The sequence below is a fragment of the Zea mays genome, chromosome 7 (genome assembly GCF_902167145.1).
Source record: "Zea mays cultivar B73 chromosome 7, Zm-B73-REFERENCE-NAM-5.0, whole genome shotgun sequence".
Lineage (NCBI taxonomy): Eukaryota > Viridiplantae > Streptophyta > Magnoliopsida > Poales > Poaceae > Zea > Zea mays.
The window spans coordinates 15,250,225-15,322,095 of NC_050102.1; the positions used below are offsets into that span (position 1 = coordinate 15,250,225).

Consider the following 71,871-nt stretch of genomic DNA (forward strand, 5'->3'; position numbering starts at 1 on the left):
GACGCAAGAAGCTTCTGTAATGTTCATGAATTATTATATGAAACAAAGCCTTGGGGCAAGGAACAGTACCATAACAACTTTGGCTGCTACAGCTTCGTTTCTCGGTCCGGGGCAAGCTGTCCCGTACCAACCTTTCGGAAGAGATGGCCCGGGGATTGGATGACAGAATGGTTTTATGTGAAGAATGACTTATCAGCACGAGAAGACATCAAAGGTATAATTATGCGTCCTATTTGGCAAAGCTTCGGCCTTCGGAGGCCGAAGGTTGAAATGAACGAAACCGCCGAAGAGTGCCAAAGAGCCTTCGGCGTTGTCTGCTCTTTTATAGGAACAAGGGACTTAGTACAAGAACATATCGCCTTCAGGGTGTGGCCGCTTGCTGAGAAATGGGAAATGCCACAAGAAACCATGAAAGAGGCCGACGAAGGTGAGCTTGTGAGACTGAAGTACACCTTCAAATTTGGAGATAAATTTATTGAGCCAGATGATGAGTGGTTGAAAAGCATTGACAATTTAAGTGATGAGCTACTCGGGACCTACTCGAAGGCTGAAGATAATGCAATGTCAGCAGCCTTCGGAGGCCGAAAAAAGAAGAGACTGAATCGGGTATTCGATGCCATTGGGTTTGTCTACCCTGACTATCGTTATTCCACTCGAGGGCAGAAAAGAAAGAACACAACCTCTGCAGAAGAGGAAGCTGCAACTGCTCCTAGCGAGCCAGAATCAAAGAGAAAGAGGATAAAAGTCCTCACACACCGGCCACGCTATATTGAACCAGCTTCGGTGCCTGAGTTCACCGGAGAAGCTTCTTCGGCCACCGAAGCTGAACAGCCAACCTTGCTGCCAGAAACTGCAGAGATGGCCGAAGCACCATCCACAGAAAAAATGGAAGAAGCGAAAAAGCCGACTAAGGAAAAAACATTAGAAGTTTTGAGTCCTGCAGTAAATATTGAAACAGCAAAAAACCAAAAGGGGCCATCAGTGACCCCAAAAAGGAAAAGAATGGTAAATGTACTAGACGTCTTGGAGACAATTAAGTCTTCAAGCACAATTCCAAAAAAGAGTGTTGAAATTGCTGAAGCTTCTACTGAAGCTTCGGCTCAACAAGCTAAAGCTGAAGCTGGGCCTTCAGAGCCCTGCAAGGAGCAACCTTTTGAAGCCGAAGCAATAAAAATTCCAGAACCAGTATTAGTTGAAGAAACTGACACCGCCATCCCCGAAGCACCTGCCAGCATGCGTGATTACATGATACGACATGCTTCGGGGAAGAAGCTATCTGAAGAAGAAACTCATGAAGCCATCCATTATGCAAAGGAACTAAAATATCCGAAGGGGGCAGTAATATTCAATGGAACGAATGAAGATGACTTCTTATACTGCCTGCCTGACAACAAAGAGCTATCTGTCTGCCGAGAAATGGCCAGAAGTATTGGTTTCCCGAAGCTTGAATCTGGATTAAGCGCCATGACGAAAGAAGATCTCGCAGACAGTCTTGCGTACAACAGCCTGAAGGTATAGGAATTAAACACTTGAAAAATCCCCTTATTTTTACGCAACTCATTCCTTTTCTCTTATATGAATTCTTTTTCGTATAGGGCCTGATCCTAAGCAACGCACTAAGAGCCCAAAAGAGCGCCGAAGATGAAAGCTATGAAATTGCGTTTAATAATTTACGCTCCGAAGTTATCAGACTGAGAAACGAAGCTTTGGAAAAAGATAAAATTCTGCTTACACTGGTAGATAAAGTGAAAAACGACGAAGCTGCTTCAAAGGCCCAGGCCGAAGCTCAAAAACGCGAGATTAAAGATCTTCAGAAACAGCTGGCTAGAGCTAAAGAGGAGCGCGCGCTTGAGGAAACGAAACGAGAACTTAGTGATTTTATGGTCAGCAAATTGGAATCAAGAGTTAAGGAGCTTCGCACATCTCAGGGGAAATGCTATGTCAAATCTGTAGAATGTGTGAATAAAATTAAATCCAGCTTCGCCAGCGTAGGCGCCTTTTCCAGCGAAGAGAATTTCTCTCGAGGCAATCCCGAAGGTCCGCTGGAATGGATTAGCCACGAAGCAGAGGCCTTCGAAGAGATTCTGAACAGTCGTGGCGACATATGCGCTTTTTCGGGCGCCAGAGGAATTGCTTCTGTCTTAGAGAAGAAAGGTTGCGGGCATGTAAAATTTTTAGCTCAATCCGAAGCTACCTTATCTTCCGAAGACGTCAAGGACCCCTCGGCCGAAGCAAGCGTGGTTGGTGGCAAATTTTTTACTGATATCTGGAACGACGGCGGCCGAGGAATGGCGCAAGAGATCATCCAAAGGAGCGAAAAAGGTATTCATGACGCCAGAAAAGTGGCAGAAGCTGCCGAAAGGAGTACAGAGCCCGAAAGGCAATTAGGTACCAATTAGTCGCTCTTATTGTGTTGTAATTTTTATTCCAAACTTTGCTCAAGGTTTGCAAAAGTAATGAAGAAATGTTCTCTTCCCTCAGAAACTGCTGGATCAAATGTCGACGAAGAAATTAAACAAATGGCCGAAACTATCTTGGACAAGGTTGTTGACCAACTTCTAAATGAGGCCGCCGAAGAAGTATTGAGAGAAGATTAGATGCTATTTGGAAAAATCATTTAAAGTGTAATCTATGTAACACTTTGTACATTTGAATGTAATATACAAGTCTCCTTTCATTATTGAATTCTTTACGATGCATGAAACATTAAATACATACCATTTTTGAGCCTTTGGCGAAAAAACACCTTCCCTTCTTTTCATGCTTCGTGAAGAAGGCATTCTCCGTTAAAATTATTCTGATGAATCACATCCATGCTTCGTCAAAACATTCTTCGAAGCTATACTCCGAAGCTATACAACTTCGATATTGATCTGATAAAGCTCGCCCATGTTTCGTAAAAATATTCTCCGAAGCTGTATTCCGAAGCTGTACAATTTCGATGTCACTTTCTCAAAGCATCCTTTCGAAGGTTGAGAGTATCTCCTTCTCTTGCCAAATGCAATATGATGTATGATGCTTATGCTATGCAAAATGATGTGATGATGTTATGTTATGCATGTGACATTTGTTCCGGAGATACACATAAAATATATTCGTAAGCTCTGCATTCCCTTGGGAACGTCTTTGGAGCTTCTTCGTCTTTTACTTAGACGGTATCAGCGTTGACTTTTCGCTGTAAGCCTCCCTTAGGAGCTTCTTCGCCTTTTACTTAGGCGGTATCAGCGTTGACTTTTCGCTGTAAGCCTCCCTTAGGAGCTTCTTCGCCTTTTACTTAGGCGGTATCAGCGTTGACTTTTCGCTGTAGGCTCTGCATTCCTTTAGGAACGACTTCTGAGCAGAAAACTTACACTGCGCTCCCTTTGGAACGGCTTTTTGTGACTTCATAAACTTACTCTGCGTTCCTTAGAACGACTTTCTGTTACTCCGAAGGATTTTTAATCCGAAGGTCCTCCTTGGTAACGGAAAAAGTTTTAGGCTTCAGCAACTTGGGCCTGTGGAGCAAATAGATTTTCCTCGTGGGAAACAACGAAATTATTACATGAAAACTATCAATGTTTTTTGCTTCACAGAAAATAAAACTGAATAGAAAAGACTGCTATCAAAGGTAGGATATGTCAATAAATGTGCTTCGACTCTGGCACAGTGCTGTTGACTGTGCGAGCTTCGGACTGTTCTCTGAAGTCCCTCTGATGTGGAGCGTATTGACTCCCTTCTGGCTGTTGACCTTGCTGCAATGGAAGTGGAGGCGGAAGCTGCTGCCAGGAAGCTTGAGGTTGACTTGCCGAAGCTACAGAAGCCGCAGGGTGGTTGTCTATGTATTGTGGGACATAAGGCGGATGAAACGAAGCAGTATGCATAACCTGCTTCGACTGAGCTTGTTGAGATGCAGCTTCGGCTAGTTCCTTTTGCTTCTGGATTGTAACATGGCACGTCCTAGTGGTGTGGCCCTTGCCCTCTCCACAGAATAGGCAAAACAGTCTCCTTGGCTGATCTCCGAATCTTCCGCCGAAGCCCCTGGCGCCTCTGCCTCTTGGAGCTGGTGGCCGAAAGAAAGTTTGTTGTTGCCCCGAAGCCTGTGAGGAGCACTGCGGCCTGTTTTGCTGACTCCCCTTATCATCATTCTGAGTGTTGTGAATGGAACGGACATGCCTCGGGTAGTATCTTCCTCCGAAGCCCCTGGTCATCTCAGAAAATCTGAAGGCCTCCTCCCTTCTTTGGCGAAAGTCATTGTCAGCACGAATGTACTCATCCATCTTTTGGAGCAATTTCTCCAAGGTCTGAGGAGGCTTCCGAGCAAAGTATTGAGCTGCAGGTCCAGGACGGAGCCCCTTGATCATGGCTTCGATAACGATTTCATTGGGCACCGTTGGTGCCTGCGCCCTCAATCGTAAGAACCTTCGGACATACGCCTGAAGGTATTCTTCGTGATCCTGAATACACTGGAAGAGGGCTTGAGCTGTAACCGGCTTCGTTTGAAATCCTTGAAAGCTGGTCAGTAACATATCCTTCAGCTTCTGCCATGAAGTGATTGTTCCTGGCCGAAGGGAGGAATACCAGGTCTGAGCAACATTCCTGACGGCCATGACGAAAGACTTCGCCATGATTGCAGCGTTGCCCCCGTACGAAGACACTGTTGCTTCGTAGCTCATCAAGAATTGCTTCAGGTCGGAGTGGCCGTCAAACATGGGGAGCTGGGGTGGCTTATAGGATGGAGGCCAAGGTGTAGCCTGCAGCTCAGCAGACAGAGGAGAAGCATCATCAAAAACAAAATTTCCCTGATGGAAATTATCATACCAGTCGTCTTCGTTGACGAAGCCCTCCTGATGGAGGTCTTTCTGATGAGGCCTTCTGTTCTGCTCATCGTGAGTGAGATGGCGAACTTCCTCAGAAGCTTCGTCAATTTGCCTTTGCAACTCAGCTAGGCGGGCCACCTTCTCCTTCTTCCTCTGCACTTGTTGATGTAGCATCTCCATCTCTCTGATTTCTTGGTCTAGCTCTTCTTCCTCAAGCGTCGGGCTAACAGCTTTTCTCTTCTGGCTTCTGGCCTCCCGAAGAGAGACGGTCTCCTGGTTGTGGTCCAGCGGTTGTAGTGCTGCAGCCCCAGCCGCTGAAGCTTTCTTCGGCGCCATAGCGAAGGTCTATAGCTTCCGAAGGTGTTCACGAAGACTCGAAGTGGAAGTGAGTTCACCGGAGGTGGGCGCCAATGTTGGGGACTTGTTCTCAAGTGCTAAGAGTTAAGAACAAGGCAACATAAAAAGTGTTAAGTGTTAAAATCCTTCGTCCTTCGAAGCATTATGTTCCTTCGGGAAATAATGAGTCTCGGACGAAGGTCATGAGAGACATACCTTCGTAAACATAACAAGTTATGACGAAGGACTCACATAAAGCATGAAATATGATATAAGCATCACCATAGAATCATTTCTATTTTATTAACATGGAAAAACAGAAATGATTCCAAATTACAAATGTACCTTCGGTCCTGAGAGAAGGTGAAAAGTACGAGCGTGATGCCAAAAAGCAAATGCCAAGTCAGCGTGAACAGTACGGGAGTACTGTTCATCTATTTATAGACGCGGGACGCAGCCCACGTAAAATTACATCCATGTCCATTACATTTGTTAACGGCTTATGGAAATCTGTCGAGGCCCCCGAAGTCTTTTCATCTTTGAGTCGGTTCCCCCTTCTGCCATCGCGCCGAAGCTTCCCTGCGCACAGCTTCGGCTACACTCGACCTTCGTCTGGTTCAGGCTTCGTCCTGGCCGTGCTCCATATTCATAATTCTGGATCCGAAAATACCTGTTCACATAATCCACTCGGAAAACATTGTCAAATCATGTTTTTGAGGACCTTCGGAGGACGAAGGCCCCCAACATACATATAGGCCCCAACTCAATTATAGTCATGGGAGGAAAGTTGCAGCTTTCTACGGCACACCGAACAGTCCGGTGGTAGGCATCGGGCAGTCCTATGCCCTGTCCGGTGCGCCACTAGTCGTTGGATCTGTTAGTCGACCGTTGGCACTGTCAGCCTTTGCACCGGATAGTTTGGTGTGGCACTAGACAGTCCGGGCCCTCCTCCACAGTGCCACCAGGAACTAGTCATTGGGCTACTGTTCTCTGGTGCACCAGATAGTTCGATGTGTCCTCGACCGGACAGTCCTCCAGTGACAACACTTTTCTTCGTTTCTTGGACTTTGCTTGATACTCGTTGATCTTCATAATGTCTTCTTTCAAGGTGTTGCTTTCCTCAATGCCTTAGTCTAAGTCACTTTAGCATCCTGTGAACTACAACCATAAACACTAGCAAACACATTAGTTCATAGGTTATGTTGATCATTAAACACCAAAACCTTTTGAGCCGAATGGCATAGGGTCCATTTTCCTTACAATTTGGTCACGCAAGTGAATTGTATTAAATTTTGCAATAAATATGTGCTTGTATTTTGTTACAGATGATGAAGACGGATGAAATCATCGACAAGGCCATTAGCATCACGTAGAGGGCCTCGAAGCAGCTCATGGTTACTTGTAAGGAGGAGCTCCACTCGGGGAAGGCACTAAATGCAATAGAGGTGAAGGAATTGTGCGAAGTGATTGAAGTGATAGCTGAAGGTTTTGACCAAGACTCACTCTTGTGCCAAGAGGCTTTGGATTTGGCTAATAAGGAAGTTGACTTGGACGATGGCGTGCCGACGGATGTGACATTCCCGGTGGACTCACCTCAACACCATCCAAAGGCCTACATGGCAATCAACTAACACATTGAATCCTTTTGAGGGTAGACTACGATAGCGACAACATGCCAAGCTTCTCTGGCTAGGTGACATCTAGTGCACTAACACGTTTCAGAGCTAGGGTTCTTAATCTCTAGGTCGCTGACCCCTTGCTTGCTAGGGATAATGTAGTGTCGATCATTAGGTTCACCGTCCCATCAGGCAGCGACTCCCGCTTCATGACAAAACCCTGCGCCAGCACCACATCAACATAACAGACTAGACACCCCGACCGCCTAGCGATGGGAGAGTTGATCGGAACCAAGGGAGGATCGAGAGGCGCGTGCGTGCTGGTGGTTCTTGCATCAGGCTTTGCGCTCCTCGGCGAGGTGCCTGCGGGCAGTTCCGCCAAACATGGCGGTGGTGGGTCTTTCTGCTCGGCTCTTCCTTCTCGACCCACGACGATGGAGTACCAAGGGTCCTCCTTTTGGCGCGCATACACCATGGCACAATCGAAGGTGGAGAAGATGTCGACGCAGACGGTGAAGCTACCGCCACGTGCAACGCGTTCATGCGCATAGCTTACGCCCCCTGGACAAGCACATCCCGTTGTTGGAGTTGTAGATGCCCTTGATGAAGTGGAAGGCGGAGCCGCCGCCTCCGCTCATCTCATACATGCTGCCAACGTCATCCAGGATCCGGTCCAAGCATGACTCCTACGATGTCTTCGGTGTCCCCATGTTCCTCTGCCAGCACTACTAACTTGGCGGCGAGAGAGATGGAGAGAACGGTGGTGGCGATTACCCAGTCGGAGCAGGCACGACGCACGCGGACACGGGAGTGGGGGGACGATGGCTGTTGCGTGGGAGAGGGCAGTAGGGATTTTGTGTGTGCAGCTGGTGGCAGCACAGCCAAATGACTGCTTTAAAGCCATCCAAATATCTTGTTAGTCTTCATGATAAGTTAAATTGAGACATTTGTTTTTTTACTATTTTGTGTTAGTACGAACACTACCGAACACAACTACTTGGCCGAGTGTCTAAAGCACTCGGCAAAGCCTCTAAAACACTTGACAAAGTCTTTGCAGATTGTGACACTTGGCAAAGAATTATCAGTGAACTGTACATCAACAATGACTTCTTTGTCGAGTACTTTTTATCGGTCACTCGGCAAAGATTATAGGTCGTAACTTGTACTAAATAACATGAATATCATTTTTGTATTCACTGTTTTTCATCTTTTAAGTGACTTGCAATTCAAATCTGAAATATTCGAAGAAATTCAATTAAACGAACTAAATCTGATAGTTATAGCAAACACTTTTATAATTGCGCCAAAATCGAACATGTAGGTCTAAATAGTGTAGGAACACACCACAAAAAGTCTGGTGGAAAAAATAAAAAAATACAAATATACTTTCAAGTGTCAAAGAAAGACACTCGACAAAGCATTCTTTGTCGAGTGTCTTCCGGGGGACACTCGATAAATATTATTTTATGCCGAGTGTCAATGTCCGACGCTCGGCAAAGTTAACGACCGTCAGTTGTAGATGGCTGCTGATGGCCCTCTACCGAGCGTCGCGTTATGCCGAGAGTTTGACACTCGGCAAAGGGCGCTTTGCCGAGTGTCTCACTCCCGGTAAACGTGGTCGTTGCCGAGAGTCTTATTTTGTCGAGAGTGGCAATCAACAAAGGGGGCTTTGCCGAATGCCCGACAAAATGCACTCGACAAAGAACCAGATTCTGGTAGTGGAAGTCAATCTTCACGAAAGATTATTTTAACTTTTATAAAATAGTAAGGCCCTTTAGAAGGATTCTCTCAAAAGCTCCCTCAACAACTTCAAAAAGTATACCAAACGGTGGACTCTTTCATTGGCTTCTTGTAGCATCCAAAATCCTGATTTTGGGATTAGGAAAAGAAATCAAAATAAAGTGTCCTTATGAATAATTATACTTTAGAATTCACCCTTTCTAAAATAAATAGTAATATTAAAATAATGTTGGTTAAATTATATCTTAATAAAGAATAAACATTAGAAAATGTGTTCTATCAAAACAAATGGATATGAACTTTTGAACATACTTGTAATGTAACTATGCTTTTAAAATAATGCTTTCCTAAAATGAGTTGGGTTGGTATACACTTATTCTTAATAACTATTAATAAATTTTTGATAAGACTAAAAACAATGCTCAACTTTAACCATTTTCCTTGGTAAACCTTACACTTGAGTTCCAACATACGTGAGTGTAATCACACTTTTCTCACACTTGCTGAGCGATGATTGCACACTTATTATAATCACACCCGATCAAAAACAGGTATTGCTGGAGGAGCATGAAGAATACTGCAATGAGTTCAAAGAGATCTAGATCGTCGTCTCCTAGTCAACTAGGGATTGTGGAGGATCATCGCTGTCATCAGGGGCGGATTTGCGACCGGGGCTGCCTAGGCTGCAGCCCCGGTCGCGACCCAACAACGCGAGGAGTAGGGAATAGGGAGGAATAGGCCCATGCCGCCATGCCCACATCCGCCAGCCCATAACCAAAGCTCCAGCAGCGCGCACGGACGCTCCAGCAGAGGGAGCCGCCACCCGCCAGCCACCAGCGGACCAGCCCCAGCAGCGCGTAGCCGCGCACGGACGCACGCGGCACCGGCGGCCACCACGGTCCACGACATCGCGCCACCAGCGGACCACCGCCCAGCAATGCCGCCGCACGCCCCACACGGCCCGGCCACGCCCCGCCGCACGGCCACCCGCACCTCGCCTGCTCCTGCTCGCCTAGAGCGGCTGGAGCCTGGAGGCCGAAGCCGCCGCCCGCCGAGTGGCCGAGCTGGACCGCCGGTCGCCCGTCACCGGACCCGCCCAAAGCAGGCGCCACCGCGCCAGGCGAGCAGCAGAGGCCAGACTCCAGAGCACTGCTGCAGCCAGCAGCGACACAGAGGCCAGAGGGTTTGTGAATTGTGATTTAAAGTTTGATTTGAAGTTTTGATTTGAATTTAATTATTTATTTGATAGTAATCTCATGTTTAATTATAGGAATAAGATGGACCAATTTCTCATCAAGAACCAGAAGAAAGATGCTTCTATTTCTAAAACAATTAGGACAAATGAGAGCCGTGTAGAACAAAAGAGGCCACATATTGAGCTAGATATGGATGATATAGTTGCAGATCCTGGCCTTAGAAAACCAATTGATGAGTTCCCCCATGAAATTAGAGATGATGCTAAAAGAGCTTATTTACAAATGGGTCCATGTCAACCATTTGGTCATACATTTCCACGGACAGCGGGTAATTCTCAAACTAGAGGTTTTGTTGAATCTTGGTTCAAACAGTTCGATTGGTTAGAGTACAGTGTACAGAAAGATGCAGCTTATTGCTTTTATTGCTTTTTATTTAAGCCTCCAAGAACCAACAACTTTGGTAAAGATATATTCACTAAAGTTGGGTTTAAGAATTGGAAAAAAGCAAATGATGTATTCAAGGAACATGTCCAAGCAATTGATGGTTCTCATAGTTATGCGAGGAAACGTGCCCTCGATTTTGCAAATCAGAGACAAAGTATAGCTCATGTATGGCCATCGACAAGTGTAGCCGAAGAGGAGGCATATAAAGCACGTTTGTCTATCATGTTAGGCATCGCAAGATTTCTCCTTTTGCAGGCTCTTGCTTTTCGTGGACATGATGAATCTAAAACATCAAGCAATAAGGGTAACTTTTTAGAGATGCTTGAGTGGTATAGAAAAAAGGATCCTAAAGTTGCAATGGTCACCGGTGAGAATGCTCCTGGTAATAATAAAATGAGTTGTCCAAATGTCCAAAAAGATTTGGTTCGAGCTTGTGCGGAGGAGACAAGTGAGGCTATTAAAGCTAAGATAGGTGGTCGTCTATTTGCAGTGCTCATTGATGAGGCTCGAGATGCATCAATTAAGGAACAAATGGCTGTGGTTGTAAGGTATGTAACATCTTTTACTTTATATTTTTTTGTTTTTAGTTCTTTACTAATTACATTTTGATGTAGGTATGTCAATGATAAAGGCCATGTAATTGAGAGGTTTCTTGGTGTTCAACATGTTCCTGATACTACAACATCTTCATTAAAGATAGCTCTGGATGATATGCTAGCAAGATATGGTTTATCTATTTCAAGAGTTAGAGGGCAAGGATACTATGGAGCCTCAAATATGAGAGGGCAGTTTCATGGATTGCAAAGATTGGTATTGGATGAAAACCCATATGCATTTTATATTCATTGTTTTGCTCATCAATTACAGTTGGTGGTAGTTTCTATTGCCAAATGTTGTGGCTCAGTATATGATTTATTTAATTATATCTCATTGATTGTCAATACTGTTAGTGCATCTTGCAAAAGAAAAGATCAACTACTTTAGAGACATCATGATAAAATTGTGGAAGAATTAGATAGTGGTGCTATATTTCCTGGGAGAGGAAAAAACCAAGAAACTAGTCTCGCAAGGCCAGGGGATACTAGGTGGGGCACACATCATAAGACATTGGTGCGTATTCTTTTCATGTGGCCAGCTGTGTTAGAGGTGCTAGAGAATATTAGTGAAGATGCAAGTGACGGGGAAAAGAAAACACAAGCATCAGGTTTGATAGAAAGAATGGAAACCTTTGAGTTTGTGTTCATATTACATCTTATGATAAAAGTATTGGGGAGGACTCAAGATTTATCACAATGTTTGCAAAGAAAGAATCAAAATATTGTTCGTGCAATAGGATTGATTGGATCTGTGCTAAGGAATATGAATGACATGAGGGAAAATGGTTGGGATCCCTTATTTGAGGAAGTGAAGAGTTTTTGTACCAAAATGAACATAGTAATCCCAAATATGGATGACACAATACCAACTAGAGGCAGATCAAGGTGCCGTGGAGCTAAGTTGGTGAGTTACTACCATCATTTTCATAATGGAATTTTCATTGTTGTCATTGATCAAGTTCTTGTTGAGTTCAACAACCGCTACCCTGAAAGATCAACTCAGTTACTTGGATGTATTGCTTGCCTTGATCCAAGAGATTTTTTTGCCAATTTTGATTCAGAGAAGTTAATTGAGCTATCAAAGATTTATGATGCTGATTTTAGTGATTATGAACGTACATGCCTTATGGACCAACTTCTCTTATTCATTGATGAGGTTAGAAATGATGATGGATTTACAGATTGTAATGATCTTGGACACCTTGCTACAAAGATGGTTAAAACAGATAGACACATATGTTTCAGTTTAGTGTATCGTCTTGTTGAGCTTGCATTAATCTTGCCAGTGGCAACTGCAACTCTTGAGAGGGCCTTTTATGCTATGAACATTATCAAGACTGAAAGAAGAAATAAAATGGGTGATGAATGGATGAATAACAACATGCTGTGCTATATTGAGCGGGATATGTTTGTAGAAATTCAAGATGAAAAGATTTTGAAGCATTTTCAAGGCTTAAGAACTCGGAAGATAAATTTACCTCGCAGCATCAACTCATGAACGGTATGTGCAAGATTATTGTATTTATAAAGTTTATATCGACTTATTTTTAGACTACATATTTCTTGAATGTTTAAATTATATCTTGTTTCTTGTGTCATATTAAACATCAATTATGTTTTTTTGTTTGGTTTAAATTTTTTGTTATAGTCTTAACTTAGTAGTCCCCCTCTTAGATCAATCCTGGATCCGCCACTGGCTGTCATAGGATGTACTTTACTTAGCTATTTTGTACTAAATTCTATTATATAATAAAGATACGATATTGATTTTGGTAACATGAGTCATTATATATGTGAGACTTGATTCTAACATATATTTGAGATGCCAAAATAGCTTCTTCCGCTCTCAATAGAAGTTGAGTCTAACCAAATAGGGTGCTTTCGATGCCTCATAAAAATAAGAAGCCTTAAAATAATAAGAATGGCGATCCTTTATGCTCCTTTTTATAGGACTAGTGTTTGAAGAGCGCCCATGCGCGCTTGTTAAACATTGTGCAAAATCTTGTTATATAAGCATGTAAAACTTGTCAATGTGTCATGAACATTTTCACATCCGGAATAGTTGTTACTAAGGATAATGAGTACATAAGTATCAGACCAAAGTAGCACTAAAGACCAAAGTAGCACTAAAGTAGCGTGCACCAAGAGCTGGTAACAGTGTGTTTCTAGGCACTGCGTTTACACATAAACGTCTTCTGTCTAGAAGTGATGCTGCTCTTGATGTGTGGGCAAAAACCAAATATCTACCTGTATACATGGGAGGAAAATATCAGTTATGGTAAAAGTGTTTGTCAAACATTTTTGTTGTTGTGTACTTGGTTCAAGGAAGAGTGAAAGATAATATGCTGATTGTGTATAAGAAAAATATGTCATGTATGACATAGGAGTGTACATGATGTTATACCTTTATAAATCAGAAGCAATTTAGTAAAACTCAAACATTAGAAACAGGCAACAAAACTCGAGAAGGTATGAAATTGAAACTAGATTGGAGAAAATCAAATTGGATTACTTCTCTTTCTACAAGAAGTAATTGTGAAAGTTGCTATCGTCATTGTGCCCAAAAAAGGTAATGCAACAATGTATGACCACAAAAGCTATTCTGTTGGACAAATGAAATGCAATAAAACTTTAATTCTAGACTGGAGTAGAATAACCAGGGATTAGATGGAAGAGTTGGGCCTAGAGAGGAACAATATTTTTAGAAAATATTAATAAACACCCTAAACCCTAAAATTGGGCCCGTAAAAAAAGATAAGCTTGAAGAACGAAGAACGGAGACAATGGATGAACCAGCGATGAAAAATAGTGGCCTTTTGGAACCTCGATGCGTCTATAAATAAAATAAAGTGAAACCTGAACATCGTACGGTACGAACCATTTCACCCAAAAGAAATGAGTTGTCCACCAAAACGAAACGGTCTACGAACGAAGAATGGAAACATAGCTTAGGAAATGAAAGTGTCGAGGACCAAGCTGACAGCAGAACCATAAAAAAAGAAAATACAACCTACACTTGATGCGAACAACTTTACCAAAAGAAAATAGTAGCTTTCTCAGTCTCAATGTCCAAAATGAAGTTGAATGAAGTAGAAACATCTCCTTGTAGGCCTACATGTACCAAAGCAAGAGGATCTCGGCTAGAGGATGCGAGATATGATCCAAGCACGAATCTGGAACCAGATGTCCATATGCACTGCGTGCGAACCACTTTACCAAAAGGATATGATTCAAGAGGATTTCGGTCTCAATGTCCAAAAAATATAGTTGGATGAGGTAGAAGCATTTCCTTATTTATCTACGTGTACCAAAGCAACAAGATCTCCAAAAAACAAGACGCACTCGGCTAGAGGACCTGCACAGTGCACACATAAAACATAATTGAATTCTGTGTTTCAGTTATATATAATTTAGATGCAACTATAGAGTAAGAACTCTTTTGAGGTGATTCAAGTGGGTTGGTAATATCTTTGTTGATGATAGGATAAACATAATCCATTTGCTGCATAAAAAAAATTGGCCCTAATATTTAGTGAAAAAATTGGAAAAATAATTTATATATATGGTAGCATGCAAGTACCAATTAATATGGAGGCTAACCTTAGCTGGATCTGTGTTAGTTTTAGTTACTTGGAAAGCTAACCTGCGAACATAAATAGAAAATATGCATTAAGCATGAGGTGATATGCTGAAAACAGTGATATATACATTATGCGTTAAAATGCATGCAAAGTGAAACTAAAGTATTCTAGTATGTTTTCTTGAATTGTATGATAGGTTAATGCTCTAAAAACATGTTTTACAGAGTATATCATATTTCTTTGCATATAACATGTCGTATTAGTCAAAAAAGGTCATCTATCTAAAGTATTTATAAATGGATATATAGTCATATTTGAACCCATAACAGATTTGCTTTAGCATTCTCATATGAAAAAGTTTCTGTTCTAAGCATTTCTAGACCATTGGTAGTAGCTTACATATAGAAAGAATTAGAAACATCAATTCTCCTTTCGTTATTATCAGTTTGCTACAAAAATTCAATATAACTCTTCAGAGATTGTATTCTTGACGAAAGAAGAGCCACCCAACATTAAAAAGCATAACAGATGATGGCTTGTTGCAGAACGTTTTTAAAGCAAAAAAAGTTACTTTGTAACTTTTATAAGCATGCATTGTGCCCATATTACAAGGAATACAATCATAAATCAACTAATCTGTCACACCCGGGTTTTAGGGGTCCAAAGCCCGGGCGCGAACATAATCACCAGGTGTGCTGGGACCAAGTCTCACACATATGATGAATCATGGCACAGGATCGAATGTCACATCTTTACTAAATAATAGGAGTTCTGTACAAAAATAATTAAATAATTACATCATATGAGGAAACGATCCAGCAACCCAGAGTTGACTGGGAGACGACGACCTAGATCTCTCACGAACACATCACAGCATCCTCCATGCGCCTCATCCTGCGGTACCTGTTCTTGACCTGTGGGGGGTGTGAGACAGCAAGAGTGAGCTCACATACGATCATCGCTCAACAAGTTGTGGGGAATAATGTGCATGAACTCGCCAAAGGTGGGAGCTCACGTGAAGTGTAAGGCTTACCAACGGAGATGGTTGAAGCTGAGCATTGCTTTTAAAGTTGGTCAAAATTTTATTAGCAATTACTAAGTATAAGTAAATACCAACCCAATTAAGTAGTAGAACAGAAGTAACAACATCACCTGCGATGCAATGCATATGACAAATTGAATTTAAGTTCCATAAATTAATCATGTGAGGGTCCGAGCCGCTCATGACCGTGAGCACGGCTAGTATACCAGTTTTACACTCTGCAGAGGTGGCGCATCTTTACCCACAAGTCATGTTACCCATCTGCCAAGGGATCGCGACTTCCCATACACCTCTACCGAGGAGGCGGGGCAGGGTAACACTACGAGGCCTTTACAAAGTTCCACTAGCTTCAGAAAACCCGCTACAGTTTATAGGAAGCTCCAATGCAGGAATTCCCTTGCAGGACCGCCATCGCAGCAAAATCCTCCCGAGGGTCTCCCTACACTGACCACTCCCCTACTGCCCTTGCCCCTTTCGGGTAAGGTAGTCCTCCACTAGCTTTCCTAATTAATCAGCCAAGGGCGTCCCATTATACCCTTGTGGTAGCACTGTTTTCCCGGGTGGTCGCTCCATGTTCCAATTAACATAATGATCTTATCATGAACGATAAATAACAACGGATAACAAAAGTATAATCATGTGTAATGTATCTTCATACCCAAAACCACATAAAGCACTAGCAAGTACTACCCAAAAAGTTCAGTGGTAACAAGGTATAAAGATAATCAAACTAGGGTAACCTATTGGGTCCCATCAAAATTAACCTATGCAGATCATTATGATTAATCAGAACATGGCTGGGTAAAAAGAAGTGATCAAGGGCACAACTTGCCTGGGCCTTGAGATTCCAGGTACCAACTTGCTCTTCAGATGACACGTGTCCTCGCTCTAGTCGAAGCAATACAAACAAACATTGTATAGGCAAAATTAACATTACACCAAGCATAAGAGTAAACTGCGTAATAATAATCTACGCGCCGCTACGAGATCGTAGAAACGAGAATCACTAAAATCGGAGTTACGTTTAAGGAGTTTATGATTTATGGAAGATCTATGTGATTAAACTATATTATACAGTATATGAGAAAATATATTCTAAATAGTTAATCCAACTTTAACCTAGATCCTAACTTGATTAGGGATTACCTTTTACTCAGATTACATTTATGGAGAGATTAATCCTAGGTTAATAGAGTTAATCTACTGAATAAAGTTTGAACACTATCCTAATTATAATTATATGGAATATGGTATACATGATGTTGATACTGCGTAGATAATATTTTTATGAAGCTAACGCAATTCGAATGGATCAAATCAGAGTTAAAATGAGCTAAATATGAATTAAATAAGTTTCAAGATTTATTTTATACTAAAATCCCATTTTCCTTATTAATTTCCTCCCTTTATTCTATGTATGGACTGGGGACACTATTCTGCGAAAGGTCAGGGTCTAAACTATGAAACTCAGGACCTAGATTTAATTGAATTCCCACGTGAGTGGACGGCGGGTTCTATTCTAATAAGGCGAGGGGCTTATCTGCAAAATGCACAGGCTGAAGGGGTGCGCACAATTCCCGACCATCCGATCGAAATTTAACGAGCCTGATTAGATCCCACACAAACGAAAGGGGGGGGGTACCCAATCCAGATCCGTTGGATTAAAAATCAGCGCTCGGAATTTAATGAAGTCGGGATTGACTCAGAATCGTCCGATCAGATCTCAACGGTTCTAACTTACTCGCCCAAAACGATCCCAACTTCTAATCTCGCCCATCCAATTCGGATCGACGGCGAGGAGCCTTTCTTCTACCTAACGCTGGGCACGGCGGAGCACAAGCTCGTGACGGCGGCGTTCATGCCTGCGAGTTCCAAATCGAAGTCCCCCCAGCGCTATTTCTTATGCGGTTTAGGGCATCGCGAGGAGCAGAGGGAGGCAAGGCTAGGGGTGGAATTATACCGGAGTAGTAGGCCGCGACGGCACCCGCCCACGGCAGGATGCGGTCCAGAGCTGTACGCCGAGCTCCGGTGACGCCGTGCTTGACGCCCGGCCCTGGTAAGCCCGTGTACATCTTCGTTGGATCCCATCGAACCTCACAGAGCAGTCATCAAAGGTTCAACGACGGCACACGAGAGAGACGGTGACCACGGCTCCCACGGTCGTACCCGATGACGGCGAACTCTCCCTCTCTCTTTCTCGATTTGTGACGCGATTCACGGCGGCGGTCGGGTTTTCCGCACGATGGTCTATGGGGCGGCTGCGGACGCTTTTATAAGCCAAGGATCGGGTTGAGGTGGTTTTGTTGGCGAGATCTGCGCAAGATTTGCTCCCTGGTTTGTTGAGCTTCGCCAGTGACGAACGAGGACGAAGACCCAGCGAGCCCGGAGTTCTCTGCCGCGCGCGGTCCACGGATTCCGTTGCCAGCCACGAGTCCGAGTCGCAGCCAGGAGGTAGGAGACGCCTGCGGCCCGGAGTTCACGGGTGAGTTGCGTAGGGAGCGCGCTCTTCTGTTTCCTGGACGCGGTATTATCGGCTATCTGTTTGAGCCCCGTGAGGATGAAGATGAGGACAGCGTGGGGCCCACACGTCATATACTCGGATCTGCGCCCACAACGGATGGCACACTGGCCGGCGGGTCCCACCAGGCGGAGGTCGCGATGTAGAGGGGCGCGGTCATAGGTGGGCCGAGAAGGTGAAACCGGCCCAAGGTAAGGTTTCTGTCCTTTTTCTTTTCTCTTTTTTTTATGTCCCATTTCAATTATTCACCCTAAATTCAAATTCTTGTTTGAACTCCAGATTTCAAATATCAACAAAAGTCTACATGAATCATGCTTCGAATTTCTGTAATAATATTATTTATTTATTGTTACTATCTTGTAATTATAGTGTGTATATTTTTTCCTTCTCTTCCTTTTTTTCTTTTATTTTCAAAATCTGATTTTTTTTTAACTTAAACTTGTCTCATAAATGTGCATACAAATGCAAAACAAATATAAGAACTCAACATGTATGCATATTCTGTATTTATTTGTTATTTGACCACTTTAATTTCCCATAATGGAGTATGCACAAAGAAAAGAACATCAATTAATTCCCAAAACATTTATATAAATACATGTATTTATTTATTCTATTATTTTCACCTTACACAAATTTTAGGGCTTTACAAATCCTACCCCCTTAACAGAAATCTCGTCCCCGAGATTTGTAAGAAAAGGATTTGAGCTTTCAGTTTCTAATTATTTCAAAGATCAAGAGCCTCATTTTTTTTGAGTGATTAGGAAAGCATGGGTATCCATATGTATAGTCTTTTTATTATGTAGGACGAAAGATGGGTTGGTTAGGGCAAGAATATCCTGGTGTAAGAAAGTTTATGGTGAGACATAACTCCGTGTTGGGTGGTAATGCATCTGAAGATTGAGTTTGACTTCTCTCCTTCCTTGACGAGGTTGATCTTGTTCTTTTCCGGTCTTGGTCTCATTGATTCGAGGTTAGTGTGTATCATCGGGGTTGGGGAATATGGTTAAGATAGATATGGATGAGATAGACTATATGATGTAGGTCAAAATCTTGTTTGATGTTAGGTGGGGATAGACAGATTGGATATAACTAGATTAGACTAGTTAAGATCTACTTATTTTAGAATAGATCATAGTTGTTACACTTAGTACGAGATAAGCAAAGTAGTTAGGATATGACAAGATAAGATAGGATAGAATCTTTTAAGATGAGATGAATCTATTAAGATAAGAGAAAATCTTTTAAGATAAGATATATTTTAATTAGGATAAGTTAGGAACTTTTGGGATGAGATGGATCTTTAATGAAGTATAATCTAGGTTGTCTAGTTATTTTTATAAGCAATTTTTTCTATATGTATATGCAGATATAATTGTGGACATTACTCCACAACTCATCACACTCAATCAAAGGTCCAAATCAGACAAGTAAAACATTCAAGCGTATAGATACCTATAAAAATAATTTTGTTTTTGTTTCTAAGATTAGGTCTTCTAGTCCGAAAGTCACTTTAGGTTAAGGATTTCAAAGTGTGAAATCCACATTTGTCTTTAGAAGTGAAAAGGTAAGAGTAATCAGAGTGAAGCGGAAATAGATGAGAAAAGATTAAGAGAAGTTTAGAAAGAAATCAGAGTAGCAGAGGTAAGTAGACAATGGTTGTCCAGGTCTATCTAGGTTTCGTCCTACAGTCAACATTCCTCTGATACCACTTCTGTCACACCCGGGTTTTAGGGGTCCAAAGCCCGGGCGCGAACATAATCACCAGGTGTGCTGGGACCAAGTCTCACACATATGATGAATCATGGCACAGGATCAAATGTCACATCTTTACTAAATAATAGGAGTTCTGTACAAAAATAATTAAATAATTACATCATATGAGGAAACGATCCAGCAACCCAGAGTTGACTGGGAGACGACGACCTAGATCTCTCACGAACACATCACAGCATCCTCCATGCGCCTCATCCTGCGGTACCTGTTCTTGACCTGTGGGGGGGTGTGAGACAGCAAGAGTGAGCTCACATACGATCATCGCTCAACAAGTTGTGGGGAATAATGTGCATGAACTCGCCAAAGGTGGGAGCTCACGTGAAGTGTAAGGCTTACCAACGGAGATGGTTGAAGCTGAGCATTGCTTTTAAAGTTGGTCAAAATTTTATTAGCAATTACTAAGTATAAGTAAATACCAACCCAATTAAGTAGTAGAACAGAAGTAACAACATCACCTGCGATGCAATGCATATGACAAATTGAATTTAAGTTCCATAAATTAATCATGTGAGGGTCCGAGCCGCTCATGACCGTGAGCACGGCTAGTATACCAGTTTTACACTCTGCAGAGGTGGCGCATCTTTACCCACAAGTCATGTTACCCATCTGCCAAGGGATCGCGACTTCCCATACACCTCTACCGAGGAGGCGGGGCAGGGTAACACTACGAGGCCTTTACAAAGTTCCACTAGCTTCAGAAAACCCGCTACAGTTTATAGGAAGCTCCAATGCAGGAATTCCCTTGCAGGACCGCCATCGCAGCAAAATCCTCCCGAGGGTCTCCCTACACTGACCACTCCCCTACTGCCCTTGCCCCTTTCGGGTAAGGTAGTCCTCCACTAGCTTTCCTAATTAATCAGCCAAGGGCGTCCCATTATACCCTTGTGGTAGCACTGTTTTCCCGGGTGGTCGCTCCATGTTCCAATTAACATAATGATCTTATCATGAACGATAAATAACAACGGATAACAAAAGTATAATCATGTGTAATGTATCTTCATACCCAAAACCACATAAAGCACTAGCAAGTACTACCCAAAAAGTTCAGTGGTAACAAGGTATAAAGATAATCAAACTAGGGTAACCTATTGGGTCCCATCAAAATTAACATATGCAGATCATTATGATTAATCAGAACATGGCTGGGTAAAAAGAAGTGATCAAGGGCACAACTTGCCTGGGCCTTGAGATTCCAGGTACCAACTTGCTCTTCAGATGACACGTGTCCTCGCTCTAGTCGAAGCAATACAAACAAACATTGTATAGGCAAAATTAACATTACACCAAGCATAAGAGTAAACTGCGTAATAATAATCTACGCGCCGCTACGAGATCGTAGAAACGAGAATCACTAAAATCGGAGTTACGTTTAAGGAGTTTATGATTTATGGAAGATCTATGTGATTAAACTATATTATACAGTATATGAGAAAATATATTCTAAATAGTTAATCCAACTTTAACCTAGATCCTAACTTGATTAGGGATTACCTTTTACTCAGATTACATTTATGGAGAGATTAATCCTAGGTTAATAGAGTTAATCTACTGAATAAAGTTTGAACACTATCCTAATTATAATTATATGGAATATGGTATACATGATGTTGATACTGCGTAGATAATATTTTTATGAAGCTAACGCAATTCGAATGGATCAAATCAGAGTTAAAATGAGCTAAATATGAATTAAATAAGTTTCAAGATTTATTTTATACTAAAATCCCATTTTCCTTATTAATTTCCTCCCTTTATTCTATGTATGGACTGGGGACACTATTCTGCGAAAGGTCAGGGTCTAAACTATGAAACTCAGGACCTAGATTTAATTGAATTCCCACGTGAGTGGACGGCGGGTTCTATTCTAATAAGGCGAGGGGCTTATCTGCAAAATGCACAGGCTGAAGGGGTGCGCACAATTCCCGACCATCCGATCGAAATTTAACGGGCCTGATTAGATCCCACACAAACGAAAGGGGGGGAGGGCGGGTACCCAATCCAGATCCGTTGGATTAAAAATCAGCGCTCGGAATTTAATGAAGTCGGGATTGACTCAGAATCGTCCGATCAGATCTCAACGGTTCTAACTTACTCGCCCAAAACGATCCCAACTTCTAATCTCGCCCGTCCAATTCGGATCGACGGCGAGGAGCCTTTCTTCTACCTAACGCTGGGCACGGCGGAGCACAAGCTCGTGACGGCGGCGTTCATGCCTGCGAGTTCCAAATCGAAGTCCCCCCAGCGCTATTTCTTATGCGGTTTAGGGCATCGCGAGGAGCAGAGGGAGGCAAGGCTAGGGGTGGAATTATACCGGAGTAGTAGGCCGCGACGGCACCCGCCCACGGCAGGATGCGGTCCAGAGCTGTACGCCGAGCTCCGGTGACGCCGTGCTTGACGCCCGGCCCTGGTAAGCCCGTGTACATCTTCGTTGGATCCCATCGAACCTCATAGAGCAGTCATCAAAGGTTCAACGACGGCACACGCGAGAGACGGTGACCACGGCTCCCACGGTCGTACCCGATGACGGCGAACTCTCCCTCTCTCTTTCTCGATTTGTGACGCGATTCACGGCGGCGGTCGGGTTTTCCGCACGATGGTCTATGGGGCGGCTGCGGACGCTTTTATAAGCCAAGGATCGGGTTGAGGTGGTTTTGTTGGCGAGATCTGCACAAGATTTGCTCCCTGGTTTGTTGAGCTTCGCCAGTGACGAACGAGGACGAAGACCCAGCGAGCCCGGAGTTCTCTGCCGCGCGCGGTCCACGGATTCCGTTGCCAGCCACGAGTCCGAGTCGCAGCCAGGAGGTAGGAGACGCCTGCGGCCCGGAGTTCACGGGTGAGTTGCGTAGGGAGCGCGCTCTTCTGTTTCCTGGACGCGGTATTATCGGCTATCTGTTTGAGCCCCGTGAGGATGAAGATGAGGACAGCGTGGGGCCCACACGTCATATACTCGGATCTGCGCCCACAACGGATGGCACACTGGCCGGCGGGTCCCACCAGGCGGAGGTCGCGATGTAGAGGGGCGCGGTCATAGGTGGGCCGAGAAGGTGAAACCGGCCCAAGGTAAGGTTTCTGTCCTTTTTCTTTTCTCTTTTTTTTATGTCCCATTTCAATTATTCACCCTAAATTCAAATTCTTGTTTGAACTCCAGATTTCAAATATCAACAAAAGTCTACATGAATCATGCTTCGAATTTCTGTAATAATATTATTTATTTATTGTTACTATCTTGTAATTATAGTGTGTATATTTTTTCCTCCTCTTCCTTTTTTTCTTTTATTTTCAAAATCTGATTTTTTTTTAACTTAAACTTGTCTCATAAATGTGCATACAAATGCAAAACAAATATAAGAACTCAACATGTATGCATATTCTGTATTTATTTGTTATTTGACCACTTTAATTTCCCATAATGGAGTATGCACAAAGAAAAGAACATCAATTAATTCCCAAAACATTTATATAAATACATGTATTTATTTATTCTATTATTTTCACCTTACACAAATTTTAGGGCTTTACATAATCTCAAATACATAGAGTATAGGAAGAATGAGTGCGCACCTTGCACTTTGGGAAGCTGTGAAGCACTCACCAAGCTAAACATCATTTTCTACAAGCCAAAGGAAGAGAAAAAATGTGAGAGTTAGTAAGCGGTGAATGAAAATCAAGTGAAGGTAATAAAAACAGTTTTAGAAAGAATATAATGTCGACTGCCAAAGAAGATCTTAAGACAAAACCACCTTTTTACATTTTTTAGGAAAAAGGAAAAAATGATGTGAAAATATTAACATGAAAATGCAGTATAAATGGCCGACTAAGTAAGGTAAGGGAAAAAATAAATACGCGATTAAAAAGATTGTGGATCTTAGAAATGAAGAACATGTATGGGGAGGGGTTAGGGAGAGGAAATCCGGTACATTCTGCAATCAAATCCAGAGTAAATAAGTTATAAGGATGCAAGCTGAACCCTAAAAAGAGGGGAAAATAAAGCTGCACAGGAAGCACACGTTCGTATGTTGGAGAAGAACAGTTAAAATGGAGTATCAGACAAAAGAAATCTAGTGATTCTTATGAACGAAGTTATCATTTCAGTAGATCCCAACGCAAGAATGCTAGATCCATATACAAGCAGCCCAAATCGATAGAATCTGAAGCATATTTTATCAATGAGAAGATATAGGAATGGAAAGCGCAGGGAACAGGAGCCAACATTGAGTTGTAATACAAACACAAGTAAGCAAGTGCTATTTTATCGAAGGAATGGAGATCTCTTTCCCTCGAGAACACATGCCCCTGTGACCTTTCCTCCTCCAGTGCTGCAGCCTCGTCGCCGTCGACTCAATCTCCACCGCCGCCAATGCGCGCATCCATGGGTAGCATCAGTAGAGGCTTCATGTGGTGCGTGTTGACAGGGGATTGAGGGTGGCACCAGTCACCGTGGAGAAGACGGTACTGACATCACCGGGGCCATCGATGGCAAGGTGCCGGTGGGGCACATGCCGAGCGCTTCGACGAGGAGGCGGAGGGAGAAGGGGACGGGGACGCGTCGGCCGTTGATCGGCGCCCGCCGGTGCACCGCAAGCTCGCTCGCTCGGGTCGTTTCGATCCGTCGCCTGGCGGCTGCGAAATTACGCGTTTTCTGCAGCGCAGGGAACTGGGAAGGCGTCGCTTGGGTTCTGGAATAATCAAGAATAAAGTCGGTCGTCCGCTGATGGAAGGAAACACCAAGCGTGATGTCGTCGGTATCTGATCAGATGGTCGAGAAAAAAAAAGAACTACGTGGATGCTGTCTGTGTGCCCGTTTTGAACCGTCTTTCATATATACGAAACTTCATGCTTCTCGTAGGTGTAATTTGCTGGGCAGGTTTGGGCCTGGCCCGTTGTGCAGCCCACGCCATACATTTTACAAGCTGCCCTGGCTTGTGCAGTCGAACGCTCCAGACGGCGAGTACTACGCTCCTTCCACCACGTCACACAGAAAGTCAGAAACTGCCGCGGGTCAGCGGCGCCACTGACCCACCATTCCGCCGCCGCCGCCGCGCGCCACCGAACCCTGCCCGCTCTTATATGTCGCCCGCCTGCTCCCTCCTTTCACCGCACACCCCCTGGCGCATTCTCCCGCTACTCCTCCCCCTCCGCCTCTCCTCCGCCGTTTCCGCGCCCGCGCTCGCGGTCGCAATGCCTCGACGCGACGGCGTATGCCTCCTGCTCTTCCCTTGCTCCTCCCGATTCGATAAACCCTCTAAAACCCTAATCTCACCTCTCTATCTCGTGCAGACCAAGCCGCCTCAGCGTAAATGGAAGCCGAAGGCCGCCGAGGTCTCCTACTCGTCCTCTACCTCCGACGCCACGGAGCTCGTCGAGCCCGTCCGGAAGATGACCCTCGCCTCGCATGCGCCACCGGCGGGAGCGGGCCCCGTGCCCGGGCCCGGACCGGCGCAGCTGTGGGTGCCCAGGGGTTACACGACCTTCGCGGGGGACGGTCCGGGCATCGCTCCAGCGTCCACCTCGACCTCCGGGACGGTGACAGCGGAGCGCGACGGCGTTGCGAGTGAAAAACTCTCGAGACTATTTAAGTCTGCCCCGGGCTTTGAGGTGGACAACAGCACCTTCACGGAGGCACAAATCAGGGCCACATTCTACCCCAAGTTCGAAAATGAGAAGTCTGATCAGGAGGTGAGAGCTTAGCAGCACCAAAAATGTTGTTCAGTTTTGACAGTCTCATTCCTTCAGTGCCTCCTTGCTGACATGGCAATGCCAAGAGTTTGACCGAGAAATCATTAAGGACTCGCCTGTGATCGTTATGCTGGTCCCAGTTTGTCATGATGTTAGTTGACGGGGATTAGTTCTGTAGTTTTCGGTGGGCACGCATGATTTTGTCCAGGCAAAATGGCAAATGCAATACTCTAGATTCTCAACACTGCCTGTTTCCATAGGCAAATACTCCACCAGTCCCAAAATAAGTGCACTTTTAGAATGGAGGGGGAAAACCAATGTCACAGCAAAATTACATAAATAACCCTATCAAAAGATATAGAAACATTTAATAATTGCATCTTGGGAATAGTGAAAGTAGCAAAAAGTAGTAGTGCTAGGTGGCCCATGCCTTAAAAGTGCATCTATTGTGGGCCAATTCTGAATGCTAGATGTACATTTATTATGGGATGGGGTGAATATTTAATTTGCATCTTTACCCGTTAATATTTTACCGTAGTGTCTTAGGCTATTCCCAACCCATTGTTTCTTGTCACGATATCCAAAGTTGCCACATCATATGTTACTATAGAAGATATAGTTGTCCTAGTGTATAGTATCATGTGTTGTTTCATAGTTCCCTCAAGTGTATGAATTATGGGCCACTTAGTTGGTTCAAGTTTCAATTTCTATGATCTTGTGCCTGAGTGGTATTTCCCTCAAGATACTTCTTTATTCTTTTTCCTCTTTACTCACATAAAAACTCTTCCTGCGGGGGTAAGACAGCCTCCGGGTATTGTATTAAGAAGAAGACCCTCTCACACAGTTCGAGAAAACCCCCGAACCCTGCCCCACCCATACACAGTGGCATCGAAGTCTATGAGAACGACCGCGACCGGGGCTGAGCCTTAGACCTGTGCTTTGGCGTGGGACCGACGAGGGAATTTTTTTAACCACAGCCTGAAATTTGCTCCCACGGGGAGTCGAACCCAGAACCTGAGGAGTGCTACTCAGACCACCTAACCAACTCAGCTAGAGGCCCTTTCGCCCTCTTTACTCACATGCCACATCAGCTTTCCATTCTACGAGGCATGTATTAAATGAGTATGACACCATGCACTGGGAATAGCCTTAGCTATTGTTGACTTCAATGGGGTCATAATTAGGGCCTATTTGGCTATTTGGAAGGGCTCCCAAACTGGCTTCGGCTTTGGCTCCGGCAGGAGCCCTCCCAAATGGTCTCAAAAAAAGAGCTCCCAACAAAAAGCACTAAGGAGCCGGAACCATTTCTATAAAGAGAAGCCGGAGCCAAAAAAGTGTCTCCTAACGGTTCCTCTCCCACTCCTTATCTTGCCCTTCTCTCGCACCGAGAGGAGCCGTTTTGCCAAACAATTTGTTAAAAAAACGCTAGCTCCTATAGAGGAGCTGCTCTTGAAGAGAAGCCAGAGCCGAAGTCATTTTCGGAGGAGCCGGAGCCATGCCAAACAGGCCCTTCCCCTAATGAAGAAATGTTTAATGAACCCACTGTGCAGTAAATCCGTGGGATCATAGATTGTTCTGGCTTCTTTGGGTTTCTGTTATTGCAGTTTAGTAAGTGGAATAAAATGAGTTAAGCATACCCTTGACTTTTGTGATGACAGACAAGGACCAGAATGATTGAGATGGTGTCTCATGGGCTTGCAAACTTGGAGGTATATCTCACATGTTGGTTTTGCTTTAAAATAAAAAATGGCCGTTTATTTGTGTGAAGTAATCAGTGATTATGAATTATGATGATCATTCCCCTCAGGTTACACTCAAGCATTCTGGTTCCCTCTTCATGTATGCCGGTCACCATGGTGGTGCATATGCGAAGAACAGCTTTGGGAATGTGTATGTTGCATTGATCTGTGCTGATTATTATATGATAAGTGCTTGCTATGCCTGAAGTTTCATGTTTTCTTATAGTTATACTGCTGTGGGCGTTTTTGTTCTGGGGCGTTTGTTTCGTGAAGCTTGGGGAAAGGAGGCTCCTAAAATGCAAGCAGAATTCAACGATTTTCTTGAGGTATTTCATGTTCTGCAGAACATTTCTCCATGGTTATTAAAGCGGTAAAACGTTATGAACCACCTTTTTAACATTTAAACGTTGAAACGGGCGTTGAAACATCTTTTCAGACTTGACATAGAACTTTAAATATAGAATAAGTTCATACATAAGTTGAGTACTTGAGTTCACAAACCAAATAGCATAAAAGGAAACAGATCAAGTTCAACACAAGTTCAACCATGGTTTAAAAGGCGGCTAGGCGGAACTAGGCGCCCAGCCACCGCCTGACCGCCTAGGCGACTTAGGCGGGCGCCTAGGCGACGCCTTAGTAGCTGTTACAAACAGCTGTTAGCCTTTTACAAAATACCAAGCAACCAAAGTACCAAACAGCTGTTACAGTTACAGCTCATAAACTAGAAATCATCACAAATTCACAATAGCACAATAGTGGATCTGAAATAGCCACAAAGTAGTTTCTAAAGGAACAATAGCAAGTCACAAAATTTAAAACAGCACAATACCAAATCTGAAATAGCCACATAGATAGTTTGTAATGGCATAATTAATAGTAACTAGCTGCAGTTAGTAATGCAGCAAATATGCTAATGTAATCTAGCAATAGCTACTCTCCCGTCGCTCAAAAATCATCATCAAACTCTCCTGGGATATTGGGTGCCTCCCCTTCTTCACCATCATTGCCACCATTAGATTCATCTTCACAATCTGTGATTTCTGCATCATCATGTGGAACATCTTCTTCATCTTCATCTTCCTCTTCAGCCTCTGACATATTTTGTGCAGCAACAGAATTTCTTCTTGAATACACATTATGGGCCCTTCTTGGTAAGTTTCGGCCACGAAGTGCTTGTGATGCTCCAATGGCATTATCCACAAGGTCCCATGTAAGGTCACACTCACACCCACGCCCACCTTCAGGGACTACATGCAAAGAATCAGCCCACTCATTGTCCCAGTCGAAGTCCTCATGAACCAATGGATCAAAGTTTTTCCCCTTCTTCTGGCGTAGTTTTTGGAACCTAGCTTTCATCTTTCTGTTGTAGGAAATGAAGACAATAGAATTCAACCTCTTATGCAACAATCGGTTTCTTTTCTTTGTATGGATCTATAAAATAAGAAAAGAGAAAACACCTGGTCATTTAATCCTGAAATATTGGATACAAAAGTAGCCAAGTAGGTGGATGAGGACTTGAGGAGGCACACATAATAACTTACAAATTCAAAGGTACTCCAATTGCGTTCACAACCTGATGAAGACGCACAAAGACTCACCAAACGTCTAGCAAATCTTTGTAACTCAATAGCACGACCACCATACGAACGCCACCACTCAACTGCAATAACATCACAACAATTTAGCAACAACTAGTAAGTAGTAAACTAGTAACAGCCACAAACACTTACGTGGGGTCATAGTTTGTAGGTTATCTTTGGCCATCTTATTTGAAAAAGCTGCTCCTCTAAGAAACTCGTAATCTATTGCTTGAGAATTGATCTTGTCTCTAGTTTCCTCATCATCTACCATTCTTGCAAGCACATCAAGAAAGCAACCTCTTAGCTGACCAACAGTAGCATCATCATCATTTCTTATGAGAGGATGCAACTTTCCTGGGTTCAAATACATTGCAGCCCCATACAATGGGTGATCCATTTGTTTCTCCCAACGCCGTTCAATTATAGTTATGATTTTCTTGAGTAAAGTCTTCTTGCTTTGGACAGCAAAGCTTTGATTGATCTTTTCCTTTGCACATTTCATCAATGCTTGGACCTCTGGCATAGCTGGCCTCTCATCTCCATCTACCACCCTAAGTACAATAAGTAGTGGCCCTGAAGCTCTAAGGCAATCTTCTACTGAATTCCAAAACTGTGTGGAGAAGACAATGTTATACACATCCAATCCAGCACTAGTCTTTGACAATCTGTTATCAGTCCAAGCTGTGCTTGCAAATAAAGCCTTCAAAGCATCCTTGTGCTTGTACAAGCTCTTCAATGTGAGAAAGGAAGTAGCAAAACGAGTGGCGGCAGGCCTCACAAGATCAGCCCCACCAGTTTTCTCTCTCATGGCAGCAAGAATTCTCCCGTGTCGGTATATGAAAGTTGTCACACGCCTTGCACTTGCAATTGGTTTCTTGAATTCCTTCAAGTTTCCTATGTCCTCCAACATTAGGTCCAAGCAATGTGCAGCACATGGACTCCAAAATAATGTAGGAATCCTCTCCATTAGAAGCTTGCCTGCAGCTTTGTAATTGGCACCATTATCAGTAACAACTTGTACAACCTTGTCTCTCCCAATCTCATCAACTTTTTTCTCAAGCAAATCAGCAAGCATGTATGCATCATGTACTTCACTAGATGCATCAACAGACTCTAAAAAGTAAGTGCCCTCTGGGCTGTTCACTAAGAAGTTAATGAGATGGCGTCCCCTCCTATCAGACCATCCATCAGACATGAGTGTGCAACCATAGTGTTTCCATGCACGCTCATGTTCCTCCCTCATTGTAGTTGTTGACTTCACAACCTCTTGTAGCAATGGCTCGCCTAGTTGGTAAGGTGTTGGAGGCTTATACCCTGAACCAAACTGTGCTGTGGCCTCAATTGCAATCTGAAACTGCCTAGCTGCTGCGGCATTGAAAGGTACACCGCACTCATAGAAGAACAAAGCCCACTGCATGTCCACATAGTGTTTGTCCTCCTTGCTTTTTGCACTAGCCAAGATTGTGGGCTGATAAGAGCCTGAAAGTCTCTCATCCACCACCTCCTCTGGTGTTCTCTGCAACATCTCAACTACGGACTTGGCTGTCTTTGGCTGTGCTTTACTATTTGCCTTAAATTGCAAGGTTGCTTGTCTTTTTTTGGCTGCTGTACCAGAACTAGGCTGCACCTTGGATGCTTGAGACTCCACAGCAGATGTATCATTCGCCCCATCTGCTGCTGCCACCTCCACCACTTCATCATCTTCTTCATCTTCATCTAGAAACATTGGTCTTTTTCTCTTGTTTGCCTCCAAATAACTTGTCATCTCCTTCCTTAATCCACTGCTAGCCTTGGGACATAACTTTGCATCTCCATATGCCCCTGCCAAATGTTGCTTTAACCTCTTTATCCCTCCACTAACAACCTGACCACATAGGGTGCATTCCACCTTATCTTTATTTTGAAGATCCGGCCAAAATCCATACTTCCACCCTGGATCAGCAGACTTCCGTGGCTTCCGGGTAGGATCGCTCTTCGGGTCGTAGTCACCAGCCACGGAAGATGGAGCTTCATTTCGAGAAGACATTATGTTGTCGGCTTGTCGCTAGTCGCTGCAGTCTTGACACTTGACAGAAACCTACTCGTTGCGCAGTCTGAAACCAGGGGAAGCAGGGGAGGAGGGATGAGAAACATCATTTTGAGGAGGGGAGGAGTAAGCAGGGAGTAGGACTTACCAGCAGCAGCAGCTAGCACTGCGGGCAAGGAGCAGGGAGCCGCAACCACGCGCAGAGAGCAGCAGCCGCGCGCTGGTAGCAGGGAGCCGCGCGCTGGGAGCACGCAGCAGCCGCGCGCGCGCAGGGAGAACGCAGCAGCCGCCGCGCGTAGGGAGAGAGGAGCAGCCGCCGCGCGCAGGGAGAGAGCGCGCGCAGGGAGAGAACGCAGAGAGATTTGCGCGCGAAGGAGCAGCCGCGGCGCCGCGCACGCACAAAGTATTTTTGCCGCGCGCGCACAGTGAAACAAGCCCAAAACAAAACGCGCGCCTAGCCGCCAAAACCCTAAAGCCCAAAACGAGAAACCCTAGAGGATAAGGCGTCGCCCAGGGAGGATAAGGCGTCGCCCAGACGCCTACGACGCCAAGGCGGACGCCTACCTCGCCAAGGCGAACGCCATACACGGTTTCCTCTGGGCGGCGCCGACGCCTAGAAGATTTCCCCGCCTGGACGCCTAGGCGTCGCCTAGGCGACGCCTAGGCGACGACTTTTAAACCATGAGTTCAACCACACAAGTTATAACTTGTATCTATGATCAGTAACCATCATCCAACTCATCAATATCAAGACCTAAAAGAATGATTCACCGTGACTCAGTGATTGTGAGCAAAATCAAAATAGAGCCTAAAACATAGGAGCTGGCTGCTGGGGATGGACTGTGGAAGGCTTAGGCGTTAGGAACTTAGGGTTTTTCCATCTTTTGGCCCAGGAAAGGAAAAGCCCACGACGAGTAGAATGTCCTAAACACAAGTAAAACGCCTTAAAACGCTCAGAGGACGTTTAAATGCGTGAAACGGATGTTCTACTCCATCACGTTTTGTCGTTTAAACGACGCTTAAACGACGTTTAAGCGACGTTTTAATAACAATGCATTTCTCAAGACTTAATGATTTTCTTGTCTGTGAAGATTATAAAAATTAAGTAATTCAAATAGAAGTGTCATATTGAATGCAACAAAGGATAACTAGTTTTGTTTATTTTTTGTTGTGGTTTTAGTATTATAACTATAACTTAAGAAGAATATATGTAGTACAAATTACATCTTAGGTTGAAACATGAAAAACAATTAAAACCATACTTCGATCGCTTGTAAGTATTTGAACATTGTTGAAAATTTAACACGAAAATGAGAAGATCAAGGTCCACACCTCAACGGGCACCTGTTGTTAGAATATAGAAAGATTAATTATTTAGGCCTGCATGCCTTGTTCTGTATAGATAGAGGTGTATTCTAATTATAGGTAGAGTTGTAACCGAACAAGAGTAGATATAGAACCCTGATTGGTTACCACTATTGTAACTGAGTTGGACTCCAACTTGTTGGCAGTTTATGTCCATATAAATATACATCATGCGGCCTCCTCTCGAGGATATACGCTTAACCAATCTGGTGGTTTTCTCTCGGCTGTCAGTCAACAAGTAGCTTAAAAAGCAGAAATCTTATGTGTTTTTAAGAATCAGTTCCAGCGCTAGTTATTACTAATTAAATTACTCTCAAATTAAGAATCATCATTGTAGCTGTAGTACATATTTGCTTTCTGAGTCATGGATGATTTGTGTATCTGTATTTTTCTTATGAGTAAAATACACTATCAGTCCCTAAACTTGTAGAGGTATGTCATCTCAGTCCCTGAACTCCCAAAGTGCATATTTAGGTCCCTAAACTTGTGAAGTTGTATCATCCCGGTCCCTAAACTCTCAACATGCACATTCTGGTCTCTATACTTCTATGGTTGTCATTGGGTGTATAAATTTGTTTTTGGTGTCATCACTGGTCCAAACAGTTTTGACCCACTCCACATAGACAAGTTTAGAGACCCAGATGACACAACCATACAAGTATAAGGATCGAAATATGCACGCTAAAAGTTTAGAGACCAAGATGATACAATTTTACAAGTTTAGGGATCTAGATGCACATTTTGAGAGTTTAGGGACCGAGATGATCTAACACTACAAGTTTAGAGAGTGACGATGTATTTTACTCTTTTCTTATGGTTTCTAATTTTTCTTTGTTTCATGCTTCTAGAAAAACCGTGTTAGCATTTCAATGGAACTTGTGACAGCTGTGTTAGGAGATCATGGGCAAAGGCCCAAGGATGATTATGGTACACCTTTTTCTTCTGTCTAAAGCAATTAGTAATCTTTGTATAGTTTGTTATTCATCATTACTGGTAGTGCATTCCATCCTAGCATATGATGCCATTGTTTTAACAATGGATTATTTCCAATTGGACTTTTTTTTGAAAGAATAAGAAAAAAGGATAAGATTCTGGTTTTAGCTGGCTTTCATTTACGCACACAATTAATCATTTTATTGGTTTACGGCTGTTGATATACCTTTGTCAGGTAAATTTCTTGTATGTCACCAATAATTTGTTACATTTGCGTCACTTGATTGATTTCTTCTTTGCCATGGTTGATCGATAAACACTAGTAAAATATTATGTCACCCTAGTTTACTTGGCCTCCGTAAGGAGGTCTCTAGCTTTGTAATGGTCGCTTGGACCTATTTCTTTTTCTTCTTAATATAATGCTGCGCAGCTCTCCTGCGTATTCGAGAAAAAAGTTTACATAAATACTTAAATTCTAACTGTTATTTTCCTGCATTGGCACATTTAAAAGTTTTTAGTTGTTTTTGGTATAATAAAATCTGTGTCAGCCAGTTTGTCCTGTTCCATCTATTTATTAGTACTTTATGTGATCGATAATTCTACTAACACTCAAGTATAAACTATTTGGGCAGCCGCTTCTGCCGCACATTTACTTTACTGTTTAAGTTGTTTGTTGCATTTGTTTAGTTCATTAATTTTACCATTGTTGGTATTTGTATATTTATTCATCTTGTTTTGGGAATTATGCAGCTGTGGTTACAGCTGTGACTGAGTTGGGCAATGGCAAGCCAAAATTCTATTCTACTCCAGAGGTGATTGCATTCTGTCGGAAGTGGCGCCTACCTACCAACCATGTGTGGTTATTTTCGACAAGGTGCCAATAACTTTGTGCTCAGGAGCATTGCATCATGAAAAATTTGGCTGCTTTCTCTCATGTGTAATACCGATACATCTACACTGTTAATCTAAAAATAGAGGGTGAATGGTGATAGCACCATTTACAGTTGGTTCAGTGCCAGTGGCGGAGGACATATAAAATTTAAGGTATGACGAATTTTATACATAACTAAACATACAAATTCGTGTACGTGTACGTTCTAGTTTATAACAAACAATTTAAAATTAAGTAACAATTTAAAGTATTTTACGGCAAGCAAATATAAATAAGGTATCTCAAATATTTATTCACAATTGTATAATATACCTTATGTGGAGTTTTTTCCTTTCCTTTCTTATTTCCAACCATTGCTAAAACAATCAATCAGTCTATTCAAATCTATGAAGCACAAATACTTAAATCAGTTCACACAATCACAATTTACATTACATATATTGCTATATACATTGACTGTCTAGTGGAGCCGGGCCTTGTGGGGTGAAGCATGCTTGAGGTGAGCTACTAGTTAGAACTGTTATGTCTGAGATAATAAAGTAAGGTTCAAAGAAGTAAAATATTATGCCATTTTGAAAAAGTAATAAAATATTATAAGAAGGAACCAGGGAATAGGCAACTAGAGCTACGGGTGGCCCTCACCTGATCCACTGATCAAGTGGAAGGAATGACAGTGAAGGATTTTCTTGTTCGTGCTAGGGATTAGGTGTTCGACTGTACAGGTCAAGCGCACATGACACGATTGGGTACTCAGGCAATCCAATCATAGTTTCTCGATTAAAAATAGTGGCGTCGGGTCGCCGACGTTTTTAGATTGGTGACTCCATGATGCTACATGCGCCAAAATCAAGGTATGGCGAGTGTCATGCCTTGCCATACCGAGTCCTCAACCACTAAGTTGGTTTAAATATGGCTATAATACCTTCTAATAATACAATTGTCAGCTATCAACTTTGACATTTTTCATTATTCTTATTACTATATGCTTGTCCTCTGCCAACATTTTCTTTTGCTTATTTTTTTATTATTGGATCATTGCTGTGGTCAATAGTCTTCTATGCTCTTATTTTTCCTTGGTAACTTCATTGAGTTTGTTTTCATCATCATGAAGTGCAGACTGTTAGATTGGAAACCCCTAACCCTAATTGGGTAGGGGTTGTGTTAATATATACCAACCAAGTACATGGGCCAAGGTTCATTACAGTGATGAGATACAATACGCTAACACCCCCTGTAGTCACAACTCTAGCATGTACAGATGTTGAGACTAGACCGGAACTCTAAGAACAATGTGGATGAGAGCCCTTCGTGAAGATATCGACAAACTACAAAGTGGTCGAGACGTGGAGGACGCGGATATCACTGACGGTAACACGCTCATGGATGAAGTGGAGGTTGATCTCCACGTGCTTCATGTGATGGTGCTGCATGGGATTGGTGACGAGGTAGACCGCGCTGACGTTGTCACAGTAGACGAGTGTGGCGCACACGAGGGGGTTATGGAGCTCCTGGAGCATGTGACAGCCAGGATGCCTTAGGCATGTTGTTTGCCACAACGCGATACTTGACCTCAGCGCTGGAGCCGCTTTGAGGACCAGTATACGAGGTTGGCGCCTAGGAACACGACGTAGACAGAGGTGTACTGGCGTGTGTCGGGGCAACCGGACCAATCCACGTTGGTGTATACGATCAACTCATAAGTTGGAGATGGCTGAAGAAGGTCGTAGTCGAGGGTGCCACAGAGGTAGCGAAGAATCCGTTTGGCAACGGTTAGGTGGGGTTCCCGTGGGGTGTGCATGTGAAGGCATACTATGAATGCACACCTGTTGGACCATGTAGGCAATGTTGGATTGGGTGAAGGTGAGATACTGGAGAGCCCTAGCGAGGTCTGGAAGGCCGTCACATCGTAGATCAGGGCGTCATCGTCGTTGGAGACCTTCCCCTAAGTGTCAACAGACGTGGATCAAGACTTGCAGTCGTACATGCTAGTCCAATTCTGAATATCTATTGCATACTGGCGTTGGTGAAGGAAGAGGCTTTGTGGGCAGCACTCCACGGTGACTTCGAGGAAGTGGAGAGGGCCCAAGTCCTTCATTGTGAACTCGCATTGCAGAGCGACCGTAGTGCACTGGAGGAGAACGACAGTGGATGCCGTGAGCATGATGTCATCGACGTAGAGGATGTAGTCGGTGTCGTGGTCGTGCCGAAGGATGAATAGGGATGTGTCCGGCTTGGCCTCGACGAAGCTAAGGGAGACAGAGTAGAAGGTGAAGTGACTGTACCAGGCCCAAGACGTTTGCTTGATGACATACAAAGATTGGTTAAGCTTTCACACATTTGGACGTGTGGAGTTGATGAAACCGGTGACTGGCTGCAGTAAACCGTCTCGGTTAGAGTGACGTTAAGGAAGGCATTCTTGAATCTTGATGTCCAGCTGGTGGATCGCCCAGTTTTGGAAGAGGGCGAGGAAATCCTGAACGGTGGCAGACTTCACGACGGTGCTGAAGGTCTCGTCATAGTCCACTCTAGGACGCTGAGTGAAGCCCTGAAGGACCCAACATGCCTTGTACCAATCCAAAGTACCATCAGCCTTGAGCTTGTGACAGAAAATCGACTTGCCGGTGACCACGTTGGTGCCATAGGGACACAACGCTAAGTCCAAGGTGTAGTTGGCCAGTAGGGCCTCATACTCCATAGGACGATGCCAATGGGGATTGTCGAGCGTGGTACAAACATTAGAGGGGATAAGCATGGGAGTCGGAGCAGGGGGGTCTGAGCACTAGCCAGTCAATAGGTTGGAGAACATTGGTTGATCAACGTGTGACCATCGGGTGGATGTGGCGGGGATCGCGGTGTATGGCGACAGATGGTGCACTGGCGGCTCGTTCGAGAGTGGGCCAGGGCATGATGGGGTGGCTCGTTGATGGAGGGGACCGGTGGACCGAGCCTCACATGTCGCTGGTAGATGCGAGCTGGATTGGCGAAGCGAGCCAAAGGTGGTTGGAGAGGCGGCACGACACAGGGTGTGTTCGGAGGCAATGGGGCCGCACATGGCACACTCAAAGGTGATAGGGCTGCACATTGCGCGGAAGATGCCGCTGGAACCAGGGGTAGGGAAAGAGGAGGTACGTCTATGGGATTGGTATCAAGGATAAAATCAATGTCGAGAGATGGGGAGGAGCCAACAAGGGGAAAAATGTCCTGATCAAAGACAACATGTCGAGAGATGATGACACAGTGGATGAGAAGATCGAGGCACTGGTACCTTTTGTTATTGGAGTACTCGAGGAAAAGGCAACGAGTGGACCGAGGCTCAAGTTTGTGTGGAGTGGTGGTGGAGGTGTTGGGATAGCAGGCACAACGAAAGGCACAGAGGTGTTTATAGGAAGGGGTGGTGCCGAAGAGGGTGAATAAATGTGTGGGGTGACTGCCTTCCTTGGAGGGGAGACAATTCAGGAGATAGGTGGCAGTGTAGAGACCCTTAGCTCAGTAACGAGCATGAAGGGAGGCTTGAAACAGGAGGATGCGAATGAGGTTGGTGACGATGCAAATCATGCCCTCGACCTTGCCGTTCTAAGGGGAGGTGTAAGGACACGACATTCGCAGCTACACGCTGCGCGAGACAAAAGGCACAAAATGTCACATTGAACACCCTAGATGGTGCAACCGAACTGAGTCTACACCCAAGCGAAGAAGTGGGATATGGTGGCGAGGGGGGAAGTCCACTAGTAGTGGGAAAAGTCATCCATGATAACCAAATAGTACTGGTAACAGGAAATACTCGGTATCGAGGATGTCCAAAGGTCACAATGGACTAGATCAAAGGGGTAGCGGTTTGGGACATGGAAGAGGGGAAGGGTAAGCGAGCGTGGCATCCAAGCTGACAAGCATGGCAAGGCGAGGCAACGCTGCCGCGGGGGCAGGGGATGGCCGATGTGCTCGAGAATCTGGAGAGGACGTCGTGACCAGGGTGGCTAAGACGACGATGCCAAGTGGAGGCAGAGGCAACAACAGTGAGGGTGTATGGTGTGGCAACAAGGGAGGGGGGGGCGGGAAATCAAATAGGATATAGGGGGACGGAGCTGTCTCATTGGGTGACCACGACACGAGTGGTAAGATCTCGTATGGTGAGCCCCTAGGGATCAAACTCTATGGAACAATGATCATCAGTGGTGCAGCGACGAATCGAGAGATGAGTCTGTATGATGTTGGGGGCAACAAGGATGTTGTTGAGGTACAGAGGACCAGGAAGAACCGTGTCTCCTACTGAGGTGACAGGTATAGTCAACCCGTTATTGACAATGATGGAAGAAGGGAATGTGGGGCTGTGGGGTGGGGTAAAGAAACAATACCAGGGTCAGGAGTGGTGTGGTACGACGCGCCAAAGTCAGCAACTCAGTCGGTGGGAGTAGCAACATGGTTATTAAAACGACGAAACATTGAAACGCTCATGGGTGGAGTTTTAACTTTTAAACGGTTTAAACAAAGTTTAAACGTAGTTTTAAACAACATATTGAAATTTCAATATATCATAATTTCAGACAATTATATAAAGTCAAATACCAAACAACCAACATAAGTTCACATAATAATATTGTGCAAAATGACATGTCCACAACCACATTACCACAATAACACAAGTTCAACTAATAGCAAGTCGACAACCGCAAACAAAGTGGAATGAGATGTCTAATAGTCCACAATCACAAACATAGCACAAAAGCAACTAAAGTAGAATGCAATGATGGAAATTAAGTGGCGGCGGCGGACGGGCGGACAGGGACAACGTAGCCACACAGGAGGGCGGGACACGGTTGCACGGGGGAGGAGCCTGAGCCGACGGCATGGCCGGGCACAGGCGATGGCGGCCTGGAGGCGCCACGGCGGCTGCACTGGAGTGGTGGACTGGCGGCACCCTCGACCTGACGTGTTGAGCGAGAGGGGCTGTAACCTGGGTGGAATCCCTAATTGTGCTGGGCCAAATTTTACAAGCAGGCAACTTAAACGCTCGAAACGTGGCGTTTAACTATATATCGCGTTTAAACGTCAAAACGTGACGTTTAAACGTCGTTAAATGACGTTTTACGAGGAAGTGTAAAACGTTTCAGCGTTTCGCTGTTCTATCAGCGTTTTATAGTTTAAACGACGTTTAAACATCGTTTTAATAACCATGAGTAGCAGGAGTGGGTTGCGATGACATGGGATATGAGGAGAAAGCTAGGGGAGGCATCACCACAGAGCCACCAAATGGGTGTTGGGCCCACTAGTGGCGATTAGGCCGATGGCGAGCATGAGCGATGGAGACGACAAGGCCTCGATCGTCATGGAGACAATCTCGATACCACAGAACAGAAACGGCCCTGGAGCATGGCATCTTGCTTGAGGGTGGCAGAGGTCGACGCATTTACGGAGAACGTGGTTCATGTCTTGATCAAAGGCCATGAACGTGCCCTAGAGAAATTGCCCGTCGTGAAGGGATACACACACACACGGTAGAGAGGCACATGGACCGTGACAGAGCGAAGGGCGGGTGTTGAGGGAGCGGTTGCAGTGAAGGAGGATGAGCGCACGCTTGGACCAGGCTCATGCAGAACAGCCGGGATGATGCATGTGGAGACGAAGAGTGTGCTAGTAAAGGAAGAAGATGGTGTTGCTGCCGGCGGGCGCGGTGTAGGCAGGGATGTGGGTGGTGTTAGGGTGGAACACTGCTACAAGGGAATTGATGAGGGTGCCAGGGAGGATGAGAGTGAGGGTAGGGTGAGCCATTGAGGGTGGGTGAGCAGCGGGTGCTCAGTCTTGTTGGGAAAGAGAGAGGTGCAGGGAGAGGGAACAGGGGCGGCAGCCAAAGTGGAGAGAGGCAGAGGAGGCAGCGGACATTGTGAAACAACAGTAGGAACTCACATGCGCGGTGTGGATGGCAGGCGCTGGTGCGGCTGGCGGTTGGTCATGAACTTGCACATGCGAAGCGTCACGATGGGTGCCACCTTCGTGTCCTCCATGCTTGATGCAGCTGCCTGTGGCACACATGATCGACTTTTCCGGAGCTGGTTCTTTGGGGGACGCGTGGAGCCGTGGAGGCAAGGAGCGGCAGGCTAGGGGAGAAGAGAGGTAGCTGGCGGCTGGCTAGGGAGGTGGGAGGGAGGGAGATGGCTTGATACCATGTTAGATTAAAAACCCCCCTAACCCTAATTGTGTAGGGGATGTATTAATACATAGCAGCCAAATACATGGGCCAAGGCCCATTACAGTGATAAGGTACAATATGCTAACATAGACTGTTGCAGTTCTTAATTAACTTTGACATGTTCATATTGGGAAAAGCTGTTCAGCTTATAGCTTGTTATTACGTGAATGCTGTCAATGCCACTTGTGTGGCTAACTAGCTATATTTTGCATGCTTGTATTCATCCTCATCCATTGGATGGCCTGGAACCCAGTATGCACAATTTTTGCATGCAATTACAGAATTGCCCTCGCAACCATGTTTGTGTTTACTGTTGATTCTGATTATAATATTAGGATGCTTTCTGTTTTCATCTTTCATCAGGAAATCTGCCTCCTCATTTTTTGCTGCTTATGATGCATTATGTGAAGAAGGAACTGCAACACCTGTATGCAAAACCCTTGATGAAATAGCTGATATAGCTGTACCAGGTTGTCATCTTACTGATTTTCTAAATCAGACTGGTTCTTTTTGCCACGATCATGTTTGACTGGCTAATTCCGTCTCTGTTGGGAATCGACACTTGTTTAATTTTGTTATAGGGTCAAAAGATCATGTAAAAGTGCAAGGTGAGATCCTTGAAGGTCTGGTTGCCCGGATTGTGCCTCGTCAAAGTTTAGTGCAAATGGAAGAGGTTTTGAAAAACTTTCCTCAGGCTCCATTTGACGCCGGTAAGGTGATGGAATTGAAGTTATATGCACTGTTGAGTTTGTTCAACCAATATAAGAGTTTTTTTTATATTTTTACCATTTGTTGGTAAATGAATCATATGTCCAGCCTAGTAATGTTGTAATGTTCTTAGAATTGTTAGAGGCTGAGAATGGAAACCCTAACCCTGGATTACGATAGACATATGTATATATGAAGAGTCTATATAGGCTGGGCCTTTGCCCATTACAATAGATATACGTAAGAATGTACGATAGTCCTCTAGGATTTAAAATTCTTTCTCCTTAATTTAATGATGCGCAACTCTCCTGCGTTTTCGAGAAAAAATATACAATAGTCCAACCCCGGCCCCCCACATTCGCAATTCTAGCCATTACATTTTGAGAACACCGTGGATGGCATGCCTTTGGTGAAGATATGGCGAACTGGGAGGCGGTCGGGACGTAGACATCACCGATGGCGACACGCTTGTGGACGAAGTGTAGGTCGATTTCCACGTGCTTCGTGCGCTGGTGTTGCACAAGATTGGTGGAGGGAGTGCTGACATTGTTGTAGTAGACGAGGGTGGCGTGAGTGAGGGGGCTATGAAGCTCCTGGAGTAGCTGACGAAGCCAAGACGTCTTGGCCATATTGTTGGCCACATCATGGTACTTGGCCTCAGCGCTGGAGCGGGAGATGACGGGCTGCCACTTCGAGGACCAAGAAACGAGATTGGTCCCCAAGAACACGACATAGCTAGAGGTGGACCGACACGTATCGAGGAAGCCGACTCAGGCAGCGTCGATGTAGACAATCATTTTAGAAGTCAGAGAGGGTCGAAGGAGGCCATAGTCGAGGGTGCCGCAGAGGTAGCAAAGAATTCGCTTTGCAGCAGTGAGGTGAGGCTATAGATGTACAATAGGCCCGAAGCCCGAAAGCCTGGCTTGAAGCACGATTTCTCGGCTCGGTACTAGCGCGGACCGGACCGCTATAAACGGGCTAGGCCCGGCCCGACACGAATAAGCGAGCCGGGCCCGAACAGTGATCTAAGCCCGGCGGGCCGGCTTGGCTCAACCGGTTTAGTGCCTGGCCCATTTGGCCCGTTTTTTACACTAAACCGTGCTTTTGGGCCCGCTAAACCCACTTTGGGCCTATTTTTTCCGTGCTAACCGGGTCGACCCAACCCATTTAAGCCCGTAGCGAGCCATGCCCAGACAGGGACACAAGCCCGTGGGTCAGACATGTTTGGGCCGGTTTTCTAACCGTGCCTGACGGGCCGGGCCTAAACCGGGCCGAGCGGCCCGTTTGTACATCACTAGGTGGGGCTCCCGTGAGGTGTGCATGTGAAGGCACACATGCTGGACCACATAGGCGATGTCGGGCTAGGTGAAGGTGAGATACTGGTGAGTCCTAGCGATGCTCCAGTAGACTGTCATGCTGACGATCGGGGCACCGTTGTCGTCGGAGACCTTTGCCTAAGTGTCAACAGACGTGGAGCGGGGCTTGCAGTCTAACATGCCAGGCCACTCCAGAATATCGATGATGTACTGGCGCTGGTGAAGGAAGAGGCCCTAGGGGGCGACACTTTGTAGCGACCCTCAGGAAGTGGTAGAGAGGGCCTAAGTCCTTCATCGCGAGCTCGAGTTGCAGTGAGCTCAACAAGAATGGAGACAAATGATATAATAAATCAAGACATGTGAAATAGTGCCAATAAAAATATTTGAACTTTCAAGGGGCAAAAACTATTGTTTTCTCATAATGATTTGGTCTATTGCAGATACTATGTCAGATAGGATTATTGTTTTTTCATAATGTTTCCCGTGATGTCAAGAACTGTTAATTTGCTGCTTATTTTGAAATGTCCAGTTTGCAGGATTGATTCTTGGTTCTGTGAACCTGCACAGTATCCGAGGTTCAGGGAAACACACAGAATAGAACCATCTTCCCTTTTGAAAATATACTTGTATTCTAGAAATGCTTTCTGATGGATTTGGGGTGCTTTAACTTCTAAGAAGACTTATTGTAATTGTGTTATGAGCTAGTAATTATTTTAGCTTTTTATTATTTATTTATTATTTACTTGCTGTTGCAGGCGACTCAGATTTGGGACCAAGTTTACGAGAAATTTGTGCTGCTAATAGGTCAGATGAAAAGCAGGTATTAATGCTGTAAATTGGTATTTGTTCTCCATGAGACATCTTACTTTGTGTTTGTTCAACCTTGCTATAACTTCTTTATTATTGTACCTGACCAGCAAATCAAGGCACTGCTTGAAAATGTTGGAGCTTCAATGTGTCCAGATCATTCGGATTGGTTTGGAACTGGTGGACTTGATGCTCAGTCGCGAAATGCTGATAGATCAGTTGTTACAAAATTTTTGCAAGCACATCCTGCAGACTATGCAACTAAGAAACTGCAGGTAAGCTCATTGGTATCTGGCTGAGGATAGATATTTCCTGACTGTAACGGGTATGATTTCAATATTGATAACATCACTACAATAATGTGATATATTACCTGTTGGCTGTTACAGGAGATGATTCGCTTGATGAAACAGAGGCACTTCTCAGCAGCTTTCAAATGCTACTGGAACTACCACAAGATCGATTCTCTTTCAAATGACAATTTGTATTACAAAATGGTTATCCATGTGCATAATGATTCTGTTTTTAGACGATACCAGCAAGAGATGAGGTGAGCTTGTGAAGTCAGCCTTGTTATTACATTACCCTTTATATCATTAACTCTAAAACCTATGCTGCTGTCGTCAGGAGAAACCAAGGGCTGTGGCCTCTGTATAGAGGTAAGCTGAGGCATTCACATTTCAAGTGTGAGTGGAGGTGTGCTCTACTAACATGTATTCCATGGTTAGGTTTCTTTGTTGATGTGAATTTGTTCAAGGCAAACAATAAGAAGGCAGCTGAACTAGCCAAAGATGGTAACACTTTACTGAAAAATATCAATGGTGCCTTGGATTCAAATGGTTCAGTTGTGGATGGTTTGGCTGATGAGGATTCAAATCTAATGGTTAAACTAAAATTCTTGACATACAAGGTACTCTTCTATCAGTATTTTCAGCTTTTTTGTAGGTATTATTGGTTGCTTCTTGAGGTACCACGCTAGTGTTTGCTACTCCGGGTTGTCCGGGTTCGTTTTGGTGTGCTTCTAAAATAAGTTCGGAAATGTTATTGCTACGCTTATTGTTTCCTATTCCTGTAATTGTGATTTAATCTACTTTTATTTATATGTATGTCTACCTTTCGCTTCAAGCTGATTTTGTTTTTGAATTGGAAGAGGACTAAAACCATTAAAGTTAACTTTTGTTTTATCTTGAATATGCATCCTAACAATTATGTTATTTTGTTTGTTGATAGTTGCGAACATTTTTAATTCGTAATGGATTGTCTACCCTTTTCAAAGATGGACCATCTGCTTATAGAACTTACTACCTAAGGTATGCATTGTATGCAAAATTTTTAAGTTTTACTAGTATATTTTTTTGCAAAAGAGTGGGTTGTCAATGAATAATCAAAATGAGAACATAATTTGCTACTTTATCATGATACTACTCTAGTTAAGATGTCTACAAAATTTGCTTAGTGTTAGAAAAATGGTGCTAGCGAAAGGCCTCTAGCGTAATGGTTAAGGCTTCCGAGTAGCACCTCTAGGTCTCGGGTTCGATCCCCCTCTGGGTGAATTTCTGGCTTAGTTAAAAAAATTCCCTCGCTGTGCCCCGCTCGCTCTCAGGTTACGTCCTGCGCGCCACCCTCTGGCTGGGTCGTTGCAGAGTGGGCGGTGACGACCCGCTAGTGATGGGGGACATGGTTCAAGGATTTTCTCGGTCGGGATCATGTTTCTGTTTCAGTCTCTTCTTAATATAATACCGGGAGGACTGTCTTTCCCTCCCCGTTCGTTTTTTTTAAAAATGGTGCTAATGCATCCTCTAGACCTCGGTCTATTTAATATTGCTAATATCTAGAAAGTATAATTTATAAATTCATGATATGCGAAAAGGCCTCTAGCTGAGTTGGTTAGGAGGTCTGAATAGCACTCAAGTCCTGGGTTCGACTCCCCGTGGGAGCGAATTTCAGGCTGTATTTAAAAAAATCCTCTCGTTTGTCTGACACCAAAGTAGAGGTCTAAGGCCCGGTCTCGGTCGCGGTTTTTTCTCACATGGGCTATGGTGCCGCTATGTATGAGTCGAGCAGGGGTTCGGGGGGTTTTCTCGACCTGTGTGAGAAGGTCTTTTTAATAGAATACCCAATGGTTGTCTTCAAGGTTTTAAAGTCGGCTAGTCGACTCTAGTCGCCTGAGCACCGATAAGGTGACTAATCGCGATTAGTCGTCGATTTGCTCGATTAGTTGAGCCTAGTCGACTCCTAGTCGTCCACCTATAACAAGACCATATGTGTGTGTATATATCAATATATATGAATATATATAGTTGTAGCTGCCTAGCTGGACTGCAAGACTGCATGAACTGTACCAGTGCAACTGCCATCGTTTTGGGGCTGGGGCAACACAGATTCTGGAAAGATGACTTCAACATTATTACACCACCTCCTATTCTCATCTGCAGTGGCACAACAATCAAGTGAAGCACAACTCAAGAGGAGGCCAAGACAGACACAATACTGCTCTGTAAGTGAACAGAGAACATTGAACAACCAAAATATCAGAGCAATTACCGTCTGAAGAGGTCCTCAATCCTCATCTCGGTCTCTGGATTCTAAACAGCGGAGTGGTCGCCTACTTGCCTGTTCAGCCGCTGAACAGACAACAGAGGAGGACATGAGCGTGCTGGAGGGGGGGGGGGCTCTACAGACTACAACCGCTGCGTGATGGAGGGGGCATAGTTGCTGCTCGAGCAGAGGGCCGCCAGAGCACAACTGGGCGGCAGGAGAGGAGGGCGTCGGCGATGGAGAAGGAGCGGTGACGCTAGAGAAGGGGTGGCCGCGCTGGGGAAGAGTGCACGCGCAACAATGCGAACTGTATTGGTATAGGTAGGGGCGTAGGGCAAAACAACGTTTGTGTTGTGTACAGATGGTGGGTAGACACACATAATATAGGCCGGATTAGTGGCCCAAAACAGGCATAACTACTCGACCATAACCCCTAGTCGGACGACTAATCGCGATTAGTCGGCGACTAGGACGATTAATCGCTACCTAGTCGCTCTAGTCGAGTCGGAGACCCTAATCAAGCTCGGACCAGCGATAAGGCCGACTAATCGCGATTAGTCGGACGACTTTAAAACCTTGGTTGTCTTACCCCCGCAGGTTGAGATTTTTTTAAAATTTCATGATGTAGCCTTTTCTGATATTCAACTTCTTTTCTTCATCACATGACAATTGATGCTTGATTAGTTCAATCTTATAGTTGTAAAGTAATTGTTGTGTAAGTTCTGTATAGTTAGGCCCTGTTTGTTTCTATAGTGCTAAAGTTTAGCACAACACTTTTTATTGAAGTTTAGCACATATGGAACCAAACAGGCATACTAATAGGGCAGGGCTAAAATTTAGCACCCATTAGCTCTTACTTTGGTGCTAAATTGTGCTAAAAGTGCCCCCCTCTGACCCATTGACGCTCCCTGCCCTCTTTTAGCACTGCTATCGAAACAGAAGTAAAGTGCTAAACTTTAGCACCTCCTTTAGCACTGCTAAAGCTTAGCACCTTGCTAAAGTTTAGTACATGAGATCCAAATAGACCCTTATTTTCGACGCTGCCGTACTGATAGATGTTATGTTTGAAGGTTTAAGTCGTATATAACTTTTTAATTTGAGCTGTAAATTATGTACTACTTCAGTTGGTGCCATATGCTGTGAACAGAGACTATGCCAACTCTAATGGTAATGCCCTTTTTTTTTCTTTGATATAGGCAAATGAAGAACTGGGGAACATCAACAAACAAACAGAGAGAGCTTATCAAATTGTTGGACGAGTGGTATATTGCTGTTACATTCTCTCTTATGGAACTGCAAATGTTCCTTCATCTAATATGATTAGTTTACTCATTTTAGGGCTGTATTCATTAGAAGGAAGTACGGGAATAAGCCACTCTCATCCTCGACATATCTTAGTGAAGCAGAGCCTTTCCTTGAACAATACGCCAAACGAAGCCCTGCAAACCAGGCTTTGATTGGGGCTGCTGGTAACCTTGTTCAAACTGAAAATTTCTTGGCCATTCTTGACGCAAAGAGGGATGAAGAGGGTGATCTCCGGACAGATCATGGGGCAGCACCTTCTGGTCCTGTGTCAACATCTGTTGATGTGGTTCCCAAAACAGAGGGCCTTATAGTGTTCTTTCCGGGTACTTACTGCTGATATATGTTTTATGTCATTTTCATTTGTTAGAGTAACTGAGACACTGGTATAATTTCACTGATCAACATTAGAAACAATGGAAAGAACTTTGTTTCTCTGGTTTGTAGGTATCAACCATTAGAAACGATGAAAAAAAACTTTATTTCACTGGTTTCTGGGTATCAACCCTTGGCCTTCAGCCACGATACTGATGTCTCATCCAAATAATAGCTGGTATCAAATTTTGTAAGAACCATTAGTTATTCTTAATAAAATCTAGGTTTTAAGGTTACTGGTTTAGGTTTTCTTAAGCCTGCTGAATAACCATAAGTTATAGTGACCATTTTGTTTCCCTTGGACTTGTCTCAATGCTTCTACATTAGCCTATTGAATAATTTGGACTATATAAACCAAGTAATTGTCAAACAGTTGTATGGTCTATTTTGTTTCGTTTGAACTAATCTCAATACTCGCACATTATTCTATTGAGTAATACAATATGGACCATATAAAACTCGCCCACACGGTATTATATTAAGAAGAATCTCAATCGGAGCTCTAATCGAGAAAGGTTAAAAAACTGAGACCCCCCATGCAGCATCAGATCTTTACTCATGCTTTGAGCCCTCCTAGCCCCTACATGAGGATGCACCTCGTATAGGTCAGTCCATCTCGTGTGCACACAACCAGGGGAACCAACGAGTGATTTTTTTTAACCTCACCTTGGAATTCACGCTCACTCGGATTCGAGCTCAGGACCTGAGAAGTGCAACTCAAACCGCCTAACCAACTCAGTTACTCAGCTAGAGGCCCTTTCACAATATGGACCATATAAACCAAGTAATTGTCAAAAACTATGTTGGTACAGTACTACAGTGTTAATATTGTTTCTGTTGTACTTATCCCAATGTTTCATACATTAGCCCGTTGAATAGCTTATGGACTAGATAAACTAAGTGATCGTCAAAATTCCGTGGTACAGTGTCAATAGATTAAATTAGTTTTTTTACCAATCTGCATCCTATAATGTTGTTTAATGTTAAAATGGGTTTTCTAATTATTGATTCTGATTTAGCATTTTCCTTTCAGGTATACCTGGTTGTGCAAAGTCAGCTCTGTGTAAGGAAATATTGAACACACCTGGTGGCCTTGGAGATGATCGCCCTTTTCATAGCTTGATGGGGGATCTTATTAAAGGTACAGAGCATTTGGGACGTTATCTAGTGTTATATGGTCGCTTTGTTTATTGCAGTAAAACATGGCTTCAGTTAGTGATGGACAGTGCTGTTCTTTGTTCTGAACACAATGAACCGTGCTCAGTGTGACCATTGAAATGAACTAGGATCTGGCCATTCATCCGCTTTTGCACCTTTGTTAGGACACTATCGTGCACAATGATTATGGGTTAACCTACGTGTGGAACATTATTTTCTATCAACAAGGGCAGATCACCTTCTAATCGCCAGACGTTCCGCATGCAACGGAGGCTCTAATCAAACTGATTTATAGTTGATAAAAGTCATTTACTGTATTGTACTAGAGCGGGTTTGCAAATGCTTACCCCACAATCTGATGAGACTTCCTTTGATGTTTGGTGGGAAAGAAGTTCAAATGCAGCGCCTGTCCACTTAAGAAAGGGCCTCAACTTCATCATCATTTTGGGAGCATGGATTGTGGAATATTCATAATGTGTGTATGTGTGATGCTGATTCTCTGAACCTAGCTAGAGCTCTGTTGTTCACTAGTGTGAGGGATCTTATTGTTTTTGGGTTTGGCAGGGGCACGCGGAGTCAATTACTTACTTGCCCTTTGGCCGAGTGGGAGTTAATTTTGTGTCGAGGTCATCTACTTTGTGTGATAAGGGCACGTCTGTTTAATTTGAACACTGGTGTGAGTGGGTGTGTCTTGTATGGGTTCCTTTCCCATTTTTTCTTAATATAATGATGCACAGCAAAAGTGCGTGTTCAAGAAAAAAAATACTGTATTATTCTGTTCTATTGCTTAATTCGGTTACCTTTACATAAGAACCATAGTTGCCAGAACTGTGTTCTTGATTTGCAACATTTTATAAGTTATGTTCACTAGGGGAATGGTCCTTTTGTTATTGAAGGGAGATTGTGGTTGCGAGTTGGTAATTGGGTATGTGATTTCTGAATACAAAAGAAAAGAAATGGTACTACCTCTTTTCCAATTTATTATAGGTTGTTTTGGTTTTTCTACATACACAACTTTTATTATGTATCTAGACATATCTTGTATCTAGGTATGTATCTATAATAGCTAACAACCTATAATTTGGTACAGAGGGTGCTAATAATATATTGGATCAGCCCAATCCAAGCTGCCATTTGCTTGTTGACCCATTTAGTCCATCGCTGCCATGTGCTGCCCTAGCACACTCGGTTCGACTTCACATCCAAAATATCTCCACTCTGTCACTGCCACTCTTTCCTTTTGCCGTTCATTTTTTCTTCAGCGAATGCAGCTCTGCCACTGCCCTCTGTCATGAATCCCTAACTGGAGGCCATCATCTCTCACCAGTGACTAGCAAAATAGATTTTTAGACCATAGCCATGGCCGTGAAAAGGCCTCTAGCTGAGTTGGTTAGATGGTCTGAATAACACTTCAGGTCCTAGGTTCAACTCCCCATAGGAGCGAATTTCAGGTTGTGGTTAAAAAAATCCTCTCGTTTGTCCCATGTCAAAGCACAGGTCTAAGGCCCTGTTCACGGTCGTTTCTCACATGGGCTACGGTGCCGCTGTGTATGGGTGGGGCCGGGGTTCCGTGATTTTCTTGACCTGCTTAAGGTCTTCTTAATATAATGCCCGAAGGCTGTCTTAAACTCCGCAGGTCGAGTTTTTTTAGACCATAGCCATGTCCGACATTGCAGAAAGCTTAGAGAAGTGATGACTGGGATTACCAGCTTACAAAACAAGGGTACTGAGTTTACTCGCTAAAAAAGCTCCACTAACAAAAAACTAAACGAAAAGAAACATCATCCTACCGTAACTAACAATCTTAGTACAAGTGACAGAGGTTCCACAGCCTCATGTTATGGCGCTAGAACCACCAGCACTTCACACCATCACTGGCCTGTCAGTGTGTGCTTCAGATGTTGCAACAGTTTGCTCCTCCATGTCTGGTACTCCTTCCTTTCCATCCTGCTCCAATGCTGTAAAAAAACCAGAGTCACACTACTCCCTCTGCTCAAATTGTAAGACATTTAGACTTTTCTAGGTAAATAGCTTTTGCTATGCACTTAGATATGCACAAATGTCTAGATACACAGTTAGACCAATGTTTCTAGAAAAACCAAAACGTCTTATAATTTAAAACGGAGGTACACATTGAGGTGAAGATACTGAAACAATAGGAAAATAACCCAGTCATTTTTAGTTTCCAGACTCCAGCACACCTCAGCTAAGTATGAACCACCCTCCAATTTGATTTGTTTTGTTCCCTCAAAATGTTTTTGGGATGTTGGTATAATTTGCCACTGTAATCTTTCCCTAGTCCAACACAAGACCAACACTGCTAAAGAGCATCTGGAAAAAGATGATATGCTGATTCTTCTTTCCCACAAAGTTTACAGAGTGTAGGGCCATCCCACTTCATGATCCTCAACTGATCTGCAATCTGTTATGCGATAATATCCACAGGGAAATCTAGAATTTTAGGGGAACTTTGGTTGCCCGCAATTTTTGCATTCTAAGCTCTATCATCTGCCAAAGGTAATACATCTGTAGAGTGATCTGGTAGTGAACTTCCTGACGATTGCAATATCCACAATACTGTCCTGTGTCCCTTGATTAAGTTACCATCTAATCTCTATTCTCTATCAGATCAAGTCATTCACCTCTTTCTGTTGGTCCAAAATTTCTTCTAAAGCTTAGATTGCAGTTGTTTCTCCTTGCCTCAGCTATAGTTATCTGTTGGTTATTATAAATGCGATAGATGTTTGGGTATGCAGTTTTCAAAGGGCTGTCCATGATCTATGGTCGCTTCCCTGACAGTATTTCTTGCGTCTCAGCCCTTGGTGCTGTCATTTCCGACACTGGCCACATCCCCTGCCCTCCATCTTCCATCCTCAACTCTTGCATCCATGGTGCAGCGTCACTTGCATCTCAGCTTTGGTGCTGCTGCCATCAGTTAAATTCTCAACCATTGATGTTCAAAGCTCCTCACTTAACTAAATCACGGGGCATGACACTGAGATAGAATAGGAGGATTCTTTATTATTCTAATTATACTAGGAGAAGTAATATTCATTTGTCAGACCACCGCAGGTTCAGGTGAATCCTATTTGGTTGATGACCTAGGCTAGGCTTCTAGATTGAGTTTAATTTGTATGTTTGTTAACTATTACAGGAAGATACTGGCAAAAGGTCGCTGATGAAAGAAGAAAGAAGCCAGCTAGAATAACCCTTGCTGATAAAAATGCACCAAATGAAGAAGTTTGGAAGCAGGCAAGATTGACATCATAAATCATAGCAATTTTTTTTTGCATGTTTTGTGGTTTGACTTTTTAGGCTACTTTAACAGTAGAGATAGAACTGATAAATCATTGTTTCCAGATCGAGGATATGTGTGGGTCCACAAAGGCAGCTGCTGTCCCTGTGGTTCCTGACTCAGAAGGTGTCCTATGTACTTAATAATTATTTTTCATTCCCTTGTCTCATTCTTTGTTTTTACTTCATGTGAACATTAATGATGAACTGGCGATTCTTCATACATTTGTGGGCTGCAGTTTGGATTTGTGACATACAACATCACACCTTAGCTTGAACTTCCAAATTACAGCTATGAACTTATTATGGGCTTGAAGAGTCCTTGAGTGGTAAAAAATTTGAAGAGTGTACTTTAACAAGAACTCTTTTGGTGTACTGCAGTAGGGCCTTGGATTTTGTATATAACTAAAGATGATTTTTTTAGATTTTACAAGAACAACACTATTGTTAGCTCATTTTCTTGCATCATTAAGTTTGATCATGTAGCTTTTGCTCTGTTTTCTTGATTTGCCAGGCACGGATTCAAATCCATTTTCTCTTGAGGCTCTTGCCGTTTTCATGTTTCGCGTCCTCCAGCGGGTCAATCATCCTGTTAGTAGTCTATATTTACTCATGCAAATTTGTTAGTCATTTTTATGCATTGTGATATGGCTGATATTATATTAACTTGTCATTTAAAAGGGAAATCTGGACAAGGCCTCACCTAATGCAGGCTATGTTTTGCTAATGTTTTACCACTTGTATGATGGCAAGGTATGTATATATCATGGAAAATTGCTTTTAGCTACTGAAATATGCCAAATCATCAACGGTGTCAATTTCAGAGTCGAAGAGAATTTGAAAATGAACTTTATGAACGTTTTGGCTCCCTTGTTAAGATGCCTCTCCTGAAGCCAGATAGGTAGGATTTTTTTGCATTGTTTTGTTCTGTTTTTTTAATTCAACGATGAGCTGTGCTTATGCAGTTACAGGAAAAAATTATGGTTATTTTCCAAGAAAATGACCCCCTTCAGTATTGTGCAAGAAAAATAAAATCACGCTGATGTTACTAGTACTGTTTGCTCCTGATTTCAGAGCGCCATTGCCTGATGCGGTGAAAGCCATCTTAGATGAGGGGATTAGCTTGTTCAAGATGCATCGGAGCAGGCATGGAAGGTATGAAACTGAAATGCATATTAATATTAAAACCCCCTTTTTAGCACGTTGTGAACAGTAAACAACACTCTGGTTGTATAGGGTCGAATGCCTTTGTTCAATAGCAGATTAACATTCCTCAAAAACAAGCAGACTAGCAGTATAACCCTTATTTTATACATAGTATTACTTCATATTTATGTCGTCGAGGGAATACTTTTGTCCAATCTTCAATCACACTTGTATAGAGAAGAATGTTCTCCAAATCCCCTTTTCTGTAGAAACAGTTAACCACACTTGTAGCAGTATTACTTCATCTGATGATGTTGACATAACTAGTGGTTTTCACATGTCTATATACATTGCCTGATGTTTTGCAAAACGATGTCAAATCAGAGCAGAGCCATCAAAAGGTTCATACGCTAAAGAATGGGCACAATGGGAACAAAGGTTGCGTGCGACCTTGTTTGGGAATGCTGATCATCTTAACTCAATTCAGGTAACCATATTTCATTTATTATTCGAGATTATAATGGTTGCTGAATGTTTATACACATTTTAACATGTGGGTCTACTACAAATCTACGATAACTAAGTAGTTTGCTGTAGTAATTTCTTTTACACTTTATATATGAGGACTCCAATAAGAACTTGGAGGTTGCTAGATTATGCCATACAAGTCCTCCATCCACCTCTCTTGCGTGTTAGAGAAAAAAAAGTCCGTCCACCAATGTTATGAATTAAATAACATTAAAAGAATTGTTTGCTTAGGCCAAGATAAGTTACTGGTAGATCAGTAGTCTAAATTGGCTCAACCTTATGTGGGAAAGGGAGCACCATACTAATGTTAATATGGTGTAGCAGTAGCATTTTCATTTTCATGTGATGTGCTTAATCAGGTCTTTCATTGGTCTACTATGCACTGATCTTAATCCTGTACACTTACACCACAAGGGTCTGTTATAATGGTGCAACTTAAGCACCCAGAAATCATGATGCAGTTCTGATGGTATCTATACTTTTTTTTCTAGGTTCCTTTTGACTATGCTGTGAAAGCAGTACTGGAACAGTTAAAAGCTGTTGCAAAGGGTGATCTCAAAACACCTGATACTGGGAAGCGGAAGTTTGGAAATATCATGTTTGCTGCTGTTCGATTAACCCCGCCTGATATATTGGGCCTTCTCCGTAAGGTAAGAAGTGTATATGCTCAGCTGCGCTGAGAAAACATTGTTCTGTATGTTGCTGTGAAGGACTCATGGTAGGTTGTCATTGCAGTGACGATGTTGCAATCTGACACTTGTCCTATGCTGCGTTACTATAACAGGTGGCAGAGAAGGACACGGCTGTCGACAGTTTTGTGAACAAGATAAGACTGGAGGACAACCTAACGAAGGTTCACGTCACCCTTGCCCACAAACGAGGCCATGGTGTGTCTGCTGTCGCAAGCTATGGCATCTACCAGCACCAGGAAGTCCCCGTGTCATTCAACGCATTGTACTACACTGACAAGATGGCCGCTCTCGAGGCACAGCTGGGAGCAGTAAACGATGAGCCGATCAATTCCAGGAACGAGTGGCCACATGCCACTCTGTGGACGGCTCCAGGCGTCACTCCAAAGGAGGCAAACATGCTGCCGCAGCTGGCTTCAGAAGGAAAAGCAGAACGGGTGCCGATTGACCCTCCCATCACCATATCGGGGGTGGTGGACTTCTACTGATTTGTCTCCTCGGTTTTAGGATACGGATGTGCAGAGGTGAAGGTGGAATAAAGAATAATTTGCTGCTGCGGGCCTTACGTTATTAGCTGATTGTGGACAAGACAATCGTCGAGTCTTACACCACATAAATTTTTGATACTATAGGACTGACCTGGACTGCTGCATTTCTACTTCCATGTTTTCCAATAAGTGCAAGATACCATCGATTTTTTAAGCCAGCACTTAGCACTAGAGGAGATAATTATCTGTATAGCAAGCACATCATTCTACTTTCTAGTGTATTTTTGAATTTCCAGAGGCCGTTTGACAGGACAGTTGACCAGAAATAAAGTTCGTGTTGGTGGTATGTTACCTTTATTTTGTGTACTTATTACAAAGTTGCAACACCGAATGCTTCGTTGACTGGCTAACATAATGCTGGTGAGTGGAAAACAGAATCAATTTTGAATAATGAAGCTGAAGGATTAGGACAGTGCTGAACACGTATCCGCGGTACACTTTTTCGTGGCTCTGCTGCTCCCACCCATTTTTCAACATGACTTCCTCTCCGGCTGACGGCTGGCTTCACTGGTTGGCTTGCTGCCCCGTCTCTAATCAACGGGATTGGAAATATATAGGGTGTTTGGTTTAAGGAATAATCTAGTCCACCATCTTATTTCTCACTTTTTTGTTTATTTGCGGAATAGATTGAGTTGATCCATCACCACCTCATTTTTCATATTTAGTTAGTTAATACTAATATAAGAAATGAGGGTTATCCCACTAAATTTGAGAAAAATTTGAGAAATAGGCTCATGATGCGTCATCTTATCTTGGATTGAGTGATTCTTAAAACCAAACATCTAATAATATCGCATGCTAGACATCCTTTTTTGTCTTTAGTATATTTTCTAATAACGTCTGAAACCATCCCAAGTCGTGTGGGTGATTGTCTAATCCTATATAACTTACCAAAGTATGTCACCAAACTCGATAGATCCCTACTTTTAGGCCTTGTTTGAATACACTCAAGTTAATAATTAACTATTCAAATTAGTTAGAAACATTTAAACAACCTCAATAATAATTCAACTATTAGCCTTTTGTAGATGAAACACCATAGCTAATAGTCCGATTAACTACTGAAAGGGAAATAGGCTTACACCTTTTCCTAATTGATTTTGGTGGTTCAATTGTCCAACACAAATAATTGGACTAACTAGTTTGCTTTAGATTATATGTTCTACAGGTGCCAAAGGTTCATCTACCACTATACTAAATCGGCTATCCGGAATACCGTAGATTATTTCGGACAGGAGAAGCTTTTTGGAAAATCAGGCCAAGCGCGGACCGTCCGGGCCTTTGCGGCGGACCGTCCGTGACACCTAAATAACCCTCGGGCAGAACCAATGCAAAAACATGTGTCTCTACTGCGGACCGTCCGATGGAAGAGGAAGCACCGTCCGAGACCACGCGCGGACCGTCCGGGCTCAGGCGCGGACCGTCCGGTAGGTGAGGAACAGAAAAACCCGAAGGTGACGGGTTCGGCCAAATGAATTATAGCGTCCTCGCGGACCGTCCGGGGTGCACGACCGGACCGTCCGCGACTGGCTTTATTTGATATCTGACGACGCATTAAATGCAATATAGTCGTTGATATAGCCGTTACTGCTGACCGTTGCGTTTTCAGCCGTTGATCTGCAGGGGCGGACCGTCCGGACCAGGCGGGCGGACCGTCCGCGGTCGGTAGAAAGGAGCAACGGCTAGGAAGTGGTTGGTGGCTATAAATACAACCCCAACCACCTCCATTCACTTCAACCAAGCATTCCAATCCTCAACATTCAATACAAGAGCTAGCAATCCATTCCAAGACACAATCAAAGTCTCCAATCTCTCCAAGTTCCACAATTGAGACAAGTGATCATTAGTGATTAGTGACTTGAGAGAGAGAGTGTTCCGTGTGTTATTTGTCGCTCTTGCCGCTTGGCTTTTGCAATCGTGCTTTCTTCCTTCCCATTTTTATTCTCAAGGCACTTGTAATCAAAACAAGAGACACTAAGTTTGTAGTGGTCCTTGTGGGGTCTAAGTGACCCATTTGATTAAGGAGAAAGCTCACTCGGTCTAAGTGACCGTTTGAGAGAGGGAAAGGGTTGAAAGAGACCCGGTCTTTGTGACCACCTCAACAGGGAGTAGGTTTGCAAGAACCGAATCTCGGTAAAACAAATCATTGCGTCTCACTCTTTATTTGCTTGAGATTTGTTTTCACCCTCTCTCGTGGACTCGTTTATATTTCTAACGCTAACCCGGCTTGTAGTTGTGCTTAAGTTTATAAATTTCAGATTCGCCCTATTCACCCCCCTCTAGGCGACTTTCAATTGGTATCAAAGCCCGGTGCTTCATTAGAGCCTAACCGCTCGAAGTGATGTCGGGAGCATCCGCCAAGAGGGAATTCGGGACCGGTGAGAAGCCCGCTACAAGCCATGGGAAGGCTCCATCCGGGGAGTCCGCCAACAAGGTGAAGGGATCCCCTTCACACCACAAGTTGGGGCGGAGCGGTGACAAGAAGAAAAAGATGAGGAAGGTGGTCTACTACGAGACCGACTCTTCGTCGCCATCCACCTCCGGCTCCGACACGCCGTCCGTAACTTCTAAGCGCCATGAGCGCAAAAAGTTTAGTAAGATTCCCCTACGCTATCCTCGTATTTCCAAACGTACTCCATTACTTTCCGTCCCATTAGGCAAACCACCCATGTTTGATGGTGAAGATTATAATATGTGGAGTGATAAAATGAGGCATCATCTAACCTCACTCCACACTAGCATTTGGGATGTTGTTGAAATTGGAGTACAGGTACCATCACCGGGGGAGGAAGATTATGATTCGGACGAGGTTGTCCAAATCCAGCACTTTAACTCTCAAGCCACCACTATACTCCTCGCCTCTCTAAGTCGAGAGGAGTATAACAAGGTGCAAGGGTTAAAGAGCGCCAAAGAGATTTGGGATATACTCAAGACCGCACACGAAGGAGATGAGGTGACCAAAATCACCAAGCGGGATACGATCGAGGGGGAGCTCAGTCGGTTCTGACTCAACCAAGGCGAGGACCCTCAAGCCATGTACAACCGCTTGAAGACCTTGGTGAACCAAGTGCGCAACCTCGGGAGCACCAAATGGGATGACCATGAGATGGTCAAGGTTATTCTAAGATCCCTCGTTTTCCTTAACCCTACGCAAGTTCAGTTAATTCGAGGAAATCCTAGATACACACTAATGTCTCCCGAGGAGGTAATAGGTAATTTTGTGAGCTTTGAGTTAATGATCAAAGGCTCAAAGAAAATCATCGAGCTAGATGGTCCCTCCACGTCCGAAGCACAACCGGTCGCATTCAAGGCGACGGAGGAGAAGAAAGAGGAGTCTACATCAAGTAGACAACCCATCGACGCCTCTAAGCTCGACAATGAGGAGATGGCACTCATCATCAAGAGCTTCCACCAAATCCTCAAGCAAAGGAAAGGGAAAGATTACAAGCCCCATTCCAAGAAGGTGTGCTACAAATGTGGTAAGCCCGGTCATTTCATTGCTAAATGTCCGTTATCTAGTGATAGTGACAGGGGCGACGACAAGAAGGGCAAGAGGAGAGAAAAGAAGAGATACTACAAGAAGAAGGGCGGCGATGCCCATGTTTGCTGGGAATGGGACTCCGACGAGAGCTGCACCGACTCCTCCTCCGACGAGGACGCCGCAAACATCGCCATCACCAAGGGTCTTCTTTCCCCCCAACGTCGGCCACAAGTGCCTCATGGCAAAGGACGGCAAAAGGAAGATGGTAAAATCAAGATCCTCCACTAAATATGAAACCTCTAGTGATGAGGATAATGCTAGTAATGAGGAGGATAACTTGCGCATTCTTTTTGCCAACCTAAACATGCAACAAAAAGAAAAATTAAATGAATTGATTAGTGCTATTCATGAGAAGGATGATCTCTTGGACACCCAAGAGGACTTCCTTATTAAAGAGAATAAAAAGCATGTTAAGGTTAAAAATGCTTACGCTCTAGAAGTAGAAAAATGTGAAAAACTATCTAGTGAGCTAAGCACTTGCCATGATGTGATTACCAACCTTAGAAATGAAAATGCAAATTTAATTGCTAAGGTTGATTCAAATGCTTGTGATGTTTCAATTCCCAATCCTAGAAATGATAAAGTTGATTTGCTTGCTAAGATTGAAGAATTAAACATTTCTCTTGCTAGCCTTAGGATTGAAAATGAAAAATTGCTTGCTAAGGCTAAAGAATTAGATGTTTGCAATGCTTCCATTTCCGACCTTAGAAGTAAAAATGATATATTGCATGCTAAGGTTGTAGAATTAAAATCTTGCAAACCCTCTACATCTACCGTTGAACATACTTCCATTTGTACTAGATGTAGAGACATTAATGTTGATGCTATCCATGATCACCTAGCTTTAATTAAGAAACAAAATGATCACATAGCTCAACTTAATGCTAAAATCAATGAGCATGACTTAGAAAATGAAAAGTTTAAATTTGCTAGAAGCATGCTCTATAATGGGAGACGCCCTGACATCAAGGATGGCATTGGCTTCCAAAATGGAGACAATGTCAAACTTAGTGCCCCTCCTAAAAGATTGTCTAACTTTGTTAAGGGCAAGGCTCCCATGCCTCAGGATAACGAGGGTTACATTTTGTACCCTGCCGGTTACCCTGAGAGCAAAATTAGGAGAATTCATTCTAGGAAGTCTCACTCTGGCCCTAATCATGCTTTTATGTATAAGGGTGAGACATCTAGCTCTAGGCAATCAACCCATGCTAAATTGCCTAAGAAGAAAACTCCTAATGCATCAAATGATCATGACATTTCATTTAAAACTTTTGATGCATCTTATGTTTTGACTAACAAATCCGGCAAGGTAGTTGCCAAATATGTCGGGGACAAACACAAGGGATCAAAGACTTGTGTTTGGGTACCCAAAGTTCTTGTATCTAATGCCAAAGGACCCAAAACCATTTGGGTACCTAAAACCAAGAACTAAACTTGTTTTGTAGGTTTATGCATCCAGGGGCTCAAGTTGGATCATCGATAGCGGGTGCACAAACCATATGACAAGTGAGAAGAAGATGTTCTCCTCCTATGAGAAAAACAAAGATCCCCAACGAGCTATCACATTCGGAGATGGAAACCAAGGTTTGGTCAAAGGTTTGGGTAAAATTGCTATTTCACCTGACCATTCCATTTCCAATGTTTTTCTTGTAGACTCTTTAGATTACAATTTGCTTTCCATATCTCAACTATGCAAAATGGGCTACAACTGTCTTTTTACTGATGTAGGTGTTACTGTCTTTAGAAGAAGTGATGATTCAATAGCATTTAAGGGAGTGTTAGAGGGTCAGCTATACTTGGTAGATTTTGATAGAGCTGAACTCGACACTTGCTTAATTGCTAAGACTAACATGGGTTGGCTCTGGCACCGCCGACTAGCCCATGTTGGGATGAAGAATCTTCATAAGCTTCTAAAGGGAGAGCACATTTTAGGATTAACAAATGTTCATTTTGAGAAAGACAGGATTTGTAGCGCATGCCAAGCAGGGAAGCAAGTTGGAATCCATCATCCACACAAGAACATCATGACGACTGACAGGCCGCTCGAGCTCCTACACATGGATCTATTCGGCCCGATTGCTTACATAAGCATCAGCGGGAGTAAGTACTGTCTAGTTATTGTGGATGACTATTCTCGCTTCACTTGGGTGTTCTTTTTGCAGGAAAAATCTCATACCCAAGAGACATTAAAGGGATTCTTGAGACAGGCTCAAAACGAGTTCGGCTTAAGGATCAAGAAAATTAGAAGCGACAACGGGACGGAGTTCAAGAACTCTCAAATTGAAGGCTTCCTTGAGGAGGAGGGCATCAAGCATGAGTTCTCTTCTCCCTACACCCCACAACAAAATGGTGTAGTGGAGAAGAAGAATAGAACTCTATTGGACATGGCAAGAACCATGCTTGATGAGTACAAGACTTCGGATCGGTTTTGGGCCGAGGCGGTCAACACCGCCTGCTACGCTATCAACCGGTTGTATCCACACCGAATCCTCAAGAAGACATCATACGAACTCCTAACCTGTAAAAAGCCCAATGTTTCATATTTTAGAGTCTTTGGTAGCAAATGTTTTATTCTTGTTAAAAGAGGTAGAAAATCTAAATTTGCTCCTAAGGCTGTAGAAGGCTTTTTACTAGGATATGATTCAAACACAAGGGCATATAGAGTCTTTAACAAGTCCTCTAGACTAGTTGAAGTTTCTTGTGACATTGTGTTTGATGAGACTAACGGCTCTCAAGTAGAGCAAGTTGATCTTGATGAGATAGGTGATGAAGAGGCTCCGTGCGTCGCACTAAGGAACATATCCATTGGGGATATGTGTCCTAAGGAATTCGTAGAGACACCACATGCACAAGATCAACCATCTTCCTCTATGCAAGCATCTCCACCAACTCAAGATGAGGATGAGGCTCAAAATGATGAAGGAGAAGATCAAGATGTTGAGCCACCTCAAGAGGAGAGCAATGATCAAGGGAGAGATCCCCATGATCAAGATGAGGAAGATGAACAAGTTCCAAAACCGCCACACCCAAGAATCCACCAAGCAATCCAACGAGATCACCCCGTGAACACCATCCTCGGCGACATTCAAAAGGGGGTAACTACTCGATCTCGTGTTGCTCATTTTTGTGAACATTACTCTTTTGTTTCCTCTATTGAGCCACACAGGGTAGAGGAAGCACTTCAAGATTCGGATTGGGTGGTGGCGATGCAAGAGGAGCTCAACAATTTCACTAGGAATGAGGTATGGCGTTTAGTTCCACGTCCTAATCAAAATGTTGTAGGAACCAAGTGGGTCTTCCGCAACAAGCAAGACGAGCATGGCGTGGTGACAAGGAACAAAGCTCGACTAGTGGCCAAGGGGTATTCGCAAGTCGAAGGTTTGGATTTCGGTGAAACCTATGCACCCGTAGCTAGGCTGGAATCAGTTCGCATTTTGCTTGCCTATGCTACTTACCATGGCTTTAAGCTTTACCAAATGGACGTGAAAAGTGCCTTCCTCAATGGACCAATCAAGGAAGAGGTCTATGTTGAGCAACCTCCCGACTTTGAAGATAGTGAGTACCCTAACCATGTTTACAAACTCTCTAAGGCGCTTTATGTGCTCAAGCAAGCCCCAAGAGCATGGTATGAATGCCTAAGAGATTTTCTTATCATTAATGGCTTCAAAGTCGGAAAGGCCAATCCTACTTTGTTTACTAAAACTCTTGACAATGATTTGTTTGTATGCCAAATTTATGTTGATGATATTATATTTGGGTCTACTAACAAATCTACATGTGAGGAATTTAGTAGGATCATGACAAAGAAATTTGAGATGTCTATGATGGGGGAGTTGAAGTACTTCTTGGGATTTCAAGTGAAACAACTCCAAGAGGGCACCTTCATTAGTCAAACGAAGTATATTCAAGACATTCTAAACAAGTTTGGAATGAAGGATGCCAAACCCATCAAGACACCCATGGGAACCAATGGGCATCTCGACCTCGACACGGGAGGTAAATCCGTCGATCAAAAGGTATACCGGTCGATGATAGGCTCCTTACTCTATTTATGTGCATCTCGACCGGATATTATGCTTTCCGTATGCATGTGTGCAAGATTCCAAGCCGACCCTAAGGAAGCTCACCTTACGGCCGTAAAACGAATCTTGAGATATTTGGCTTATACTCCTAAGTTTGGGCTTTGGTACCCTAGGGGATCCACTTTTGATTTAATTGGTTATTCAGATGCCGATTGGGCGGGGTGTAAGATTAATAGAAAGAGCACATCGGGGACTTGCCAGTTCTTGGGAAGATCCTTGGTGTCTTGGGCTTCAAAGGAGCAAAATTCCGTAGCTCTTTCTACCGCCGAAGCCGAGTATATTGCCGCAGGACATTGTTGCGCGCAATTGCTTTGGATGAGGCAAACCCTTAGGGACTATGGTTACAAATTAACCAAAGTTCCTCTTCTATGTGATAATGAGAGTGCAATCTGCATGGCGGATAATCCCGTTGAGCATAGCCGCACTAAACACATAGCCATTCGGTATCATTTTCTTAGGGATCACCAACAAAAGGGAGATATCGAGATTGCATATATTAACACTAAAGATCAATTAGCCGATATCTTTACCAAGCCACTTGATGAACAAACCTTTAACAAACTTAGGCATGAGCTAAATATTCTTGATTCTAGGAATTTCTTTTGATGTCTTGCACACTTAGCTCACAAGTATAGCTTTGATCATGTCTCTTTCATGTGCTATGACTAATGTGTTTTCAAGTGAATTTCAAACCAAGTCATAGGTGTATTGAATGGGAATTGGGGTCTTCGGCGAAGACCAAGGCTTCCACTCCACTCCATCAACTCATCCTTCGCCGTCGCTCCGAGCAAATCTCCAACTTTGGTATAATCTTCACTCATATTTTGTTATCCCAAGGGGGAGAAAGTAGTTCAGGGTTCTAATGATTCCGTTTTTGGCGATTTATGCCAAAGGGGGAGAGAGCATGAGCCCAAAGCAAAAGGACCGCACCACCACCAATTTCAAAAAATTTAGTCCTTCAATTTGGTTTTAAAGAAGTATTTTCAAATTGGTATCTTATTTTTTATAGAATTTCAAATTGGTACTCCCTCTTCAAAAACTAACATCTAAAACCCTCTTGAACACTAAGAGGAGGATTTTATTGAGGGTGAGTTTTGTTTAGTCAAAGGAAAATCATTTGAAACAGGGGGAGAAAATTTTAAATCTTGAAAATGCTTATCAAAATCTTATTCATTTACCTTTGACTATTTGCAAAAGGACTTTGAAAAGAATTTACAAAAGAATTTGCAAAAACAAAACATGTGGTGCAAGCGTGGTCCAAAATGTTAAAAATAAAGAAACATTCCATGCATATCTTATGAGAATTTATTGGTTCAATTCTTAGTAACCTTTGCACTTACATTATGCAAACTAGTTCAATTATGCACTTCTATATTTGCTTTGGTTTGTGTTGGCATCAATCACCAAAAAGGCGGAGATTGAAAGGGAAATAGGCTTACACCTTTTCCTAATTGATTTTGGTGGTTGAATTGCCCAACACAAATAATTGGACTAACTAGTTTGCTCTAGATTATATGTTCTACAGGTGCCAAAGGTTCATCTACAACTATATGAAAGGGAAATGTGCCCTTGGGCCATTTCTAAGTGTTTTGGTAATTTAGTGTCCAACACAAGTGCCTAAGTGTTAAATGGTGGACAAAGTACAAATCGAATGTAAAGGTATGTTTCTCAGACTTAGTACATTGTTTTAGGGACTAATGTATTGTGTCTAAGTGCTGGAAACAGGAAAAGAACAATTAGAAATGTCTTGGCTCGAGTAGCCAAGACTCTGCTCAGTCTGGGAGCACCGGACTGTCCGGTGGTGCACCGGACAGTGTCCGGTGCGCCAGGCTGGCTCAGACGAACTGGCCGCTCTCGGGAAGAATTTAACGGCGTACGACTATAATTCATCGGACTGTCCGGTGTGCACCGGACTGTCCGGTGAGCCAACGGTCGGCCGCGCGATCCGCGCGGGACACGTGGCCGAGCCAACGACTAGAAGGGGGCACCGGACTGTCCGGTGTGCACCGGACAGTGTCCGGTGCGCCAATGGCTCCAAGGCTACCAACGGTCGGCTTCGCCAAAGAAGGAAAGAAATCCGCACCGGACAGTGTCCGGTGCGCCAGGCGACAGAAGGCAAGAATAGCCTTCCTGGAATGCTCTGAACGGCTCCTAGCTGCCTTGGGGCTATAAAAGGGACCCCTAGGCGCATGGAGGAGAACACCAAGCATTCTCTAAGCATTCCTAAGCACTAAGACATCGATTCCGCGCTTTGATTCCTTGCGATAGCAATTAGAGCTCTAGTTGAGTTGTGAACTCATTGAGTCGTGTTGTGAGCTCTTGTTGCGACTTGTGTGCGTGGTGTTGCTGTGATTTCTTGTCTTGAGTGTGTTGCTCATCCCTCCCTTACTCCGTGCTTCTTTGTGAATTTCAAGTGTAAGGGCGAGAGGCTCCAAAGTGTGGAGATTCCTCGCAAACGGGATAAAGTAAAGCAAGCAAAACACCGTGGTATTCAAGTGGGTCTTTGGACCGCTTGAGAGGGGTTGATTGCAACCCTCGTCCGTTGAGACGCCACAACGTGGAGTAGGCAAGCGTTGGTCTTGGCCGAACCACAGGATAAACCACTGTGCCATCTCTGTGATTGATCTCTTGTGGTTATTGTGTTTTGTTGAGATTCCTCTCTAGCCACTTGGCATTATTGTGCTAACGCCTAATCAAGTTTTTGTGGATTAAGTCTCAAGTTTTACAGGATCACCTATTCACCCCCCTCTAGGTGCTCTCACTATACTAAATCGACTGTCCGAAATACCGTAGATTATTCCGGACAGGAGAAGTTTTTTGGAAAATCAGGCCAAGCGCGGACCGTCCGGGCCTTTGCGGCGGACCGTCCGGGCCTTTGCGGCGGACCGTCCGCGACACCTAAATAACCCTCGGACAGAACCAATGCAAAAACATGTGTCTCTACTGCGGACCATCCGATGGAAGAGGAAGCACCGTCCGAGACCACGCGCGGACCGTCCGGGCTCAGGCGCGGACCGTCCAGTAGGTGAGGAACAGAAAAACCCGAAGGTGACGGGTTCGGCCAAATGAATTATAGCGTCCTCGCGGACCATCCGCGACTGGCTTTATCTGACATCTGACGACGCATTAAATGCAATATAGCCGTTGATATAGCCGTTACTGCTGACCGTTGCGTTTTCAGCCGTTGATCTGCGGGGGCGGACCATCTGGACCAGGCGGGCGGACCGTCCGCGGTCGGCAGAAAGGAGCAATGGCTAGGAAGTGGTTGGTGGCTATAAATAAAACCCCAACCACCTCCATTCACTTCAACCAAGCATTCCAATCCTCAACATTCAATACAAGAGCTAGCAATCCATTCCAAGACACAATCAAAGTCTCCAATCTCTCCAAGTTCCACAATTGAGACAAGTGATCATTAGTGATTAGTGACTTGAGAGAGAGAGTGTTCCGTGTGTTATTTGTCGCTCTTGTCGCTTGGCTTTTGCAATCGTGCTTTCTTCCTTCCCATTTTTATTCTCAAGGCACTTGTAATCAAAACAAGAGACACTAAGTTTGTAGTGGTCCTTGTGGGGTCTAAGTGACCCATTTGATTAAGGAGAAAGCTCACTCGGTCTAAGTGACCGTTTGAGAGAGGGAAAGGGTTGAAAGAGACCCGGTCTTTGTGACCACCTCAACGGGGAGTAGGTTTGCAAGAACCGAACCTCGGTAAAACAAATCATTGCGTCTCACTCTTTATTTGCTTGAGATTTGTTTTCGCCCTCTCTCGTGGACTCGTTTATATTTCTAACGCTAACCCGGCTTGTAGTTGTGCTTAAGTTTATAAATTTCAGATTCGCCCTATTCACCCCCCTCTAGGCGACTTTCAACTACTAACTACACCCTCAACTATACCGATTAGTCCATGAGTTGGTTTAACCCAGCTAAAATCAGTTGCCAGTTAGCCAACTAAATCCACTAGCAATTTTTTAGTCAACTAAATATTAGCTCCATCTAGTGCATCTAAACAAAGCTGTAGTTAGAGGAGTGGGATGACTATGACACTGTCGGTACCCTAAATCAGGGGTACCCTCTTCTACAGCATGAAGACGCCGCACCCATGCGACGTCTCTAGGCCACGCGGAGGACGGCGCCTGACCCCACCGCATGGGCAGGCCAAAGGGTGCCACGTGGCAAGAAAAGACAACACATCCCGGTATGTATCGTGGGGTCTGGGCCTCCGCAGAAGGACACCAGACCCCTATACGTATAAGTCCGGAGCCTCCGAGTGAGGTCCGAACCTCAGCAAGGTCCCGGAACGAGGAGGACCCTGGTGTGAATAAGGGTCCGGTGCTAACACATATCCAGGCCTTGCCCTTCACTTCCCGCTCAGGCGGAGACCCGCTGCTTGTGGCCCATGACATAAGCCATCAGGCCGAGCCTGACGTAAAGCCGTGCAGCCCCTGCATTTATTGAGGAGAGGACGCGTCGTCTGCCACTGCGCTGACGGGCGACGTGTCCTCTCAGCATTTATTGCGTCCCGTCCCATCCGCTGGCAGGCGGCGTCAAGGTCATCCAGCAGGCGGCGCGCCTGCTGGGTCTGCTGGCGAACAGTGCGCCCGTGCCAAGCAGCGCACTGTGTTACCCCTTCTACAAGAAGTTTCCTCTGCACGCCGAAGATACACAAATCTCGGGTGACAGGGCACAAGGAGATTGCCCCGACAGCAAATATTTATAGTCCCAAGTGTTATATTCTCTATGTCCCTGGGCCCACATGTCGGGGCTCAGTGCCTTTGTGCATGCCCCCTTCAGCTATAAAAGGGGAGGCATGCAGCGTTATCAGACTCAGACTCACAATACATTACACAGTGGAGTAGGGTGTTACGCCCCGGCGGCCCAAACCACTCTAAACCCTCGTGTGCTCCCGTGTGTTCATCCACCAACCTCGTAACAAGCAAGACGCTTAGGCCCCTCCTCATTTTAGGAATTAGGGCGGGTGCAATCCGCCACCCGGCCGAAGAGATTTACCCTCCGACATTTGGCGCGCCAGGTAGGGGCTAGGCTTGAAGTTTTTGCTTGTTCCCTCGCTCAGCATGATGGTGCGAATCATCGAGTACCGCGCCGAAACTTCGAAAGATTTGGCGATGGAGCAAGAAGTTGTGTCCTCTGTGCCGCGAGTACCCGACCGCCCTGAGTATGGGGCTGCTGCTGTACACGCCGTGCAACAGCACACGCCTGCGCAAGTGTCCCGGACTCCGTCGAGGGCAACACCTACGGCATTATCTACCGCCAGGGAGTTGCTACGCCACCCCCTAGCTCCACGGCTTCACCAGGGGCCATGAAGCAGTGGCGTGACGACGTTGACCGACTACTCGGTATGGCGCATTCTACCTTGACCAGATCCAGGCCCCGGTCATCCCGGCGCCAATGCGAAGCCACGACGTCTATGCGCTCGCCTTCCGTAAGGGGTGCACAGACTGATGACCTCTGGGCAGAGCTCAACCGCAGGCGTACAGGAGAGGACGCCCGGATCACCCAGGAAAGGGCGCGCGAGCGCCGCCAAAACATCGAGGGCCGCAACCTCAATCAAGACTTTGCTGCGGCAACACCGTAGATACCAATGGGCACCCGGTCCCAAACGGGCGTCCCCTTGGCCGGTGTGGGCTGCGCCGCCCTCGCGGACCATCTTCGCGCGGCATCATGGCCGCCCAAGTTCCGGCCGCACCTGCCGGAAAAATACGATGGGACATCAAACCCGTCGGAGTTCCTGCAGGTGTACGTCACCGCCATCACGGCAGCAGGCGGAAACACCGCTGTGATGGCAACGTATTTTCATGTCACCTTATCTGGACCTGTCCGGACTTAGCTCGTGAACCTCGCCCCAGGATGCATCTACACCTGGGAAGAGCTCTGCGCGCGGTTCATCGCGAACTTCGCCAGCGCTTACCAACAACACGGTGTGGAGGCCCACCTCCATGCGGTGAGGCAGGAGCCCGGGGAGACTCTTCGGAAGTTCATCTCACGCTTCACCAAGGTGCGAGGTACTATACCTCGTATCTCTGATGCCTCCATCATCATTGCCTTCCGATAGGGGGTACGTGACAAGAAAATGCTGGAGAAGTTGGCCACACATGACGTGGAAACTGTCCCCACGCTCTTTGTTCTGGCTGACAAGTGCGCCAGAGCCGCCGAGGGTCGTGCATGGCACTCGGCCCCACAAAACGGGGCTGCCCAGCCGGGCGGCTCGAGTGCCGCCCCCCGGGACGAGAAGAAGAAAAAGAAGAAGGATCGCGACTACCAGAGGCCACGATCCACCGCTCTGGTCGTTGCAGCTACGACTGGGGGCCGGGGCGACCACAACAAACGCCCACGACCGCAAAGGGGTAGCGGCGGCTCATGCCCTGTACACCTCAACGGTCGCCACAGCGCTGCGGAGTGCCGCGAGATCATTGATCTCGCGAAACGTGTCAGCGAACGCATCAGCGAGCGACGTGAGCAGTCTTCCAAGGAGGGCTCCCCACCTCGTCGTTGCCCTGGCAAGGAAAAGGTCGACGACGGCGAGGTAGCCGCAGCTGAGCGAGACCTAGGATACCAGTCACCCGAGGGGGACCTAAAGGACGTCTTCACTAGAGACTCCCACTCCGATGGTGACTAGGCGAACCACCGGCGGGACCCCATGTCCCTCGTCCTACTGAGCTGAAGCCTGCCTTCCTCCGGAAACCATTCTGGGTCCCCCACGGGTCCAGACTTCTGACAGGTTTATCCAGGAGTGACCAAGGCCAAGGACGGGGGCTCCTTCGTCAAACGCAGATGGAAACCCGGGGTCAGAACCTAAACTTACGGAAGTACCAAACCAAATCAGGGCTCCGCAACACTCCCCAGCTGGGAAGGACCCTTCAAGGTAACGAGAATACTCCGACCCGAGGGCGACTGTCTAGCTACGCCCGAAGGAGTACCTCCCCCGGTGCTAGAACATCTATGTAAGTTCTATCTATAAAGCAAGTCTGAGGGGTCGAGTTGTTTCCCTTTTGCAACTAGGTAGCGCATATGTGTATGCCAACCCAGTGGGGTCTGTCCCCATAAACCCGGCCTGTTGGTCCGCACACATGCATGATGAGTTATAAAGGAAAACTACCCTCTCATATGTGCCTCTATGATAGTATTGTCCTACTGCTCCATGGTCTTACCCTGCAGTCTTCTGGATGTTATTTTGCCTAACCCACCCAAGCAGTTCTCGTTCCATCAAACATAATGACATCCGAATTGGACAGCCAGGCTCGCAGGTTAGGACCTCTTCGCGAAAGCAGGAGGGCCCGACAGCCTGGGGGTTAGTTCTAAAGAACGGGAACCCGTTCCATGGGGTGGTCCTGAGCCTGTGTGGCCGCTTAGCCTGGTCCCGTACCCGAAAGCCCTGCACACTCCACCGCTCCGTGACGGGTACCCTAGTACTTAAAACTATAAGTCTTGTGGGTCCGACAACCTGGGGTCTAGAACTAGAGAAGAGACACTTGTCTCCTGGAGTGGCCCGGAGCCGTGTAGCCGCTCAGCCTGGTCCCGTACTGTGGGCCTGCATGCTCCGCCACTCTGTGGCGGGTGTCCTAGTACCTAGAACCACCATCCAGGGAGTCCAGACGCACAACTTGGCTCCCCCGGACTAGACCCTACAAGTCCCGAGCACGTATCAAAGGATGGCTGGTGTCAGATGACGGGCCCTACGGGTGTAATACTAACGATCCTTGGCTAAAAGCTGTGTACAGATCTAGGTCTCGGGGAGGCTCCCTCCTGAGAATTGTTGGCAACTCTTGCAGAACACGCTAGTATCCAACCTCGACACATCAAGCCTGCATCCCAGGCGGGGGGCCAGGTACAAGGGGGACTCAACACCACAACATCTCGCACAGCAGGAATAGGCGATACACAGATAAGCGTTAAATACTGCTTAATAGACAATATTTATTTCTTTACAAAAACAGGGGAAGGCCTAGGGGCCCGTTCTAAAGAACGGATGCCCGTTCCATAGGGTGGTTCGGAGCCTGTGTGGCCGGTTAGCCTGGTTTCGTACCCAAAATCCTGCACACTCCACCACTCTGTGACAGGTGTCCTAGTATTTAAAACTATGGTTCTGTGCGTCCAACAACCTGGAGGTCCGGCTCTGAAGAACGGGCACTTGTCTCCTGGGGGGGGGGGGTCCGGAAACCATGTAGCCGCTCAGCTTGGTCCCGTACCGTGAGCTTGCATACTCCACCGCCCTGCGGCAGGTGTCTTAGTACTTGAAGCCACCACCCAGGGGGTCCGAACACACAACTTGGCTTCCCAGGCTAAAATCCTATGTACATATGTTATTACATTATACTCTCAAGCAAATGTCATTACATTCCCTTACAAGTGGGACCCTAGCTCCATTTCTGCAGGAATGGACTACGCTGCACCAGCAGGAGTCACACTGGAAGCCGGCTCCAGACAACCCCACCAACGACGGCGACCACCTCTGCACCAGCAGTGACAACGACCTCCGCTCCGAGCGGCTCACCAGCAGCAGCGATCGCCTCAGGGTGAGCGCTACTGTGAATAGGCCCTCGCCCTCGTCCTCCTACGGGGGGTGACACGAGGCCATTAAAGCCAAAGAGTCGGGGACTCAGCAGCAGGTGGCTCTGATGGTCCCGACAGCGGAGGCAACCACCTCTGCAAGGGGCAACCTCACCAGCCGCTGCGACCACCTCAGCTCCGACGATAGCGGCCACCTCCACACCGGTGGACGGCGGCTGCCTCAGCGCGCGTGAAGAGGTCCTCGCTCCCGTCCTCCCACGGAGTGAGGACAAGACCATCCAAGAACGCCGCCACCACCCCGCGGCGTACGGCGTCTTGTACAGCCCCCCAGTACGGCCAGTGGCGCGAGAGAAGCTGTGGATGTGGCGGACCTGTGCACGGCGCGACCGTCGCCCATGCGGTGGACGGACAACCATGCCCCGTCCAAGCGGCAGGAGGCAGCGCCGGAGGTGGCACCAAAGCCACCCAGGCTGAGGAGCCAGACACGCGACAGTTGACGGCGCCTCAGACGACCGACCCCGCGTAGCCGAAGTTTGCCTCCTTCGCAAGGCTGGCGAACGCCCTTCTCCCCCGAATGCTGGAGGAAGAAGCGGGCCGCTAGCCCGCGCGAAAGGAGGAGCCCCGACTCGGCTCGCCCTCCTCTCCAGCAAGGATGATGAACATCCTTGAAGCTGAGGGCAGGAGGGAGGCCGCAGCCCGGCTTGCTTCTCCCCACCACAAGGCTGGTGGTCATCCTTCTGGATGACCACTGGCGGGGGACTGCAGCCGAACTGCATGATGAAAATCCTTGAAGCCTAATAATGGTGGAAGAGCACCAACCTCCTCGAGGTTGCGCTCCTCTAAACAGCAGCAAGAAGAAGGCTAGACCGCCGGCACCGGCACGGGCGCAAGCTCTCTGGCGGTAAGGTCGCCGGAGGAGGTGGCCCTGACGCGGACCTCTCCAGATGTAACACCCTGAATTTGGGGGTATAAAATTTCTTTCCTAATATTCACCAAATTCAGGTGTTACTCTCTCTTTTCTTTTCTTTTCTTTTCTTTTTCCTAATATAGTGAAGAATTATTTTACTTTATATCTATTTGTAAGACCAGTAAAGTGAAACCCTAGGGGACGCTTTGATTGTCGCATCATGCTAGAGTGCACTTATTTTCTGTTTAACGTATTGTCTTGGTGTGTATCCATTTAATTGGGTGCTCTTTCTTGTGTATAATTATGAATAGGAATAAAATAAAAGAATAAAAAATAGAAAAAATAGAAAAAAGGTCTTGCTTCCCCAATTTCC

The 71,871-nt window shown here is 44.9% G+C and overlaps 2 protein-coding genes across 3 annotated transcripts; one reads left to right on the forward strand and one right to left on the reverse strand.

Moving 5' to 3' along the window:
• The first annotated feature begins 24,577 nt into the window (after positions 1–24,577).
• On the forward strand, positions 24,578–54,742 carry LOC103632082 (tRNA ligase 1). The gene is made up of 27 exons (XM_008653934.3): positions 24,578–24,837; positions 24,919–25,317; positions 26,976–27,026; positions 27,125–27,207; positions 27,283–27,382; positions 32,876–32,954; positions 33,711–33,834; positions 40,400–40,506; positions 40,618–40,746; positions 42,816–42,880; positions 42,978–43,142; positions 43,257–43,417; positions 43,495–43,526; positions 43,596–43,777; positions 44,098–44,177; positions 46,602–46,667; positions 46,744–47,033; positions 48,116–48,223; positions 51,395–51,492; positions 51,601–51,661; positions 52,049–52,125; positions 52,216–52,287; positions 52,359–52,435; positions 52,609–52,689; positions 53,065–53,167; positions 53,700–53,858; positions 53,993–54,742. Exons 1-27 carry the CDS (start codon positions 24,709–24,711, stop codon positions 54,383–54,385), a joined length of 3,471 nt encoding a protein of 1,156 aa, XP_008652156.2. The 5' UTR covers positions 24,578–24,708; the 3' UTR covers positions 54,386–54,742.
• LOC103632083 (uncharacterized) lies at positions 27,774–30,834 on the reverse strand. Of its 2 annotated transcripts, XM_008653936.2 has the most exons (4): positions 30,811–30,834; positions 28,787–30,729; positions 28,598–28,716; positions 27,774–28,487 (listed from the first exon to the last, which is right to left on the reverse strand). In XM_008653936.2, exons 2-4 carry the CDS (start codon positions 30,660–30,662, stop codon positions 28,002–28,004), a joined length of 2,481 nt encoding a protein of 826 aa, XP_008652158.1. In that variant the 5' UTR covers positions 30,663–30,729; positions 30,811–30,834; the 3' UTR covers positions 27,774–28,001. The 2 variants fall into 2 exon arrangements, with proteins under 2 accessions (XP_008652158.1, XP_008652157.1); XM_008653935.3 differs by lacking the exon at positions 30,811–30,834 and having other exon boundaries at positions 28,787–30,752.
• Positions 54,743–71,871: the final 17,129 nt, after the last annotated feature.

What these genes read in the sequence shown, in the direction of transcription:
- LOC103632082 (XM_008653934.3), top strand. Translation starts at nt 24,709, where the DNA reads ATGTCGCCCGCCTGCTCCCTCCTTTCACCGCACACCCCCTGGCGCATT. An exon ending in ATGGGCTTGCAAACTTGGAG is followed by an intron (nt 27,027 to 27,124) that starts GTATATCTCACA and finishes CATTCCCCTCAG; the next exon opens with GTTACACTCAAGCATTCTGG. An exon ending in CATCGGAGCAGGCATGGAAG is followed by an intron (nt 52,690 to 53,064) that starts GTATGAAACTGA and finishes ATGTCAAATCAG; the next exon opens with AGCAGAGCCATCAAAAGGTT.
- LOC103632083 (XM_008653936.2), bottom strand. Translation starts at nt 30,662, where the DNA reads ATGTCTTCTCGAAATGAAGCTCCATCTTCCGTGGCTGGTGACTACGAC. An exon ending in CCTACAAACTATGACCCCAC is followed by an intron (nt 28,717 to 28,786) that starts GTAAGTGTTTGT and finishes ATGTTATTGCAG; the next exon opens with TTGAGTGGTGGCGTTCGTAT. An exon ending in ATTGGAGTACCTTTGAATTT is followed by an intron (nt 28,488 to 28,597) that starts GTAAGTTATTAT and finishes CTTATTTTATAG; the next exon opens with ATCCATACAAAGAAAAGAAA.